Raw genomic sequence first — 72,089 nt, 5'->3', positions numbered from 1 at the left:
GTGATCACTGCTCCCTGTGGCATTCATATGATATCACCCTGTCGGCCACCAGGTACCATTGGTCAGTTTGTTGACCATCTCTCCCGTCTGGCTGAGTCCCTTCCTTCCGACCATCATTTCATTGCCACTGGTGACTTTGACCTCCCCTCTCTCTCCACTCCTCTATCCTCTGACTTTGGCTCTCTGTTCATTGACCGCTTACCCTTTTCTGTCCACTCTCTGTCCACCAATTCAGGTGGTGACTCCCTTGACCTTGTTCTCATCTCCTCTCAACTCACCACCTCTTATGTCTCCTTCTCCCCTGTTCATTCCATCGTGTTTGCCTCAGTCTCCACTCCTACTTCCACCCCACTCTCTCAATTTAACACTCAAATGACCAAGCACAGGTTTCTCTCCTCAGGATTCCCTATCTACCTCTCTGTACTACACCGCTATATGTCCTCCAATGCAAAATGCACTGATCCATCCACTGATGGAGACTTCACTAACTTTGACCCTGCTTTTAAAGCTGCCTTCTCCTCTCACTTTCCTCTTACTACTTTCACTCCTAGAACCCCACCTCAATGGCATGGATTGCACCTATCACCCACACCCTGAAGTCACTGGTAAGGAAGGACCTTCGGATTTGGTAGGATTATGAACTCTCCTCTTATCCCCAACTCTACCCGATTACTCCTCAGAATTACTCCTCCGCTCTTGAATCTGCAAAGAGTAACTTCTCTCTCTCTCTCTCTCTCTCTCTCTCTCTCTCTCTCTCTCTCTCTCTTTCTCTCTCTCTTTCTCTCTATCTCTCTATCTCTCTCTGTCTCTCTGTCTCTGTCTCTGTCTCTCTCTCTCTCTCTCTGTCTTTCTCTCTCTCTCTCTCTCTCTCTCTCTCTCTCATTTAATCTCGGTCCTCTTAGTCTGGGTGACTCCACGTGTGTCTTGACTATTCTCTCACCTTCTGGACCCTCCCCCATCTCCTCTGCTCTTTCTGCTAGCGATATTTGATTTTACATTTATAACGCTCATACCCAAAGATTCAAGCACAATTCCATTTAGCAGCAAATGTTAATGAAAACCCAATCATTGGCAGCACAAAGCTGTTACTCAAGCTTATGGTAACTGAAAAAGATAAATTATATAAAAAGATACATTTTTAGTTTCCTCCTGTACATGGATAGGGACTCAGTCTGCCATAGGTCTCCTGATAAAGAATTCCAAGACCTGGGACAAATGATAGAAAAACACCTATCACTGCATTGTGTCATTTTTACAAATGGAGCAACCAGCATATTTTTTTCCATGGATCGAAGTGTTCGAGTAGGATGATGCAGTTGAATTTTTGACATTAAGGGCCCTATTCACAGAAGCATTTTAAAATGGCAAAACCCATTGGAAAATGCTCTGTGATCAGGGCCTAAATCTGTTGACGCCAAGCCATGGATACATTTGAAGACCAGGGATTATACTTCAAATAGAATTTTGCTGTTGAATTGGGAGCCAATGAAGGATTCTCCCGTAGTGAGTGACAGATGATTTCCTGAGAATTGTAAAGATCAATCTTATTGCAGAGTTCTGTGCCCCTTGCATTCTTTGTATTTGGAATTTTTGAACACCCATGAGAAGAGCATTACAATAGACGTGTTTTGAGTTTGTTAACATGCCACTGTTGAGCAGTCCTTTTCTGCAATAAGAGGCAACACATGCATGATCAATTTCAATTGGTAAATAGTGACTTTAGCCCCTGGTTGACATGCAGATTTCAGTCTAAATTGGACTGCCAGATGATGCAGCCATAGTTCTTTACTTTATCAGAGAACATTGTAGGTACACTGAACAAAGATGGGGATGGAGACGTTTTTAGAGTATTTGCCACCTTTCGTTTGGAACCAAGAACAATAACCTCTGTCTTTGATGGATCAAGGTGGAGCTTGTTATCCAGCATCCAGGTTTAGTTTTTTTCTGCACATAGCAGAACTCCATTTATGGCCTCTCTACTTTGCTTAAAAGATTCCCAACATTAAAAATGCCCCTGCAGATTGCCCTCTGCCCCCCCTGCCTGCTCACATTTTCCCACCACCTCTGCCCTCCTCTCCTGCAACAATGTCTTCCTTTGCCCACACTGACCCTGATGGGATTCTTGCCCTTCTCCTCGGGGCAAACTCTTTGCATGCCTGCATCCACCCTCTATCCCCAGCCATGGTGAGGTACATGTCTCCCAGTGTTGTTCACTATCTTACTTTCCTATTCAACTCCTTTCTTGACAATGCTGCTTTCCATCATCTTACAAGTTAGCTGCTGTCATCCCTGTCCATGCCTGGATCCTAACTGTCTTGCCAACTTGTGCCCCATCTCTCTTCTGTCTCACTTTTCCAATGTCCTACAGCATGTATTTTTCATCCACCTCAATGTGTTCCTTGGTGCACACAGCCTCTGGAATCCTCTTCGGTCTGGCTTCCGGCCTCAGCCCTCTAATGAGTTGACTCTCCTTGGAATCAGAAACTGCATCTCTTCTGGTCGTCATGCTGGAAGTTCATATATTCTTATACTTCTCTACCTCTCTTCTTCTTTAGATAGCATCAAACATTCTGAGCTTCTCTCTACAAAGTCTCTCTAAGACATCAGGGACAGGGCCTTCACTTGGTTTGCTTCATGTCTCACCCCCAAACACTTCTAGGTGTCCTGGGAAGCCTTGCCTACCTACTCACCCCCTTGCTGTTGATGTTCCCCACGGGTCAGTCCTGGGTCCACTTCTCTTCACTATCTATAGCTCTGTTCTTGTCACCTGAATCTCTTCCAATAGCTTCTCCTACAAACTCTTTGCTGATGACACTCAGATCTTCTTCTCCTCTCCCTCTGTGTCTGTTGGGCTGCGTTCAAAATTCATAACTGTCTCTCTGCCATCAAATACTGCATTGGCATCTTGCTTGCTCATGCTTGGCTACAGTGAGACTGAGGTTCTCTGATTCCTATCAGGCAGGCTATGTCTTCCTCTCCCCCTTTTTTATTCTTCTCTCCTGAATACCCTACCTACTCTGCTTCTTCTCCCGTGGTTGGTGTCATCTTTGACCCCCTCTCCCAATTTCGCACTTCAAATCTGCCACTGTGGACTAACTTAATCTCCTCAACATCATACAAATAAGACATCTTCTTCCTTTTGGTACTGTTAAGCGGCTAATCTAGACTTGAGTACTCTCTTCATCTGAGTACTGTGCCAGTCTACTTGATGGCCTTCCCAACTATGCTTTTTCACCTCTCATCAAAGTCCTCAACTTTGATGTCTGTACACTCTTCAATATTCCCTATTGACCTGTATCTACCCATCCCAGTGTGAGTTAGGCTGGTTATAAATAAGAGCAAGGATAACGGATTCCCATCATTTCGCTGTCAACGATCGTCATCCATCCCCCTCCGTGCCACCTCTTATGCCCCTTACGCTCTCTATAGTTTACGCTTGCTTCCTCTCCTCACTGCCTTGCTCTGGAATGCTCTTTCTCTCTCTGTGCACTACTGCACTTTATATGGATTTATTTCCAACCTCCCAGCTCTCCTCCTTTCTGAAGAACCACTTGCATAGCATTCTACACCACAGCATTTTCCTCTACCTCTCTATGACACCCCACAACACATCTCTCTACCCTTTATCCTTAAACTTAGCACTTCATGCAATATTCTGTTCCTATATGTTGCTTTAATGTCTCTGCCTCCCCTATCATCAGGTTTTATATCCACATCCTCTCACCCATTATTAAGGACACTGGTTCTCCCCTCTGTAAATTAATGTAAACATGTGTTGTAGGCATTCTTGTGCCAAAAATGCATTGATTTCTCTGTAATTGTCATTAAATAAATCAATAAAAAATAAATTAATATTACTAAAGCAAATTCACACCAAGCAATTTTAGGCATTTGTATGAAAGAACAAGTCCAATGTAAAAGCTGTTCACAAAGCCCTTCTGACAACAATGTGCATCTTTGAGATTGGGGACACCACTAATTAGCCCTCTCGCAGACTCTTCCTCACCCAGGTCCACACACATGTATTGGTGCACTTACATTTCTATTAACATTCATTTTCATATTCCAATCCATGCTACACCTCTGCAAAACTTTGAAATGGCAGAGCCATTAATTTACATTCCGCTAATTCACAATTTTGTTCATGGAAAGATAAGACATGATTTTCTACCACCACCAGATCCATTAGGAGATTTGTCTGCCACTCCACAGAAAGAGTGCTTGGCTGTTGGTGAAATTATGATGCTGGATTGTTGAACCCTGAATGCTGTATAACTACAACCATCTACAACCATCAATCGATCAAGGTAATCCACTGGAGACTCGTTTTTATTCTGTTTGCAACTATTTATTTTTGCCCATTTTGTCTTTTTTAGACATACTACCGAAATATGAATTAGCATGTTTTCCTTTTTATGAGTTATGCCTGTTCTAACCCCATGTACTTGGCTGTCCAAAGACATGGTGCATCTCTGTAGGCATAGTCACAAGTTAGAAGTGTATGGCCACTATTGGCCATTACTATAAGTGTTTTGATAGACCTGAGAAGCTCAAATAAGTGGTTGTGCGGAATTTAACTATCCGCATGGGGAGAGTGCACTCGCCTGGACTTGATTTTTTAATAATGAAAAGGAATGATAGGAGACTAACCTCTGAGGACTGTGTGAGTCCATTCTACACACAGTCCATCTGCTTCCTGCACAAAAAACATAGTCACATGTACTCTGGGAATACACAGCCTACAAGTGCAATCTTCCCCTGTCATATTCAGCTGAGATGTGACAGCCCTGGATACAGCAAAGCATTTCAAGGACGCGGATAACACACCTTCCTCCAGCATGGGCAGCCTAATTTAAATATCAAAGGCCACATGGATCTGCTTTCCTTTGTCCACCTGCTGGTGGCAGTGCATACTAATGAGAGATAATTGAAGCCGCCAGAAGGGGCTTGGTTGCCGGAATAGACAACAGGACTAACAACCCTTTGGTAAGCAATGTGTCAACTGAAAGCTAGTTCCTACCTCTCTGTATGAAAGGCAGTGAACTGCATGTCTCGGTCCACCGTTTACCATAGGCTAACCCCTGCAGAGCTGACCCCTTTCAGGGGGGAGAGGTATGTGGTTTGGGGAGTCAGGCAGTCGCTCTCAGCACAAACTTCGAGAGAACCCTGTGCTTTAATCAAGAGTCACAGAGGACTCAGTTATCCAGAGAGACACTTTGATCTACAACAGATAGGGAGATGGGTGTCACCCCCTTGTCTGTCCTGCTGCAGAACACACTGGTCCTGGCCTTGTGCATAACAGAAGATTGTTGGTTGGGACCAGGATTGGTTCATTAAGGTGGGCTTAGCCTGCACCAAACACTTAGGCCCATTTGGCTTGAAATGAGGGCTGAACCCCTCACTTAGCAGATCATCTGAAGATTTTGAAAGGAGTAAGAAAAAGGACTCATTTGGCCCCGAGCTGAAGGTACAGTCTACCTTACATCGTCCGCCAGTGAAGGAAGGCCAGGTGTTCCAAGAGGGAAGTAATATCCCTCCCCTAAACATCTGCCAGGGAACAGAGGGAGATACTGCACTCAGAGGACCCATCCAGCAGCATCAGAACCGGTACCCAGCCAGCACACAGCATGCCCTGCTAAGATCTGCCAGCAAGCTTCCTAGGTGGAGAGTGCTGTAGAGTCATTGGACAAAGGACAAAGCCGTTGCCTGTGATCAATCTCCTGAGCTTTGGGCCATTCACCTTGAAAGGACACAGACCCTGTGAAGTCGCTGACAGGAGTGCCACACAAGCATCATTCAGCATCCATCCTTTAAGGACATTTTCGAGACAATAGAGCCCTCGAACTGCATCCGGCTGCACGGCTGACTGGTTTCATGCTGCAGTCACCAGAGCTGTCCGAGAAGCCTTGACCAGCATTTCAGATATACCAACCAGCACAGAGACAACAATTCTTGGCCCTGAGCTGCAACGCAGGACAGCCTGCAGACTTCTGTCCATCATCGCTTGCCAAACTGCCTGCCGCCTGGTACCCGCAGCTGTCTCCTGCCACTAACTCTGTCTCAAGGGCTGCAAAGTGCCCTGGAACCGCCTTGACACTGTCGAGCACGAAGAACTTCTTCAGCACCAGGTACATTGTGTTTCTGCCCCCTGGTCCACCTCTGAAGGCCCTATAAACAGTTATGACCCTTTGTCCCCTTGGTGCTGAAACCAATAACATTGAGCTCTAAGACTGATTACTTCACCAACTACCCTCGAGTCAGCACCCAGAGGGCATCCCTTTCCATTGTGAAACTGTCTGTCCTCTGTGTTCCTTTACAGGGAGGGTCGTATTTGTAATGTGATAGAACTGTCTGTTGTAGTCATGATAAAACAGATATTTGTATACAACCTTGACTGAACAGTCCCTTTTATCATTGGGTAATAATCGTTTTTTCCCCTTTTTGCAACTGATCAATGATCCACGACCTTGCAGAGATAAGCCTGCCGTTCCATCCATGTAACCAAAATTGGATAAGGAGGTATTATAATACACTTGCATTCCAATCTGTTCAGATCCCTTCTGGTGTACTAGAGGTGTGGGGTTGATTGATGGTTTATAAACCGATATTCATCCCTGGACCACAGGTGCCCCGGAAGTTTTATGCTGTATGTTGCACATGGTACTAGGCCTGCATGTATGATACATTACTCTGTTTGCATGAATTTAGACATGTATGTAGGCCATACATTTTGATGTACTCTGTTGCTATCATTTTGCACTTTGTAGTTAGCCAGATTGATGTTTTTATATGTCATGTCTATTGTAACTTGTTGTTTATGTCTTTTGTATTATCGATGCATGTATTCGTCACTGTTTACATTGACAGCATTACTTGGATTTTTAGATTTTAATAACTCAGTATGTTAAGGAGCCTCTATGACTATGTATTTGTCCATGCATAACTCAACATAAATACATTCCTCATGGAAATTAATTAGTTTATGTCTATGCAGTTATCTCGTGAGACACCACCTTTCTGTACTTTTCATTTCAAAGACACGGCAGTGGTGTTGCTACATTACTCCACCAGTCTAGCTGCATGCAAATTGGCAACAATCCCTTCTTCAAACACATCAGGGTGTGTCTATATCACACCCAATGTACCTGCCTGCTCCGAATAGTTGCCTGGAACAGACAATGCTGCATATGGTAGACACAACCTTACCATTCATCTACTTGCAAACTGTCCTTTCTTCCAGCAGCCACTGTTGGCATTGTTGTTCTCAACTAAGGCAGAGGTACCAACTCTTATATTATCTGTATTCCTAAACCATTAAACTAAACCAACACTGCTAAACTGCTAAACTGTCTCGTACGTCACCAAGGTATGCTATGTATTCTGAAGTTGTCAACAGGGTATTTTACCAATAATTGAATCACATTTTCATCTTCATTAAGCAATTCTTTGCCCGCAGCACTATTGGTTATCTTGTTATTAAGTCACACAAACATTTCACACGATAGGCAACATGAAAAGCTATTGTGGGCTCCTTGCAATGTACTCACCTGGGAGTCGATCCCTATCACTGATACATAGAACTGAAATGGGATGGACATGCACTTATAGACTTCTAATACTCTGCGTAGCATGTACATCATTGTCTATCTTTAAGCATGCTGTTACTCTATTTGCCTTCAGCATTTTTAAAGCGTTGCTAGAGACATGACCATCCTACGGGTAAATGCAATTCAGTTTAATGCTGAGGTACACTAATCTGAAACAACTGTTCTATTTATACAGATGTATCAACATAACCTTTAAACTGCAACTAGTAGTTTACCTACACCTCGCCTTTTATAGGAACACAGAGGTCGGAGGGGTCTCGGTCCGGTACTCCTTTTAGCATCTGACCTTAGCATGATGAATCCAAATCACGGCAACAACTGTGAAAACCACCAATACTATACACACATGATGGTAATGGCAGCAGTAATGGCAGCAGCAACAGAGCGAACCTTATTTTCTATACAGCTCAGAGAAACAGATGGGGAAACCATTAGAGTATGCCTATACCAGAAATATGGCCCTGGGTACACATTTCCCGGGGTTTATAAGGGGTTTTATAACATGAGAACCATACATATACAGTAACATACACTTAGCCAGTTACCTTTACAAACTGCACTTCCTAACGTAACCTCCTCCGATGTAAAGAGGCCTGGCTGGCAACAGCATGTTTTGCCCGTACAATTCTATTCTTCTGACCCATGTGACAGGCAGATCATTCCATCATACCTAATGAGTCATAACCTGGTAACTGATACCCACATGTCATCTATGCTGGTTCTGAGGCGACAATAAGCTGTGGCTTCAAGCGTGGCAGATCACTTCGAAGACATATGTCTCAAGCCGAGATCAAAGTCAAGGCTGCAGAGCCTTCTGGCCGTTCACAATTCCTGCCAACTGACCAAACCAACCTCGCTGGTTAGCTGTGTCCTGTCAGTAAGCACAATATTCTTTAGAGAACATACTGGTATTCAATTCAACTTCGAGCCATTGCACAGAAGCATCTTTTATGAGGTTGGTTGATGATGGTTGTTTATGTACCAAAAGCAAATTTGCCCAAGTGCATCTTGTGCGACTTGACTTGCTCTTACACTACAGAAACTACAATAAGAGAGCATTAATCATTATGTGCTTGTTCTGTGTCATGAAGCAGTTGACTGGCACCACAGCCCCACTCCAGTATTCGTCTATAAGAACTCTGACAGGGAGTCTAGTCAGATCTAAAATTAGTGAGTACAGCAATAGGCCTTTCTAAAATATCCCTGAGCTACTTTAGTGTGACATCAACCATTATATGAGATCTCCATTTCACATTCAGGGGCCAAGTTACAGAAACGTTGCACCGCTGCAAGTGCAAAGTTTGCACGGTATTAGCACTAGGGCAAAGTTTGCCCTATTTTTAAAAACACTGGGACACATTAAAAAACCATTGCTCTTCGACAAATGCAGTCTAGCATATTAAGAGCAGCACTTCTAAAATTACCCTAGAGCTAAAAAGATACATTTTTGATATATTATTGCATCAGGGCAAAGTTTGCCCTAGTGCTAATACCATTCCATATTAGCACTATGGCAAACTGTGCCCTGGTGCAAACATTTTGTGAAAATGCATCTTTTTTGCACTTGGGCAATGTTTGCCCTGGTGCTTTTAAAATGCCAAACTGCACTTGCCAAGGTGCAATGTTTTTTTTTTTTTTTTAATGGTGTCCCAGTGTTTTTAAAAATAGGGCAAACTTTGCCGTTGGGCTAATACCGTGCAAACTTTGCACTTGCACCGGTGCACAGTTTCTGTAATCTGGCCCCAGGTGTCCTTTGGAGTGCAACTATTTGACATATACCGCACATACATGTCAACACGTCATTAGTACTCAGCCAAACACATCAAATACGGGTTTCAATTAAATGTGGGCATAAGCATTGGAAAGCTATTTTTTAAAACAGTTTTGGAACTTTTAACTAATTTAAAAAGAGGAACCTTGAGAGACCAAATTGATCCTGCAGGCAGTAACGCTGCTAAAATCGGAATATCTGATCTTGGCTGTAACTGGAAGAGACTCGTTTGGAATAAGTTGTCATTGCCCGCTCATTTCATTTAATGTTCTTCTGTTCGGAGTGCCACAGACTGATTATAGGATTATCCTTGTTTGTGTTTGCTTGAGCTAATCTGCTTTTAATGAATTCCATGCTGGCATTTCACACACTGCCAATTAGAGCCTTGTCACAATTGACCTCTTGAAAGTTTCAGGGAAATTTGCATTACTGCAAATCAAAATACTTCCCACTGGAATGTTCTCATGAATGTCTTCATTCACAGCAGCAGACACTGGGATCTGTCCTATTCCATCACGCACCTCCCAAATATTGTGTGCTGTCCGTATTATTTTTCACAGGTGGTTTCCCTGCCCTTTGCAGACCCACTTATATTTATGTATAGGTGGTTTTCATGTAGTGGTGTTCTGCTCCGAATATTTCTGCTTGATCAACTACATGTGCAATGGCATACATAATGACAGCCATAAAGGCAAAACGCTACCTGGGTAGTGATCAGGGCCCTGCAAAAGTGCCACTGCAAGATACATACTAATGAGCCTACTGTGTCCACTTTGGATTGTGCATACTTTGTTTTTAATGTAATATTCTTTCGTCTGGCGTTTCGTATAACATATGTTAAAGTGAAAAGTCTGAATTGTGTGTGAACTAGACACTACACATTTTACAAGTTCTTCAAAAACTGAAAAGTAAACAACAGACTTGTAAAACCTATAACATACAATGGTCTGAGGAATTCAGGCACAATCTGCTGATCTCCAAAAGTAATTTGCTGGCTTGTAATTATGTCTTGACATCCGATGTTTTTTCATGTGACATTTGAGCCAGATGCATGATGACATCAGTTTAAAGACACACCTTGCCTTTTGTGTCCTCTATCTTTCGTTGTTATATTTGCTTTTCACTCCCATGTCCCCCCCCTGTTACCCTGCGGGCGCTTTGAAACACAATTTACTTGATGTATAAGCGACTTACAAATGGCACAATAAATAAATACAAATCACTGAGCCATCCTGCACTGACAATGCGTATAATGTGAAACTCCTCTCGTAGGGAACATGTGCAATTCATTTTCGTGGGGATTCCAAATTGAAAGGTTCCACTGACAATGTGCAACAGCCAGCAACTAGAAAAACAGCTTTCTGGTGTGCATATGAAAACCTTTTTACGTAGTTTTACCTAATTACATGTGTTATGGTGCTAGCAACGAAAATGTGCAAATCCAAAAATCGGATTGAATTGTTTAATGAGCGTTTGGTTCTAAATGGGATTCAGAGTCATTTCTATATTTACAAATATAAATGAATGATATTTTCATAACAGCCATAGCCGTTGTTAAAGGACATGGACTTTCGAAAATTGTGGTTTCTTTATAAAGCATTTCTCAATTTTCAATTGGCTCAACCTATCTGAGTTACTTTTCAGCCCCACTGCCCTTGAGTAGGATTTATGTGTATACTGCTACTGCTCATGGTTGCTCCCCGTAGTTAGATTATTTTTGGGGGTTCCCGCTGCAACTCCGACATGCTCTTTCGGGCTCATGAAAGCAGTAAACATGTAAGATGCGTGATTTGCAAATGCTAATCAATATAGCATAACATATCTTCCTAGTTATGTCTTGAAATGAGACACCACATATCATATTTAACTGCTTCTTTAAACACATCTGAGCAGATACACAAAAATGAGCTCACACGAAAAAAATGCAAAGGAAGCGCTTTTTGATTTGCACTCATTGTGCAAGTTCCCTTATTCTCAAAAGTGACCTGCGCATTTCGGAGGGGGCCTCAAGGTAGTGGAAAGATGCATTGGCCAGTCTCCCTGAATGTCTATCCTCGTTTGAAGTCTAGAAATTAAAGTGGGGGGTAGTGGCTCACGCTGCTGCTCTCCACTTCAAAGGCAACGCATGAAAGGTTCAGAAATGATACACTCATGAATGGCGCCTTTCCCTGAGCCCAGTCCAATCAGGCACAGGGAAATATCTTTAATGTTTGCGCATTTCAAGGCACATCCCATATTGTGAATTTGGGAGGCCCATTGAAATGCACACGAATGCCCTCTTATTTGTGCAAATGCGCATAGGGAGTGAAGAAGTGCATCAGAATGTTCACATTTACGATGCACACATTCAGAATTCCCTCTCCGGCATTTGGTGACCTTTTCTTGGCACAAGCAAGTGCATTTAATTGCTTATGCAAAAACAAAAAGGTTTCGGAATCTTGCCCATTATCTTCATAATCAATTCCTTCTGAGTCTAAAGGTGATGTTGTGACGTCATGTTGACCATCTATCCACCTATAATAGAGAAAACGTGATATTTTCCTTTTCTTAGGTGTTGAACAAATGTAGACAACATCATTACTGACCTGGTTAACTTGCCTGTCAAACACTGCTGTAAGATCTTCTATGGGTTGGCACTCAGCACATGCACTCCTCAACCATGACCATTTTTACTGGCCTTACGCCTTCGGTTGCGCTGATCGATGGTGACTTTTCTGTTGCTATCCTTTCTGTGACAGAGGCCCGTCTCCCCCTAATTATACAGGGAACTCTGCAGTGCTCTTCGTAATTACATACCACTGTGTGTTTGGAACTCATACTGTCTGTATACTAAATGGTTAAGGGGAAGTATACAGCTTTACAGTGCCCTACATGTGCCTGCTGGGTGCTTCAGCAGCAATATGCCAAATTATTATTAATAGAGCCATGCATGCCCTGTGCCATTTCATGTTCACATTTGTCTGCCTTTGCACTAGTTACTGCCACCCGTGGCACAGCTTTCGGGATGCTGCCACACCACATGTCTAGACATCACCCATTCAAGCATTACTGCCTATTATTACAATATAGGAGCAGAGGCAATGCCATGCAGGCTATCTCGAGCAGTGTGCATGATGGGGGACAGTGTGCTTTATGTTGTCACCTCTGGGCTACTTGCTATTAATAACAAAATTGATAAGAAACACTGCAGCGTCAGCATGGCTAATTAAGCTCATGAATAACAATAAATAAACATGAATGCAGAGGCTCATGGCTTGTGTTAATTGATTTTGCTTGTGTGACTACAACTAAATTACATTTAAAATAATAAAGTTACCCAAACACCAGATCATAATGTAGCCTTGTAAGGGAGGGGTCGTTATCACAGCATAATGACCCATCTCCAAGTTATGGCCTGAGGTGAAGCCGATGGCCATAAATTGAGGAAGGGTTATTATTCAAAGCAATAGTGACTCTCCCAAGGTTTTTAGGGCAATTGGCACAAGATGTATTGCTACTACCATTGTGGTAATAGCAATACATGTTTTGGGGTTTTCGTGGTGAAGTAAAAAATGGTGCTCTACGAGTGAGTAAAGTAAATAGACAAACTGAGTTAGTGAATTAAACGTGGTTTAATTTTGTAGAATTTGAATAACAACGTGGTCTTCATAAGTTAAGCATTTTAATTACAAATTGGTTGAACTAGAACAATCTTAACATGAGCATATAGGTGTCAAGTACAAGTACATTTTTTTCTTTATAAGAAAGTAAACTATTTTCCAAAGTTTTATCTTTCACTTTTGTGGGTTTAATAGCATGATTCAGCAAACCCTACCCACCCCCCACCCCGAGATGTATTGTCTGGTTGAAAACAAATCTTGCCTGGAAATTGTATTGTTGTTTCCCTGTCTGTTTCTGAAGACAGAGGGGCCGATTCATGGAAATATTTACAGGGAAAATACGGGATTTGCGTGCCAATCTGCATGCAAATTCCATTTAGTCAATTCATGGAACCGACTGCGTGGGACTTTCCTGGGACTTGCGTGGAGTTCGTGTAGGCCCGGCAGGTCTCTGCGAGTCGACGTGCACCTTGCACGAGACTCCATGCAGAGTGTGGGCTGGGTCTACGCATCGACCGAAATAGGGGGTGGTACATGCATAATGAGGAAAAACTTCTGAAAATGTGGCGCCGTGTTGAGGGACGGTACACGGGCAAGCAATTGCATGCCCATAGCTGTGCAAATATAACTGGATTCATGGATTTCCAACCAAAATGTCGGGTCGCCAAAAAGCATACACAAATCTTGGAATTCATACGCCACATGATAGCAGGCGTAAACGGCAACACACAGAGGAACACATGTCTATAAAGCAGGCAATACGGCAATAAACACCAAATGAATGTCAACTGCCATGATGAATCCACCAGCAGTCAGAGCTATCGTGTACGGACACCGCAGGAGGAGGTGGATGCCCATGGCCCAGATCTTCACAACACGCACTATGCTTTTTGGGATGCTGGACGATCAGGTCTATGGCAAGTATAGGTTCTCCCCCCACATAATCCTAGACCTTGTCAGGGAGAGGGAAGATGGCCTAACATCAGCCACCATCTGCTCCCAGGCCCTTAGCCTGCTTGAGAAATTGCTGACTGCATTCCATTTGCTTGCCACGTGTTACTTCCAGCGGACCACTGCAGTAGTAGGCGGGATATCGCAGGCCAGCCAATTGCGCTGTCTACCCCAGGTACTGTCCTGCATAACAGCATGTGCATGTGTGGGCAGGCACATATATATGCCCTGAATACCAGCCAAAAGGCAGATAGCCATGCAGAATTTCTACGCAGTGGCACACTTCCCATATTTACTAGGTGCTATAGATTGCACACATGTTGCGCCGCGACCACCCCGATTGACATAGCACATCTACAGGAACAGAAAGCACTGGCACTGCATCAATATGCATGTAGTGTGTGATGCAAGGGAATCATTATGGAAGTCTATGCTAATTTCCCGGGAAGCACACATGACAGCTACATTTTCTGCATGTCACCACTGCACCCGGACCTGATATCTCAAAAACATGGCAACATATGGCTCATTGGTGAGTATCAATGCTCATTCACATGCATGCAAGTCACACACTGAAAAATAGATCCTGCCAATAAATCAAAATGACAACCATGCACACATTTACAGGGGACACTGCCTACCAACTGACTACCTTCATGATTACACCCACCCGGAACCCCACAACACCAGCTTAGGTGAGGTACAATACTGCACATGTAGCCACTCGGGGCATAGTGGAGTGCACATTCGGAGTGCTAAAGTCACGGTTCCGCTCCCTTGACCACTCTGATGTGTTTTGCTCTATGCACCACTAGTAGTCTTTAGAATAATTGTGTCTGCATGTGTCCTGCACAATGTTGCCACACAGTGCAGTGTACCAGTGGACATGCAGGTGGGACACCGGCCACACCCACAGGCACTACCCTTGCCCATGCCTGGTCAAAGGAGACGTGAAGAGGTTGCATGCACAGAGCTGGTGCAATCGTACTTCACATAAATACCAACCCCTGTGGAGTACACACAGTGAAGCCACCTCCCAGGTGCCATTCAATCGGTGCTCAGAACAACACCCTGAGAATGTGCCACTGGGAGTGAAAATTGTGTGTGTCTATTAGACATAAAACAACATGCACAAGCAAAGGCCCCAGAAAAGACTTGTAAGTCAGACTATGACACTAACACTTGTGAAGTATGTAGTGAAATCATTCTGGGGGATCTGTACAAATGGCAAACATATATGAACAAGTACAAATATGTTGCTACAAAAAATGCATGAACTTGTCAACAATCACATTCTTGCACCTAGCCATTCATGGACACCAAAATCAACAATTCAACACATTCCTAGAAGCAAACCAAATTAGGATACAAGACATGTGGGACCATGTGCACTACAGGCACACACATATACATGTTGCTGTGAGTGTGAAAGCAGGGGTGCAACATTAAACATGTGACATACATACTGGGAATAGGGATACATTGCACTACATATAGAACAACAGAATGTGAGCCAATTTGTAAGTGAGCAAACGTGTTTGACACACCCCAAGGGCCACATTCACAAGAAGCGTCAAATAGTGGTGCAATCCCACATGAAAACAGCCTGTGACTCATGTCCCTAATATGCATGGCAGTGCACAACTGAACAACAGAGGCATATCAACTTGACACAACAGTGTTCATGTAGTACACCGAAAGGCACACAGCACAAGGAACAAAGTCCCAGAGTGCTGTCACATGTACCACATCAACTGGGCTGCATGTAGACACCAAACCACACTCATGATACCACAAGTAGAAAGGCATATTTCACATTTTATGCTAACAAACTAATGTGAGGACAACCCTGGATCCACAATGCACGTCCTCCATCCTGCTTCTGGTCCACTGAACTCCTGTCTGTTAAGTTCCAACTTTCTGCTACACAAACCATCCTTATGCACCTCATATACAGACCCCCAGGCCTCATCTCCTCATTTGAGGAAGAGATAACCAGCCTGCTGACCAATAATACCACAACACGATCTCAAGTCATCCTACTAGGGGACTTCAACCTGGGCCTCAGCGATCCTAACAACGCCAATGCGCTCTCCCTTGAAAACACTATCTCCCAACTAGGGTTCAAGCACAAGATCACAACCCCAACACATAACAAAGGCAGAACCTTGGACTGGTTGGCGGATCACAACTGTTCCACCTACATCCTTAAAAATTAACCAACCGCATGGTCAGACCACAATGCCATCTCCTTCTCCATCCAAGGGAAGACATAACCGAACACCCCTCCAACTACCATCCCGCAAACCCTCACCAGTAATAACTGCAACATCACCTTGCAATCACCTTGCAGAGTCTTCGCCCCCTAATCCACAACATCCTTGCACCCGCAAACTACTTTAACCTAGATGTGGATAAACTTGCTGTGCTCCATAATAAAACACTCGAATCAGCAGAAGATATCGTTGCTCCTATCAAACTCACTAAAGCTAAACCAGCAGCCCACTTGAACAACTGGTGCACCCCATAGCTTAAAATCCTTTGGAAAGCCACCTGGAGAAAATCACCCAACCAGGTCAACAAAACACTATTCACGGTAGTGGCCACCACCTACAAAACCTCTATCCTCAGGGCCAAAAAAGAGACATATGACAACAGAATTGAGAATGGCAAATCAAGAACAAAAGAGTACTTCATCATCCTCAAGGAACTTGAGTCCCCCTCCACCCTCAGAAACCTGCGTGAAAGATGCAGACTGGTGTGAGAGGATCCAAAAAGCCTTGGCAGACAAAATTGCCATGCTACAATCCAGAATTGAACAGAAAAAGTCAGCCTAGCTAAAAAATCAAACCCTCCACCACCACCCACCACTAAAACTGCAACATGCCCCCCCTTCTCTTTCACCCCGGTGTCAACGAAAGAAGTGGAAAGCATAATCAAAGGCCTCAAGCCATCCAGATGCGAAGAGGACTCCTGCCCAGCCACCATCATCCAGGAAGGGGCCAACAATCTAGCCCATTTCATAACAGCCCTAATCAATGCCTCCTTCAAAACAAGCTCGGTCCCTAGCAGCCTCAAGGAGGCCTAGGTCATGCCCCTTCTAAAAAACCTAACCTAGACCCCAACAACCCAACCAATTACAGGTCAATTACCACCGTCCCTTACATCCTAAAGATTTCAGACAGAGTGGCCTACCTGCAAATCCAAAATCATCTGGAAGAGAACAACCTCCTGGGCCTTAGACAATCTGGATTCAGACCAACACACGGAACAGAGACAGCCCTCCTGGACTTAAAAATCCAGACGGATGAGGCAACGAATAAGGGCAATCTAGCCATTCTAATGCTGCTTGACCTCTTGGCAGCCTTTGACCTCGTCGACCATCAGATCCTCACGGAACATCTGATGACCTCAGCTGCTTTCTCTAGACAGGCAACCGCCTGGGTCCAGTCCTTCCTAGCCAACCAAACCACTCGGGTCTTCTCACCGGGGGCTTCAGCCCACCCCATCCTCTGTGGCGTCCCACAAGGTTCGTGTGTCTCGCCGACCTTATACAATATCTTCACAAAGCTATTTTTCGATCTCCTTGATAACCTGGTTGTCACATACAGAAATTATGCTGACGATACCCAGGTTCTCATCACCCTATCAGGTTGCTATGAAGAGGACTCCATAAGGATCAACAACCTCTACTTGGAGATCCAAGCCTGGAGGGCAGAACATGGTTTATGCCTCAACAATGAGAAAACAGAGCTCTTTCTCGTTGGCTACCAACCACGGCTAAACAAACTGGACCCCCGTTATGCTTCTATCAACATAGATGGTAATCTAATCACTGTGGCCAAAGAAATTAAAACTCTAGGGGTCTGTCTAGATTCCACACTATCGCTCAAAAACAGTTGAACGCCACAGCCTCCTCCACAGCTTATACAAATAAGTTCATCAATGCCTGAAAATCCTTCCTCTCGTCTTCCAGTTGCATTACACTATCCAGAGCGCTAGTGCTCTCAAGAATTGACTACTGCAACACTCTCTTTCGTGGCACCTCAGAACGCAATTTGAACAAACTGCAGGTGCTGCAGAATAATGCCCTTTGAGCGGCTGAGTATCCCGCAGCATGCACATATCACCAGCTTCAGACAAGATGCCCATTGGCTCCCTTTACGTGACAGAATCACCCTCAGATCTCTCGTCATCGTCCACAAATGCCTCTCTAATGACACCCCCAAATATTTGGCAGATAAGTTCAACAAACACGCTTCAACCAGAACGTTGTACTCTCACTGCCTATCCATCCCCAAATTCTCCCTAAAGAAAGCAGGTGGCTCCAGCTTCCTGGTCCTAGCCGCCAAACAATGGAACGCTATACCACTAAACCTTAGAGCAGAACCTTCCTTTGGACCTTCAGAGCAAAAGCGAAGTCCTGGCTTGTCAACAAGAACTCTACCTCTGTCTGACACACTAATTAATGCACTCTTATTCAATGTCTGCCTCTCGACCACCATGTAAACTGCACCTACTGTTATTATCTTGTATGTCTATATTCTGTTGTAACCTCCTCTAAGTCTCCAGCACCCAGTTACCTCATATATCAAATAAAGAAACTAAACTAAACGAAACTAAACTAAATCAAACACTCATGCTGTTTACTGTGCATGTATAGAGCCGCTACTTTCTTTACGATTCCATGACAAAATAATCTGTAGAGAAATATAAATCAATGTGAGTGCTGGCAACACATCCATGAAGGCAAGCACACAGCATTGCCCCCCTGAGTGACATGCTACACATGCATACAACAACTCGCCAGCCACCTATCACCATGTGTCCTGGCACACATGCAGTCACAACATTCAATCACCTCACGCTAATGCAACATGAACAACCCACACAGTGGCACCTTACCCACCCACAACCACTACACTGCCCCACCACCCCCCAAGTGCCATGCAGTGAATGACTATGTTACACTTACCCATCGTCATGCTGATGGTACCTTCCCAACACATGCATCTGGCCACAGTCAGCATGACACCGAGGGAACCCCAAGAAAGAGAACACTGAGAGAATTGAAACCCAGGAGCATATTTGTAGTATTCACAATGCTGTTATGTGACATCCCTTCACCAACGGGCAGTGTAGCAATGCAGTAAACACTGGCAGGGGAGCTGATGATGCTAAGCCCAAGAAGATATGAACCAAAACTCTTAACATTTGCACAGAAGACAGGACATTGCAGAAGGCAGCACTTCACAGAGGCAGCTGTCAGACTGGAAGGCAGGTCACTGATGCAATTGGCATGAGACACACAAGCAGACATGAGAAAGCAATGATAAACAGAGGCCAAGGACAAACACGCACAAATGGGAGCATGCAACAGGAAAGTGCTAGGGAAGGCAGACTTCACTTCACCGGTAATGGATTGGATTGGGTGAAATGTCAATTGAACTGAAGTTAGCATTGAAATGCACCCAACAGCTGTCAACATGCCTCAAAATAAGTGACAGTGCAATCTGCATGGTACATGGTCACCATTGCAAACAACAAAGCATGTACAATCATGTGTGCCTGGTGTCTGTGGAGTACTTTGCATCAGAACAATGTGCAGCAAAGCTGGTATGTATGCACATTTGTCTTTGGACAGCACCCCCAGAAGAGTAAGAACTACCAAGATTTGACTGCCTGTGTGGGTAGGAATTACTAATAAAAAATCTTTGTACGGGAAACCATGTGACAGCCAAGATACATGCATAAAATGCAAGGAAACACTCGCCACCACCACCTTAAAGATGTGTCACAGCACACAAACAGCTGGGGCAGCCACCCTCATGGCAACTCACCAAATAAGGCCTTACGGTGATAGCCACCCCCAACTAGGAACCCACAACAAGAGCCACCATGATTATATGCAAAACACAGCATGTATAGACAAACCAGACTAACATCCTAACAACACCATGTGCCACATGCACTCATGAAGCTGGACCCTTCACCCCAAAACAAGTAAAATAAAAGCGACCCCAGTACCAGACTCCATGCCACACAACACAACACAAATCACACCCTGAGTGCCCTTCACTTACCAGAACATGTTATCCACTTGGTTTGCATCCACTGCATCCCATCGGCAAATACATTTCCAAATCCCAAAGGCATGCATTCCAACAACTTCAAGATACTGGCCATCCATGTAGGCAACACGAAAATAGGGATGTGCCATCCAGTGTACAAGGCTCACATAGTGCAGGAGGGAGATAGTACACAGAGTGACGAATGACGAGCAGTGGAGGGTAGTGGGAGAGAGTCAGAGAGAGGGACAGGAAAAAACATTGCAAGGAGAAGACTGTCTGGAGCAGAGATGAGGACGAGCCTGTCTGACATCACAGTGTGTGAGGGCATAAACAATCCACCCTAGGGAAGTAGATGGAGACATGAACACCTTTTTGAGTAGCATCCTGGTCAGAGAGCAGGGAAGGAACATAGATGGACAAGAAGCATATGTAGTGGTCCATGAAGGACAAAGGTGGGTGACCGTGAAGGGCAGACTGGCAAAGAATGGGCACTTGTGAAAGGCCAACCATCAGCTCTACATCATAAAAAACACTGGAAAAAACCACCATGGCATGCAAATCACAAAAGACCCACGTATGCTACACCCCAGACAAAGAAGTGTGTTTTATATACCCAAAACCTACACCAACCAACATACAGCCCTTTACTACAACACTGCTAATAGACTTATGGACAAAATTCAGCTGTTCCCTCACCCCCAACACACCACACACCCTGACTGAGACTGTCCCAGGAAGTGTGCATGGATTCCAGGGTGCACTTGCTGCTCACATTTGAAGAAAAGATGAAGACAAGCTGTGGGGAGTTGCGATCTTACACATGCATTGATCCCAAATGTAGACATGCAATGTTCACTCACTGACAGTGACAGATTGAATGAAGAATTAATCAAAACCAAAGAACATAGAACAGACCCTGGTGCAAACAAACAAGCTAATTAAACACTGTAACAACAGTCTCATTGTGTAACACAGAGTCAGTCATGGGAACACATGCACATATGTCCAACCTGACATTCATCAAGTGTGACAAACATATCATGTGGAGTCAATGCACACAAAAGGCCTGCATTATTATCCATAGTCTATGTCATAAAGCACTGCAACGGTGGGTGATGATACATGAGACTCAATCTGTGTGGCACATGTTGCAAAGTAGCATGTCTGGGCAGGTCATGTAAGTATAGAAGGCAGTGGATTTGTGCCTAGACACACTTGTGTACAGGCGTGTCATGAATGCCATATCACATCATATCATAACATTGTGATGTGGCACTGGTCAAAGAGAAGTGTGCACAGGGAGTACAGCTGCAGGGCATGGTAGGAAACATGGGGACAGGGGGAGTGGAAGGTTGGCAGTAAGGACACATCATCACGGTTGGTAATGCAGATGCACAGTTAATGTACGTCATCAATCAGTATGTACGTTCAGACTGAATCAAACACTGCCAATGGTTAAAATGTGTATAATGCTGTACATTCACTTCCAATCATGACATCACTTATCAAAGTGCATCCACATGAACAATGCACACGCATAGAAGTGTAACTGCACATACACACATATACATGTGTACAGACACACATCTGCCCAGACATTACCCAAGACACAAAGTTAACCCACCAGTATGTCAAGATGTGTACTGCATGTAAATACCATGATAACATGTAGGGTCACCCGATGGACCAACAATCAGACAAAGATAAAAAACTAAAAATGCCATGGACTCATGGACTTCACGGTAATGGTGGACGCTGAGGCTGGTTTTTGCTGGGACCCCCATCATGTGGTTGATCTGCAGGAGGATGTGGTGTAGGAGCCCCACCACACAGAGCCACAGCCTGGTCTTCACTGGGCAAGGCCATCCATGACACAGTAGAATGCACTACTATAGTGAGGTTGGTGAAGGTTCCATGCATTTCCTCATGGATGGCAGAAGAGCCTGTATGTGCACTCACCCATGATGCATTGAGTTGCTCTAAGAGTGTCTGCCTGAAGGTATCCATCTCCTCATGGACCAGGTGTCCTAGTGGGTGAGACTTCTTCATGGATAGCCATCCTCAGGGCTTTTCTGTGTGCCTGCATATTAGCCCGCCGGCCCTTAATGTTTGCCTCCATGAGCAGTCTTTTCTGAGTGGCATGAGGACCAAATGACCTTCAGCTTTGCTCTACCCGGACCACTGGCGGGGTCATTGACTTGGCCACATTACCCCTCAGATATCTTGCCCGACACATTCCCATGCCAGAGGGCGGCATCTGCTGCTCCAACTCTGTGTCCCCAGCCTGAACATGTGCCACACGTGTCTGGGTTTCACAGCCGCCAGATGCAATGGACCATGCCCATTTCTGTGGTTCCCCTGTAATTGTCTGCAGGTCTGTAAACCTCCCTTGGACATCAGACCCAGGAGCTGAAGCCAAATCATGGTAGGGTGGCCTTGCAAACATAACCACCACAGATGGGGGACAACCGCTGACTGACCTTGTGAAGCCAGCTGCTCTGCCCTAGACTGGCAGGCCCCATCTGATCTGTCCATTGGACCACTCACCTTTGCCCTCATTGAGGGATGCACATAAGGTTCATCATCAAAGCCAGCTGAGTCAGAAGATCCGAACAGTCTGCAGCACAACACCGGATGATCTGGAGCACCAGTGGGTTCTCACGGCCTACTACACCACGTACTGCACTGATGGTCTGACACACCATTAACCCTTCCTCCTCCTCCTCTTCCTCCTCCTAATCTGCTTCTTCTGCATCTGGTGAATCCTCACCTGCACATGTACAGAGAAAGACATATTGGACCATGTACAATAAGACAACAATGCACATATGCTTCAAGGTGCACTCTAGCAATGAATGTCAGGACACACACCCATCTAACATTGTACATTCAAACACTGTGTTCAGTAAGCAACAGATGCATGTCATTTGCTGACAAGTGACTCCACCTACCCATCATATCCATACCAGCAGTAGACACATTGACATTCAACTGTGGGGTAAACACACAATAAGGGGCCATTTAACTGTCAAGTCACCACATATGCCAGGGGAAACGTAATGCACATGTGACATTGGAATGTTGAAGGACATCACATTGCAACAGCCAGCCATCCATATCCACAAACAACACCACGGTCAACACTCAACACATGAGACACTAATCATGTCTGGGACAGGGAACAGGAGACAATGAGGACCTGTTGGAGTGTGGGGAAAGGGGGAACACTCATGTGTAGGTACAGCTGGAAGTGGGCCTTCTAGTCAAGGTCTGTGAAGTGCAGAGAGACGGAGAGCAGATTGTACGATGTAAGTAAGGATCACTGACCCATAATAGGGGTAGGAGAGTGGCCCCATGGAGTGGGGTCACAGTGCGGGAGGGTAGTAGGGAGCATAAATCACAACGAGTAGGCTCTCTGTGTCACTGTAATTGAGGCACTGGGGATGTGGTCTGTGGGCACTTATGCAACTTCATTCTGGCAACATAACAAGGTGTGTTGACAGACAGCTCAGATCTGCATCGTGACAAAGCAACACATAGGAGCAGGTGGCAAATGGAACATGAAACTCTGCATGACATGCAGTGAAAGATAAACTTTGTTCATATGCACCTGACTAGTAGTGCATAGTGAGACAGAGCAACAGTTTAGCACTCAACAGTACATGTAGGAGTCTCATGGTGCACATGTAACAGGGGAGTACCCTGTAGGGGAGGTGTACTATCACACAGACATATCCCACTATTGTCAGCCATACAGGTTTCTCCCACCATGATGGCCATTTAACATGAGTCTGTATGTCACATGACATTCTTTACACAGGGCTGTCATTCAAATGCAGGTAGATGTGCCAATACACAAATGATGTGGGTGATGTATGATTGGAAAAACACAGGATGCACAATGACAGCCACTCACCTGATGTGTACTCATAATTCTCCAGGCCTCCCACGCCGTGCATCTGCTCAAGGAGGATAAATTGGCTTTTGGCCACTTCATGCAGAGTCAGCTTCTCCTCCTCTGTTGGCCCCCTCCAATTGACATTGCAGAGGCTAGGCTGACACTTGATGGGTGAGATCATTCCAGCGCTTCACAAACTGTTCCGCTGTGCACATCTCCACCCTTAAGGCGTTAATCTGGTCCGTGACATGCTGCCAATATTCCATACATTTGCATGTGTATGTGTGCTCCCCTCATACAGACACATGTCATGATTGTCAATGAGGATCTGGAGCTCCTCATCAGTGAATTTCTTCTTCCTCTGTGGGCCAGTGTCTTGTGTTCTGTGTTGGGGTTGCATCTCTTCCTGCTGTTCCGGGTGTCCCTTCCTTTCAGGAGTTTCACAGGGTGTTGGTGATGCCCCTGTATAGCTGGAACCACATTGGTGTCCAGGTGCCAGGACACATGTGGACTGCGGGCTGTCATGTCCTTCTTGAGCTAGGGCAGATGTCTCCACACCACGTCACTGACCCCCTGGTGCTGGGCCAGGTGTCTCCACACCATGTCCCTGACCCTTTCTGCCCATATTCCCTCTTGGGGCCTTTTCACTCATGTCACAGGTGAAAGGGATGAATGGAAGGCATGCCAAGTTATTGTCCTGGGTAAAATGAGTAAGGAAAAGTCTACATGATGTGCGACATACATGAGTGGTCTAGCAAGGCTCAAATGTACCCCAAAATGACAAAAAATATGGTACGCAGTGGCATCCGGGAAAACAGAAATTGCGTACGCGATACACGAAAGTTTACGAAAATGAAAAAGCTGTGCAAACCTTGCGTACACGATACCTGAAAGCTTCCATTAAATCAAAATAAGTACTCCTCCATAGATATGCATGTATGCACAGAGGCAACCCCTACAAAGAAAAATGGGTTTCGCGCAACCTGAAGGATTTTGTAGCACTATAACATATGTATTCGTAACTCGTCAGGATCTGAACCTACTTGTGCACAACTAGGGATGCGTGTCGCATGACTAATATAACCCTGTCATTTCCGTGAGCCGCGCAAGCATGCCAGGTAGTTGTGCAGCATCAGTGCATGCAGCACGTAACCTACGCGTTAAGGGCCTTTGCTCTGCTATCGGCTGCTGCGGATGCTAGAAGCACACCACTGTTCCTCCTGAATTCCTGCTGCTGCATTTGCCTCCTCTGGCCCTGCTTTGCCTCAGTCACTCCTATAGTGCTGCTGTCTGCTTGAGAGTGAGTGTGTGCCTGCAACCTGCACTGTCTTGGTTTGCCAGCTGGCCCACCTTTGCTTGGACTCCTGTACTGGGCCTGCAGCCTCCTTCTCTGTACTTGCCAGGACTTCCACCTCTGCCAACACCACTGAATCACCACAGCATGTACCCAGGACCCAGTAAGCCCATACCTACCTCGGGTGTGCCATGTATGCCCCATCCACATCCTCTGGGGTGGTAGCACCCACACCTTGAGGCAGAGGGTTGGCAACTTCTCCACCAACAAACTTGGCATCCTGGTGGATCGGGTCCTGGACGCCTATGATGCCCTTTTCAACCCCATGCAGCTGGGCACAAATGCAAGGCAAAGGATCTGGGACAACATGACTGCTGCCATCAACACGGGAGGGGGGGGGGGTGGCAGTCCGGGCCAAGGAGACTGTCCGGGAGCATATGGATGACTTCAAGACCCATATCCATATCAAGGTGGTGGGTACTCCGGTTACTTGAGAGGTTCTATCCAGAACTCCACTCCCAGATCTTGGCCTAGAAAAGTCCTCTGGATGCAGCTGGTGAGTACCTATGTAGGACAATGTTCTGAGGCATATTTATGGCATGCATGTTTGCAGATGCCACATCCTGTTTGTGGTTTGTGTGTGTTGTGATATGCAGCCGATTGCTGACTCATGCCATTGCAAGCCATTTGTGGAATCAGACATTGCATGCTGGGATTTGCCTGAGGATTGGCAGATTGTGCATTCATGGCTTGTTGTAGTTGGTCACATGCAGTGTGTGAGCATGGAGAAAGTGCTTGGACATGGCAGATGTGGACATGCTATGTTGTGGGCATGTATGTGATGTGCATGTTGTCCAAGCCTATCCAGGCATATCTGATGATTGCATGTGTGTGGATCATCCATTGATGCCTTCGGGCCTGGGATGTGATCTATCATACCACTAGTTTTTCCAACCAGTGTATGTGTGTACAGACAACATGTGTATGGTTGGCCAACTGATGTACATTTTTTCACAGATATGTGTAGCAGTACATTTTGCTGGCTTGCAGGTCATTCTGTTGCATGTGGACATTTGTGACTATGTATGTGCGGGGAGGTGACCTGGTGCTGTCCCCATGACCATGGCTGCATGTTGTTCATGTGTTAGTTGATCATTGCCATGGTGTTGTTGCCTTTTTTAGGTGATATGCTGTTGGGCATTGTACAATGTGCTTTGTACACATGTGCATGGGTCATATCTGTGATTGAGCCTTCAAGCTACACTCATGCAACATTTGTAATGCAGTTTGGCTGGGCACATACATGTGTGTGTGGGTGTGCATTCTGTGTGTGTCAGTTCATGGATGAAACATGATGCATGATTTCTCATGTGTACTTTGTGTATGCCAGACATCCATTGGTGACCATAACTGATGTTAATGTTTTTCTCCTCATTTTCAACAGTTGCTGCAGCTCGTGAAGAGGGCAGATGTATCATTGTGGAGTGAAATGGTAGGGACACATCCACCAGACAAAAACACTCCCCCAGCAAGCCCGACTTGAGTCGAAATCTTCCAAGGGTGAGTTGGCTGGGGGAGCGCATGTTCCATCGGGCAGAGCTGTGGGAGGTACGTGCCATGAAATTGTTGTGGATGGGACTCCTTAGTGGCTGTGGGTCAGGGTGCAGAGAGGGAGGGGTCATCCAGGTAGATGGGGGTGGTGGTGGAGGAGGAGGAAGATGAAGGCCAGTGCACAGGTTGTGTGGAGGCATCCAGGAGTGTGTTAAGGATGCACCACTGACACAGGGTACGGAGGAGGGCCAGTTTACCGTGGAGGGAGCTGACAAACCTCCTGTCCCTGATCCATCTAATGCAGCTGTGACCACCGTCATGGATGCCTCACCCAGTCCGTCCTTCTGTTTGGGTCCACGGAGTTCAACCCTGAGCTTTCGCATGGCATGCTGGCTGGGATTGCAAGGCGGGCGGGCTCCATACATAATGATGTGAGAGCGATTTGTAAACCGCTCTCAGATCATCAGAGTTGGGTGAATGTCTCGAAGGCCCAGCTGGCATGTGCACTTATCTTGGGTGGTATCTGTGAGCTGGGGAATTCACCTGCCCCCCCTCCTCCACTGTCTCCTCTGTGCCCCAGTCATCCTCCAGGGGGCATTCCTTGCCAGTTCCCATATCGGCGCCTTCTACTCCTGTCCTACCCACACCACCCAGTCTGGTTGTCAGCACATCCCTGCCTAAGGTGGAAGTGACAAAAAGTAGAGGTGGTTGCTGTGCCTGCCCAGACACCTACACAGGAACAGGCACCAGTGGGGCAGCTAGCTGCGTTCTACGTTATTTAATCACGGGACTTTTCATTACATCAAATTTTTTTTTGGGGGGATTATCCCCTGCAAACCCTCTGCTCACTTTATTTATTTTTTATTCCCTTACACCATTTTCTTTAATTTTTTAACCCCCCCCAAAAAACGAGTTATTTTTTGTAAATAAATTTTCGGTAAAAAGGACGGTATACCAGCTAGCTGGCACATTATGACACTGCTGGTACTGTACCCCTTTGCCCCCTTTCGTGCAACATCCAGATTGCAGGGGTGCATGTGCAGGCTACGCCTGGCCAGGAAGCAGCACTATAGGAGTGTTCAGGGGCAATCAACACAGGGTCCTACTACATCAGGAACGCAAGCTACGCAGCAAGGTTCGGACATCTGGCAGGAGGAGCCCCACCAGTTTACGCAATTGGTGTGCATCAGGATGGATTTGAGGATGCAGTTGATGGCAGAGAGGCAGCGGGATAGGATGGCATGGTTGCTAGGGCCAGGGCAGAAGTGGTGGAGAGGAGGACACAAAGGCCGGTTGACATCCTGGATGAGGCCTGCAGGGATGTGGGGAATGAGTAGAGGAGGGTGAGGGACAGCCTGCAAACCATCAAGAACCAGACAATGGCCCACCTCCAAGCGGAGGATGACGAATGCGACTTTGCCCTGCAGGGAATAATGGGAGAGTGTTGGAAATGTCCTCCTTTCCACGTAGTAGTTTTGGATAGAGTAAATATTTTTAATACAGTTTGTCGTTATTCATCACACATTTGTTGTTCATGGGCGGCAATTGGTTTGCATTGATTTTGCTCTGCATTTGTTATGTGACTCTCACGTGGGTTGTGGCAAAACAGTGGAGGTGTGGCATATGCTCATCAATTATGCAGATGCAATGTGTGCCTCACAATACATGGACACCCACCAACACACATCAGCTGCCATACAGTGTGTGCTCTCATTTCATGCTGCACATCTGTCACTGTCATTTTTTAACCCCCCCCAAAAAACGAGTTATTTTTTGTAAATAAATTTTCGGTAAAAAGGACGGTATACCAGCTAGCTGGCACATTATGACACTGCTGGTACTGTACCCCTTTGCCCCTACTTTACCCCTCTGTAATGTTTCTTCATCACACCTGAGTTTGGCTGTATGTAGCGGGGCACATCATTCATCTGCTTGGCTCACACACTCTTGCTTCGCCTAACCTAAAACATGCATGGTCAAATTATGTTAGTTGCAGGGGCTTTGAAACATGTGCTTTCCGGCCTCAGTCCCTTAATTCATTGAGTGTTGTTTTATAATATGCACTGGCATTAGATGTGTCTCTATCCCGTCAGTGATGTGTTGGACTACTGTCCTCCTAAGTCATCCACCGACGACACTTTGAGGCAATTGCTATGTTACATGTGCACAATGATATGTGACATTATGTCACTTTGCTTTACTCTGTGACTTGTACATGGTGCTTTTACTGTGTATCTGCTGCTAAATTCAGCTGTCCTGTTGCTGTGCCACTGGTTGTGATGTACCACATGGTCCTGTGATGAGCTACAAACATGGATTCTTCATCAATGCACCAAAAGTTGGTGAGTATTTGAGCGGGTGTGTGTTACGGCTGTCCATTGGGGTCTCGCTACTTCACTTTCCCGTGTGCCAATTCCAGCAGTTTTGCCCAGAATCAGGACGGAGAAGCCCGAAACTGTAAGCAGCACACTAGTGTTTCTCTCTCCTCAGACCGAGCGAGTAGCCCCGCCCTCGACTTCCGGAATTGTATATCCGGCTACTGGAACTTCGATACTACTCGTTGCTTCTCTGTTCAGAGTCACGCTGCTCACCGTAAGTTTGTTACTTTTTCTATTCAACAATTGCTATCTAGAGTTGCTCACTTCACTTCCGTCATTCATTCTCTTCCTATTTCTCGTTCTGAACATTAGAATTCTCGATCCTTTTCTATGCTCTGTCAATCAACAGGAAGCCATCTCCTAGTTTGAACAACCGCTCCTGCCACCATTGGTTTGTAGCTTTCGTTTGTTTAGCTTGACAGAGTTTGTGATTCTCACGGGTATTTCCTCACCCCCAATCTTCTTGTTATTTACAATCTACATTAGGAACCAGCCTTAGACATCCTTTTCAGCCTTCTATTCCTTCGAGTTTAAGACCTGTAATCTGCTCTTTGCTATTCCTCCCTGGGGCTACTGTTTGTGGGTAAGATCCCAATCTCTCATTGCATTTCTCTTTTCACACAATTGGACATATTCTTACTCCTTATTTGTTCTATTAGGCGCTTTGCCAATATTAACCATCAGATTGAGATCCAAAGACCTAGTAGGGAATAGGCTTGTCAGGGTAAGATCCTTTCTATACCCTCTACTATTTCACTAGACTTGGGAAACCATATTCTTACTTACCTGCATTTCTACTCTGTTTGAATTAGAATACTTCCTGACAAGAATCCAGACCACATTAAAACTAGCGTGAGTCTTCACCAGCTGCCTGCAGGAACCCACGCACCCCAGCAGCGCATCACAGGGTTTTTTCCCCTATTGGGGTTTTCCCTGGAGATTCCACTTCTACCTAGCCTTTTGGCTGGGTTTAAGAGGGGTTTTTAGGTAATTCTCTACTTCATCTATTACAAGACTGTTGACCATCACAGAGGTAAGTGTTATTTATTTGGTTTCAAGTGCTTTATTATTATAAAGTTATTACAGTGTGTGGCTATTCTGCTTCATGTTGTTGGCAGGGCATTGGAGTTGAAGTGAATTATTGTTTAATATTGCAGTGGTATGGGGGTCAGGTGGCAGGTCCAGGCTGAGTTGGTGTTGGAGGTGAGGGAGGTTGCTGGGTGGTGTCTGGCATTGAGGGGACTGCCAGGGGTAGTGGCAGAGTTGAGGTGAGGTGGTGTCTGGCCTTAAGGGGGTGCCTGGTGGTGTTGTTGGTGGTGAGGGGGGGGTGGGTGGTGTCTGGCATTGTAGGGCTGTCTTGGGTAGTGACGGAGGTGAGAGGGCCTGGTGGGTTGTGTGTGTCCTTAATGGGGCCACCTGGAGTAGTGGCAGAGGCAAGCAGGGCTGGTGTGTAGTGTCTGGCCTTGAGGGGGCCACCTGGGGTAGTGGTAAAGGTGAGGGAGGCTGGTGGGTGGTGTCTGGCCTTGAGTGGGCTGCCTGGGGTAGGGGCAGAGGTGAGGGGAGCTGGTGGGTGGTGTCTGGCCTTGGGAGGGATGCCTGGCGGTGGTGTTGGAAATTTGGGGGGCTGGTGGGTGGTGTCTGAGCTTGAGGGGCCCGTCTTGGGTAGTGGCAGAGGTGAGGGGGGCTGGTGGGTGGTGTCTGACATTGAGGGGGGCACCTGGAGTAGTGGTGGAGGTGAGGGGAGCTGGTAGGTGGTGTCTGACATTGAGAGGGATGCCTGGCCGTGGTGTTGGAAATGAGGGAGGCTGGTGGGTGGTGTCTGGCCTTGAGGGGCCCATCTTGGGTATTGACAGAGGGGGAGGGGTCTGGTGTGTGGTGTCTGGCTTTGAGGGGGCCACCTGGGGTAGTGGCAGAGGTGAGGGGGGCTGTTGGCTGGTGTCTGGCCTTGAGGGGCCCACCTGGGGTAGTGGCGGGGGTGCAGGCAGCTGTTGGGTGGTGTCTGGCCTTGAGGGGGCTGCCTGGTGTAGTGGCAGAGCGAAGGGGGCTGGTGGGTGGTGTCTGGCCTTGGCTGAGCCACCTGGGGCAGTGGCAGAGGGAAGGGGCAGGTGGGTGGTGTGTGGACCTGAGGAAGATGATGTGCAGACTGGGTTATGTGCCAGCAGTTTGTGTGCAGTGTGGATAAGGTGGATGGCTTGCAGGAGTGCAGCGATTACTTATGTGGGACCTTGCACAGAGTAGCTGGGGTGCAGCTGTTACCTACGTAGGACCTTGCACAAAGTAGCTGGGGTGCAGCCATTATTTACAAGGGACCTCAAAGAGTAGCTATGGTGCAACTGTTACTTTCGTGGGACCTTGCGCAGAGTAGCTGGGGTTGCAGTGGTTACTTATGTGGGGCCTCGCCCAGAGTAGCTGTGGTGCAGCCGTTACTTATGTATCACCTCTCGCTGAATCGCTGGGGTGCTGGATGTTTGGGCAGAGGTGGACATAGTGCTTTGCGGAAAGGTTATCAACTGCCATGTTTTTGGTTTGCAAGGGGGTGTGGTGTGGGCGTTACTCGCACACCTCAATTCCCTTTGCGGATCGTCTAGAAATGCTCATTTGGATCCATGAATCTGCACAGCGCGCAGATTTACTTATGCATGCAGGTTTGTGCAATGTTGTTCTCGGCGCGCTACACTTGCGGGAACATTGCGCTCTTTTCGATGAATCGGCCCCAGGATGTACAGAATTCAGTCAATACCAGTAGTTATTCACTGCACTCTGAACATTCTGATTGGCTGAGAGGAGGTCAGTCACGATTTACATGTGCTAATAATAAACTGAGTCAACGTTAATGACAGCCTTTGCTCAAAAGCAAGTCATGGGTCTTACTCCTTCAAAACAATTCCACAAATTGTTGCCTCGATCCCTGCCAGTAATCGATATAAAGTTGAGACCTTCTAAATCTTCTAACCAATAGTATCCTTTATCATTAAATGATGTTGCTGACATTTAGGAAAACGTATTTCACATACAGCATGAAATAATTTGCATCTAGGTCCTCCTCAATTTCCAGGGAGCATTTCACTTTCAAATCTCCCACTAATAAAAGAGGGTCATATGGATTCCAGTCCATCGTGGACTTCACATTTCCCTGTATTTCTTCCGAGAGAGTCATCAAACATGCTCTGCAGGTGGACTACACTTGTTTAAAATGAATACATTTACTAGTTAACCATTTCTGACCACTGTTATTTTACGTAATATCTATAGTTTTGCTGTGGCGCATCTCACGTCATTGCTGTTGGTTATTCTGTTTGTGAACATGGGGAATCCTCGCACTCCCTTCTAGGGGCGGGTGTGTGGCCCTCAGAGTAAGGTTTATGTAATGCCCTGATGTTTGGGGGGATGGTGCAGATTAGATGGCTGTCAGGCACTGTGATTCCCAGATCCTCCGTAAGGGTCTGCAACTCTTCTTTATAATCCGATCTTCACCGTCAGCTGAACCCTTTGCCATTCAGGAACTGGCAGCAGCATGCTATATTAAAAGACCTAGGCAGCTGGCTTATGCCTTTGTCATTCTCCTCTGGGAAGAGTGACTGGTTTAGGGCCCCTGGGCTTTCCGGTGATGACATGATGGTGACGTGTTTTCCATGCACCACCGAAACACCACTTTAGCATGGCTGCTAAGTTTTATCCATGTAGGTGGCAGAGGAATTCAAACAGCTATTTACCAACAACTCCATCAAGGCAGCTCAAAGAGCAAATACTCCTGCAGTCACCACTGCCCTCCACTACATGTTCCCCGATGTTCTAGTCTGGCTCCAAAATAAGACAACTACAGTCAGTTTGTGTGATGTGCTGCTTCTGTGTGGCTTTCAAACGTTATCCAGCCAGTGAGTGGGATAGAGTAGTCAAGGTGGCTCAAAGAACAACTGTCTCTGCAGTCACTGACACATTTCCATATTTGGTTTCTTGTTTTGGAACTTTTTGCAGGGAAATGTCATTCTCGTGCATTCTCAATATCCCATAGGCAGTGTTTCTTTGTGGAGGACATTCCAGCAGAGGTCAATGTATGGTAACTGCAGCTGGACGTGGTCATGCTGATTATATGCTGTGAGTGATTCCTCTTAACTGGGGCACTAATTACTGCTAGCTGTCAAAATATGATTACCTCTGAGGACAGTGGTTGATCAGGGTAATGCAATTCTTGGTGCTCAGGAGATTCCGAGGGCGTGCAGAACTACTTCCGTTGCATTAAATGATGAGAAGGTGTATGGCCTTGCGCTGTAAAAACGTTTGTGAATGTTAACACAATTTTAAGATCCTCTCCAAAAATATTTCACACACATATGCACGCTTTGCTCAGCTTGTGATACAAAAGGTCCTCGACATAACATAAAATGTTTCACAACAACTCACTGCAAATGTGATCCTAAATGCACAGACGCACGAAAAATATGACAGCTGTTGAACACACGCTGCTTCCATGTTTCCTGAAGATGTCATGATAGAAATATCCAGACCTACGATGAGCCTATCTTTTAAGGGACAGTGATCTTCTATTCCACATAAACATGAACACACAATGTAAACAGCACCCTTGCATCTCAAGCATTCACTGGTAGACTTGGGCAATATTATTCTGGCATTCATCGGAAGCACATAGGGCCTGGTTCACAGAAGCGTTTTATAATGGTGCAGACCCATGGGAAAACGCTCTGTGAATCAGACCCTTCGTTTATTACATCTACAGAGTCTGTATACAGTTCATGATCATACCACAAACTAAATCATGACCTGTTCTTTGAAATGGTCACCTCAAAACACTAAAGTAGTAATAACAGAACATATTCTGCGTGTGATGGTAACTGGTCCTGGTCAATGTGGTCTACATGTACCAAAGCAGGTTCTACAGCATGGGCAGCAGCCCTGCCTTCCAATCGCCCGGGAAGCCTGACCAGCTAACCATGGTGTCAGGATGCACTACAAGTAAAGGACTTTCCAAAGCTTACTTGCAATTGCAAGCAGGCAATACTGTGAGCTCCCTTTTCTATAAAATGACCACGGGAAGGGCACAGGTTGACTTAATGCTAAGGGATGCGTGGAACTCAAAGGTCACAGAGAGACAGTAGGCAGTGTAATTGGGTCCTGATAAAAAGGTGTCCGTTGTTTTTAAAATGATTGCGAATCAGAATAGGAACTAAGGTATCAGATACGCTCTGCATTATTTATCAAGAGCGAGATCACAACATACTGAGCTTGAATAATGAGACTTTAGGTCATCATAAATATTTAGAGCACGGAAAGGGCAGTGCAAAGGAGAAACTTGAACAATGTAGTCCTGCATTTGGAATGATCTTTCCAGTTGCTGGTGAGTGATAGCTTGAGTCTTGCACTTTAAATGTGTTCCACTTTATCTGCTTTTATTTTACACAGGCATGTATGCATTAATGTACAGACAAGTACAAGAATTAAAAACAAAAAGCACTAGAGTAAATGTAACATTCTAAACACCTGATAAATGCACAAAGCATTCTTGAACCCCTTGAGTTTCAGTGAGCTCGAGCACCTCAGGCTTGCCAGGCTGTTCCCGAGGCTCCAGCTAGTTCGTGCAACCTCCACCACCTCCTCCTGCCTGCATATGGAAGCATGTATAGACCGTATGATCGGAAGATGGGGTTTGTAGGGGGTTGTAGTATGTCAGGTTAGAGTAGTTTGAAATGGATAACAAGGCCTAAAAAGGGGTTTTGTAATGTGTATAGTATTTTCGGGGTTGGGGGATTGGGGGTTGGGGGTTGTAGCACATTTCCTGTGACTGGACGAGCACACCAAAACATTATTAGGCACATTCTCATTTTCTAGGTGGGGAGAGAGCATGCCAAAGAACTCCTAGGTACACTTTATTTTTGTAGGTGGGTAGAGGGCATACTGCAGCATTCTTGGTCAAACATGTCGATCTATAAGGTTTTCTAGACTTTTTTGCTGAAAAAGTACTTTTTCCAAATTTCATTTGCTGATATGTACCCCTTATTAATGTATTTGTTTATGTTTACATTTCTAAAGCGCACTAAACCCGCAGGCATCAAGGGGCTAGTTTCTCAAGGTTGCGGTTACAGTACATGGATGCTACTTTTTGTGCTTCAAGTTTCAGTTTTTTCAAGGATATAGTTACAGAACATCACATTATGCAAGTGGTACAATGGCACAAACAGTGTAGGTGCATGGTCTAGCGAAGCCACACTTCCTGGTACAGGGGACAAACTCAGGTGTACAGTTACAACAGGGCATGATCAAGGAAGGTGCATAGCCTGGCAAAGCCATGCCTAATGGTGCCGACTGCCAAACCAGGTGCACAGACACGACAGGACACAATCAGGGTTGGTGCAAAGCCTGGCAAAGCCACGCCTTGTGGTATGGGGGCTACTTAGGTGTACAGATACATCATTTTACAATCGGGGTAGGTGCGCAGACTGGTAAATACACGCTTCATAGTACGGGAGCTACATCTGTTGTACGGATATATAGGACACAATCAGGGTAGGTGCACAGCCTGGAAGAGCCACACCTAATGGTATAGGGGGCTACATTAAGTGTACAGGTACAAGCAAGTAAGTTGCAGGACCATGAAACCAGGGCAAGGCTAGGGGAGTCAAATCAGGTGTACAGGTGCAATCAAGTAGGTTACACAAACATATAACCAGAGCCAAGCTGGAGGAGTAAAATCAGGTAGGATACAGGCACGATTCAAACACAATGCAAGGCTAGAAGAGTCAGATCAGGTGGGTTACGGGCACATATCATGTTCAGCGCAAGGCTGAACGAGTCAAATCAGGTTTCTTGCAGCCATATATCATAGCCAACGCAAGGCTGGGAGATTAAAAAACAGGTAGGTTACAGGCACATCAGGCACTCGGTATGGCACACAAGGTTTCCCAGGCAGATGGATTGGGCCCGGGACCTCAGTGTGCAAATGAAATCATGGCATAACAGCAGGCATTAAGTGTAGCACACAAAGTCTCCCAGTCAGATGGAGAGGTCCTTGGGCCTATGTGTGCAAATGAGATCAATGAGATCACTGGTATCACAGCAGGCACTTGGCGTGGCACACAAGGTCTCCCAGGCAGGTGGAGTGGGCCTTGTACCTCAGTGTGCAGATGAAATCACAGGCAGACAGGCAGCATGGCAGGCACTCAGTGTGGTACATGAGGTCTCCCAGGCAGGTGGAGTGGGCCTGGGACCGCAGTGTGCAGGCCAAGTCGCAGGCAGCATGGCAGGCACTCGGTATGACACACAAGGTCTCCCAGGCAGGTGGAGTGGGCCTGGGACCTCAGTGTGCAGATGAAATCACAGGCAGACAGGCAGCATGGCAGGCACTCAGTGTGGTACATGAGGTCTCCCAGGCAGGTGGAGTGGGCCTGGGACCGCAGTGTGCAGGCCAAGTCGCAAGCAGCATGGCAGGCACTCGGTATGACACACAAGGTCTCCCAGGCGGGTGGAATGGGCCTGGGACCTCAGTGTGCAGATGAAATCACAGGCAGACAGGCAGCATGGCAGGCACTCAGTGTGGTACATGAGGTATCCCAGGCAGGTGGAGTGGGCCTGGGACCGCAGGGTGCAAGCCAAGTCGCAGGCAGCATGGCAGGCATTCGGTATGACACACAAGGTCTCCCAGGCAGGTGGAGTGTGCCTGGGACCTCAGTGTGCAGATGAAATCACAGGCAAACAGGCAGCATGGCAGGCACTCAGTGTGGTATATGAGGTCTCTCAGGCAGGTGGAGTGGGCCTGGGACCGCAGTGTGCAGGCCCAGTCGCAGGCAGCTTGGCAGGCACTCGGTTTGACACACAAGGTCACCCAGGCAGATGGAGTGGGCCTGGGACCTCAGTGTGCAGATGAAAAATAGTTGCAGGCCTGTATTGCATGGTCCTGTGCCCTTTGCCTGCAGGGCGTGCGCTCCCCTTCCTCAATGGATTTATCCCGCATTGCTGGTGTGGACAGCAGCTCAAACCTGCTTTTATATACATTGATGCACCTTCAGTAACTCCACTGATTATCCACTGATGACCAGTGCAGTGTATTCCAGTTCCCTTCCCCTGGGATCCCCTCAGTTTGTGCCCAAGTTCCGAAAGGAAGGAGGGTGCTCCCCATCGCACTCTACCGCGGCCTGAAGCCCAAGCGTATGGTCCTGTTCCGTGGGGCACCTCTGCAGTAGCTCTTCGCACTCACTCTCAGTCCGTAGAAGAACACGGTTATCTCTGTGTGTGGACCACTGATCCCCCCCAATTTGGATTGAGTATGTTCCAAGCCTATGCAACCCAGAATCAATCATTGCATCCGCCACTGGAGGTCTAATAGGAGGCCCAGGTCCCGTTCTCATTGCAGTTTTATTGCAAAGTGCAGTGGGGATCCCCTTTCAATCCTCCCCACTTCTATATACCTTACCCCAATTTACCATATGTATTTTTGTGGGAAAACAGTGGTAATAATAATTCCACAGCTATGATTTCCTTAGAATCAGACAACAATGTGGAATTTAACAAGGTATCCGGTCGGTCCTCTGATTCTGGATTGAGACTCTGACACATCTTCTTGGATGATGCCACAGATACCAAGAGAGACAACGAAAACGTGAAAGAGGAATCAGACATTAACAAAGCCATTGCATTAGCAAGATCAAGCTCTGTGCACAGGAAGCAACCTTCACATTATCCCAGTGCTTCAGCATACACTATTGTCCAAAGACAGTCATAAAACACACCTGATAATTGTGGTTCAACTCTGCACACTGCCACATCCACACTACAACGGAACCCATACAGCATATAGAGCAAAGTTCACTAAACAAACCACAAGATGGAGGAGAGGAGGATAGGGTCTGGCTCAACTCTCAAAATAAGCCTGTTTCTTTTGGAGTTATTTCAACAACAATATATGTAAAAATGGGTTGTGGGAGGGAAGCGTATATGCAGATCGGCTACCTCTTCATGTGGGGACACATGTGATGGCATCAGCCACATGTTTGGCAAAAGGAAAAGGTGACAGCCAAGCCTCCCACCACTCTACTTCGGGCAATGAACACCTTAACGCCACCAACCTACACATTTGCAACAGAGAATCGTGCAACAACACAGCTTTTCAGAAGCCCTTTTTGTACACCATCTTTTCCAGCATGTCCTTTGCAATACAGAGAACGTGCAAGCCCACCTTACATAATGCTTTTGAGAGTGACACAATCCATTACAAAAAACATGAAACGGTTTGTCTCTTAAATGACAACCTTGCTGTAAAGTTGGCAATAGATTTCCTGCTCCACTTCTTTGTACAAACCCGAGGATTCAATGGGCTCCTTGGCCTGGTAGACCCCCTCTTGACATGCTGGAATTGGCACTACTTCACGCACACTGCAGTCCTATGTCTCTTCAAATCGGTCAGAATGACACTGGCAAGGTCTGAGGGAAGAATATCCACCTACAATTGAACATGCCGGCTAGTGCTCTAGGCATGGGATATATGCCTGTCACCTGCCATTGTGTGCTCTTCTTCTATAGCTCTCAGTAACAAAGACAAAACCATCTTGTGTATGGTTGCTTGACACAAAAGAGGCCATCTCTCGGAGACAATAAAGAAGGATGCAGCACACTGGCTCCCCGTGGATTAGATGAAGGTTTTGTGGCAAATGGGCCATGCTTTGTAGGATATGTGAAAACATGGAACGGCCCTGCTTTGCCCATGGCATCCATCTTGTGTTGATCTTCATAATCCATTACCAGCCATTACAGTGATGGTTAGTATGGCTCAGAAAATCTAAGGATACTGGACAGCTTCAAATGTGCCCAACGTGTTAATAAAGTTACTGTATCACGATCAGCTCCCTTTCAATCAGATGAAAGCTTTATTTGCAACTCTTTACAATTCAACTCTCCAAATGCTGACATGTTTATGAGAACAGACTGCAATAAACAAAGGCAGGAATTGGAGTGTGTTTACTGGGCAATGCTTTCTCTTTACTGCAGCCTTTTGAAGAGGCTACCCAGTGGTTTTGCTTGTACAGGACTCCATTTAATGATGTGCTGACACTGGTGCTTCTGTTGGAATTTAAACTTTTCAACACAACAAAGGAGCATGGCTTGTTTGGTGATGCAGAAGCAGGGTAAATGGCAATGAAACTGCTCTCAGCATTCTGACAAGTTCCATGTATTGTTGGCATGAAGTAGAACACGGACTTCCTGGTATCTTTCCTTGACCGACTATTTACAATACAGGTGTCAATGTTTCTGCAAAACGTGCATGATACTGAGAATGTGGACAGGAGAGGGGGTTTGCATTTCTTAAAAGGACACGGGACACATGTGCAATTATGCACTAAAGAGATGTCTTATCTAAAGGCCTGGTTGGAACAAGAAGAGTGAGGTAAAGGTTAAAGAATTACAACCTAGTGTGCCAGCCCTCTACTATGCACAGTCTTACTTTTCCAAGAGTACTTTAAGTGGCACTACAATGAGCCTTTGAGTAGAGGAAAAGCTCAAGAAACTCTGGAACATACTTCTTTCACAGTCAGGCCTGTTGTATGCATCAGGATCCAGAGAACTAAGTTGTCCCACAGGAGACAGATGATCATACACTGAAACTCTGACGTGGCGTGCAGTCAATGTGGCCATCTGAGCTTGTTCTATTGGTTGTTGAAACAGTAAATTGCCCCCCTCCAAACCCCCCCCACTAGCATGCAATGGGAACTGGTATTTAATGTGATTAGAATAATCGCCTCAGAACACAGGAGATGCCTCAAGGGCACAGATATGAAAGAACTTACTTTCATAAAAATGAATGCACATGTTTTCTCTGAAGACTATGGTGGAAATGCACACTAGGCAAAGTCTGGGGAGACCAAACAACAGACTCAACAGGTTAAGTACATTGGGGGGACCCGAAGGTAAAGCTGACGTTTACCTTTGTTAAGAGTTTAGTTTTTCCTAACGGAATATTTATTTAATTAATGTTTCCTTCTTTTAAGGTTTAGGTACATTTGAGTTTTTCCTTGAGCTAAAGTTTACTTAAATGTACTTTTTCCTATCAATTCTGGGCTTCTCCCTCATTCAGTCTTGTTAATGTAAATATTGTACTGAGTAGAGGTTCTGCCTCCAACAAGGACCACCCAGACCCATTATTGCTTGGTCAAAATCATCCAAATAATCCAGGACTCAACCCATCCTTGGCGGTTTCTATTCCTCTCTACCAACCAGTGGTATCACGTAATATTATCCCCAACAAAAATATCGCCGTATATGTGGTCGTCAGGAACAGCCATAGGCGATATTTTTTATTGGGGATAATATATGGGGTTTTTGGGAGCAGGGGCTTCGGGGGGTCCCCCGCTCCCTTTAAAATAATGCAGGGGTTGCAGGGGTGTCCCCTGCAGGTTCCCTACTTTAATATTGCCACAAAAATATGGCGATATTTTTGTATGGCGATATTTTTGCGGGGATATTAACACATGGAACCCAACCAGGGGGGCCCAATTGTTCGCTTCTTCTTAAACACCCTTACTTTCATATGATCTTGACACACCTAAAGCGTTTTATTTTTTTATTTTTTTTATTTTGTAGAAAGTTACATTTTCCTGACATCATCCAGGAAGAATGACTGTCATGCAATAAAAAAAGTACATTTTTTACAAATTATGTTTTCGTGTCCGCCTGTAAGTCCTAAAGTACATTTTCAAAATCCATGAGCCATGTTTTGTTCTTGTTCTGAATTGTATACTGGAATGTGCAGGTCTCCGTTCAAAATACTGGAAAGTAATGCTACAATCATACTATTTTTGCGTTGATCCTTTCTATAAGGAATGTATATGTTTGCCCGAGTAATTTAACGCGATGTGTGTTTTTTTCATCACCTCTCGATTAAACACAATTTTGTTTGAAGCCAATATGATGGCCGGGAGGGGAGTAGCGGAAAGGACACATGAGTCACGATGATTCACCAGAGATGTAGGAACAGATGTTGCTGGCCTGGCAAGGTTAGGTTCCCTGGTCCCCTTCCCTGTGCTGATTTTGTTAGCGTTTGTGAAATTGCTTACTGTCACTGCCTCAGGACCTCACTGGCAAGTAGCTTCTACTTCGTTTATAAAGTAGGACAATACTGCCTTCTGCCCCAGACTAATTTCATGCACTGATGTCCTTGCAACATGCGGTCACAGCAAGAGAAATGCTTTAGGTATGTAGCCCGCCTTATCTTTTACAAATAATAAAAATATGATTTACGATTCATTTGACAGTCAAACTAATCATATTCGTTTGCTTCTGAATTAAGAGCATATTGGTAGTTCGGTAAAATATGGGCACATATGCATCAGAAAAATATGCACAAATATGAAACGCCTGCAAACACATCAGCGTACTTCAGCAGGCACAGTCAGATAGTGTTATCAAATCTGTCGCAACAACATTTCTGACAACTACAGTTTGGAAGATTTGTGTCAGGGTGCCTGAGCTACAGACCGGTCTTCAGTCCTGACTTCGCCACTTAAGCAAAGTCCCTAAAAGGGATTCAGGCACACTAGCTGCTACTCCAAAAAAAGCCTCGCTCATGGTATTGCACTGTGCACCATAATAAGAGACAGTTCATATGTTGGACATCGCAACGTGTTTGTCTCTCAGCCTATTCCTTGCATCTTTCTTTAATGTTACTTCCCATGATCCCCTTCTGTGACAATGTATTGTGACTTCCCTGATGTCCTTGCACATTACACATGCAAACTAGGGGACTACACCTATGGTTTGCAACCCAAATACTAGACCAGTTCATGCCCACATTGGTGCTGCTTGTCCCCCTCCCCTTTCTCATGGATGTTCTATTTACAGATTTAGTTGAATTGTTTATATACAGAGGCAGTGATTTATTTACAGACCGAACCACAGAGCGATTTATTTACAATGTGCATAATCGATGTAAATAGAACCCCCTGAGACAATGCAAAATTAACTCAAATAATGATTTTCATTGACTCATGAGGCAGTTTGGGTCCAGCGCCCCTTGCCTAATCCATCTCTGCCCAACCTCCCACCCACTGTAGGCTGATCCCAGTAATTAGGCAACATCAATGTGTTGCGGCTCTCTCTCGATTTCTCATCCCACTTAACTCACTGCGTGAGAAGACCTCAACTCGGCAAAAGCACCACCTAACCGCTTTTCACTGCAGCTGGCAAGATTTCCCTGTGCACACTCGGACTCTCTTGCTTGATACATATGGGGCCTCATTACCCGGTAGGCGGTGAGCCATGGCGCTATTAGCGCCATGGCTCATGCCAGTAAAATACTGGCACCGCCTTGGCGGAAAGGGGATTTACCGCCCCATCCCAAGGTTGGAGGGGCGGTAAATCCCCCTTCCGCCATTGCCCTTCCCCATTCCCATTTCTGCCCCATACGGCTCTATGGGAATGGGGAAGGCGCTAATTACGGCACCGCAATTTTGCGGTGCCGTAATTAGCTCCGAGGTCCCTTAGCAGGTTGGATTTTAACGCCTGCAAAAAGCAGGCGTTAAATCCCCCAACCCGCAAAGGGACCTCGTAGTAAGGCGGTAAGGATTTACCGGTACCGGTATTTTACCGGTACCGGTAAATCCTTACCGCCATCCGTGTAATGAGGCCCATGGTCTTTAGTTCGTGTTGCTGTCCCACTTTGCAAAAGGGTGTCTATGTCTGCACAGAATAAGGTAAACAAAAGCAACCACAATATTCTGTGCATCTGTTACACCTTCTGGCGGGGGTGTTGCTAGGTCTGGAAAAGATCCGGGGCTACGCTCATTTTAGGACTGTCGGGACTGGGGGCTAGCTAGCCTTTTTGGTAGTAACCCCGAGCTTCTATCTGGGGCTACAACTAAAAGACCCGGGGCTATAGCCCTCTCCCCCCCCCCCCCACCACCCCCTACCCCTAGCAACGCCTCTGCCTTCTGGCGCCCATCCACATACTACTTGATTCTAGAGTTCATCTCACACTGTTTTGTTATGGAGAATAAGACTACAGTGCATGGGGATACTGTCACTTGTAAACCACTGCAGCAAACAATGTAATGTAAACTATTGGGGGAGCAATCTGTGCCTGCCTAGTTATTATCTGAAGTGGTAGACCGGTTTCCTACCGTGGCATCGTTGGAAGTGGCGGCTCGCACCTCACAATCGCGCTGCAATCAATGAGACAGACTTGCCTGCCCTTCAAATAAAAACACATAAAAAAGATGAAAGCAGCACCTGGAGGGCAAATGAACTGAAAGTGGATACAGTCAACCCCAACTGATACGAGAACACAAGCATTGGCAATTCCAACAGTTTGGGATTTTGTCTAGGCATGGGAAAGGCACTTTCCAGGAACTGCTGTAGTGGTATTAAATGGCCATTTCTGGCAGAAGTGCCTGGCAAATGCCTAATACTTAAACACTAGCCAAAGCTGTTGGCTTTGCCAATGCGTGTTTTCAAAATGACTTCAGTGGAGGACATCCATAGTGCTCATAAATCGAATAGCTGATGGCAGACTTGTTTTTGACATTTCTATTACACCAGTAGCATGTTTAAAGCCCCAATTAAGTCATTAACTCTCAGAAGACGGCATTGAAAAAAACACTGGCTGGCACTTTGAGTGCAAAGTTTGATAGTAAGGCTTAATCAAAGCGAGCTCAAAGATTTTCTGTGACGATGTGTTTTGAGCGGCATGTGGGCACGAACTGGGTGGTAATTGCCAGAGGGATTGCCATGGCCAGGGGCAGTTAATAGGTGTGCAAATGACCAAACAACACCTTCAAGCTTGGCTCCATCCTCATATGCCATTTCTCCCTGTCTGATCTATAATGCTCTGCCTCCTAATAACCTAAACTTAAAATAGGAAACTGCATTTGAATGTTTGGATGCATTCACCGTTTTGTTAATGATCTGTCATTTCTATATAGAAGTATACAAACGTATAGGACGAACTTTCCACTTTCAAACATTTCTTCACTCTGGCCTCACCCGCCACCCGAATGCACCTTCTTTCCAGTGCAATCTTATTTTGTTGTGTCTGTGTGTCCCGGCAGATAAGGTAAACTGCTTTATTCGCTGGGACACACACCGAGAAACAGCTTCCTCATAGAATGAAGAGCCCACACTTGGACAGTAAAGATTACTAGCTGTTTAAGCAAACAACAGAAGTAGAACCCTTGATGATCCAGACTGACAATAAAGCACAGTTTTCTGCTACTGTCTAAACCATTTAACTACCAATTCTTCAAATGAACTTTGTGCGCTTACACTATGTGTGAAACCATGGACCTCAGAACCATGGGACCAACCCTAAGTAGTGGACCACATATTGAAACCACTTTGCCTTGAGAAAGACCATTAGCTCGAAACAATTGTTGGCTGTACTGTTCCATCACAAAGGCACTATTGTTTCTATGATTATGATTGTAACCTGTCAAAAGGACAGGTCTGTCACTGATCCATTGCTGCTGTTGTATAGTAAATGTGCCATCACATTGTTGGCTAATAAAACACAAGAAAGAACTCCTTGACAAACACTGCAATCTCAAAGTTACCTTTGGTCCTTTTTTACTCCAAGTTAAGATCCGGAGGCACTCAGGATGTTTCCCCAAACCAAGGGACATGCAGCATGTTCTTTTGAACCCCTCATCAATATACTTGATAAACGCCCAGCACAGGTGATTACATGGTTCATCACCCACTCACCTTGTTCCTTCATGTTTTGAGATCTGAAGACTTAGATGCCAATTGCATTATTATTTGAGATATCTGATCTTGTCACTACTAATGTTTGGACTGGTCTTCCACCAAATGCCCATTACTGCATCTGAGTTAAACATTCTCCATCGTTCTGATATGCCAGCATTCAGCCATCATATGTGAATGAAAGTGGGTAGCTGTGCCGGAGGCTGTGTTAAGTTTGTAGATTCTGATAGAAGGTGAAACCTTCTATGCATAGCCGTATAACGGTGCAGAGCTTGGTTAGGAGTGCCGGTGGCTGTGGGATGTGTGTCGGATGTGGTACTTGGTGACATGTTTCCATGCATGGCTGGATTACCTTGTGGTAGGTGTGGCCAAGGCCTAGACTATTGGGTGCATGTCCAAAGGCCCTAGGCCATAGGCCATGCACCCAAAACCCAAGGCCTTCACCACACCCACCGCAGCAATGCAGTTTTGACTGCATCTCTCAGAGGGTGGTCCCCTTCACAGAATGTTTGTGCAGCACATTCTACTCTTCATAGAGCACCAGAATGCATACATTGTTGGTTTCATGGGTGTGGCCATTGTTAAAACATCCTATGGTTTTTGGTGTATGGCTGCAGATTGTGCAGTGAAAAGTCTTGCAGACTTTTGGTTTATGCCCACATGTTCTCATGCATGGCTCCATTATGTTGTGCTGGGTGTCGGCAAGCAGTAGACTCTTGTGTGCATGGTCAAAGGCGTGATAGGTGCCACTCTAGATGATTTTGAATGCTGAAAGCATGGCTTTTTTTCCACACCTTTGTACGAAAGGTGGTTTGGAAGCACATGCAACGTGTACTCGGAGTGTTGAACAGTAAATATAGAGTGCTGTACAGAAATAATAGTGTTGGATGCAGACTTGTTGGCTGTGATTGCTGCATGCATGCGTGAATATTTCCCAGCCGTCAATGAGGAAGTGCTGGAAGAAGAACAGTGGAGAGAGGAGAAGGACTTCCCCTGCTTTACTGGGGTGTAGCCCTAGCTGTAGCTGGGAAAGCGCACGCCCCACATCCTGCCATTCTCAGCATGGAGGGCATGTGAATGGAACTGTGGGCATTATGGAATTAGGTGTCAAAGGTGTGGTTCACAGGAAGGGGCGGCAGTACTTTCTCCTAAAACTCTCTGTGTAATGAAGTTGATGCACATGGAGAGACGCACAGTGCTGATCGTGGGTGATAGTGCTGGTGGCTGTTGTATGTGAGTGGATTGTGGTACTTGGTGACATGTTGCCATGCATGGCTGGATTACGTTGTGGTTGGTGTAGCCAAGGCCTAGACTATTGGGTGCATGGCCAAATTTCGTAGGTCGTAGGCCATGCACCCAAAAGTAATGGCCTTCACCACACCCATGGCATCAATGCAGTTTTGACTGCATCTCTCAGAGGGTAGTCACCTACCTTCACAGAATGGTTGTGGAGTACATTTTACTCTTCATAGAGCACCAGAAGTGCGCTGACATGCATACATTGTTGGTTCCATGGGTGCGGTCATTGTTAGAGCATTCTACGGGTTTTGGTGTATGGCTGGAGATTGTGCAGTGAAAAGTCTTGCAGTGTGCCCACTGGATGCAGTGTTGGAACATTGTCAGTATAGAAGAGGGTAGGGTTAAAGTGAATTTTCGATGTCCTTGTACATTCTGGTTTGTGTAGATTCCTGGGAGTAGGGTCAATGTTGTGAAGATTTCGCGGTTTGGTTGCCAGTGACATAATACTTTGTGAATTGAAGTGGGTAGGGGTGGGAGAGGCAGTGATATGTTTGTGTAATCGGCAAACTGTTACATGTTTCCATGCATCAATGCGTTATGGTTCTCGGGTTGGTTAGAAGTGCTGCTGGCTATGTTATGTTTGTGGTTTGTGGTTTATGGCTACATGTTCTGATGGGTGTCGGCAAGCAGCATGGTCAAAGGCATGATGGGTGCCGCTCTGGATGATTTTGGATGCTGAAATCGTGTTTTTTGTTCCACACCTTTTTACGGAAGGTGCTTTGGAAGCACATGCGACGTGTACTCTGAGTGTTGAATGGTAAATATGTAGTGCTGTACAGAAATTATAGTGTTGGATGCAGACTTCTTGGCTGTGATTGCTGCATGCATGTGTGAATATTTCACAGTCCTCATTCAGGGAGTGCTGGTAGAAGAACAGGGGAGAGGGTGGAGCAGAAGGACTGTCCCTGCTTTAATGGGGTGTGGTCCTCGCTGTAGGTGGGAAGGCGCAGGCATCACATCCTGCCATTCTTAGCATGGTGGGCATGCAAATGGAACCGTGGGCATTATGGAATCAGGTGTCAAAGGTGTGGTTCACAGGAATGGGCGGTACTACTTTCTCCCAATACTCTCTATGTAATGAGTTTGGTGGACATGGAGAGATGCACAGTGCTGATTGTGGGTTATACATTTGTACAAGATCTGCACAGGTATGCCGTGCAATGAGGCGTTGCTGCTAATTTTGGGTTGGAAGGAGTGGATGCTTTGTGGGACACTCTCGATGCATGCAGCTATGGCAGGATGGTTTGCCTTTGCAGATATGTGGCCTCTATCGTTACTTGTGAAGTTGATGTGGTGCATTATGCAGGTCTAAATTTGGGTTATATGTCGTGTGGATGTTTTCCCTGTCAACTGAAGAAGTTGATGAATGCAGTGATGCAGGTTTTTCCCATTGCCAAGGTAATTTTCTCACCCATTCCCCCAAGAGGAGTATGGGACCATGCCGGTGTAATTTGTCCTCAGCCACAGCTCGGAATGTGTCATATGAACAGAGGGATGTCTGCATTTATGTGCACTGATGGGATGTTCTCCACCCACTATGAGAGCATGCATTTTCAAAACATACACTGCTTCCATGCAAATGGCATTTCTTTGAACTCCATTGGCAATTCCATTTTCTTGTATACTGTGCACAAAGCATTGCCCATAGTTCGGTGTAAATTGAAGGAGGAGAAGAAAATAGAAAGTAATACAAAGAGAAAAAACAAAAAAGGTGGTTTGCAAGCACATACCAAATAAAAAAGCAAAGAAAACAAAAACCTTTTCAGAGCGACCACTAAAGACCCAATCCCCTGCCCTCTTTCCCACATCCCTCCTACCCCCTCTTCCTAGCATTAAAACTACGCAGATTACGCTGTTGTTTCAGGATTACATGTGCCACATCCAGCCATTTTCAGGATGGGAGCCATGGAAATGGAACTGTGGAGAGAAAAACACTGCTCAGTAAGGTTTGTGGTTGTGGTGTGTATGCAAAAATCTGTGGCAGAAGGTCTCTTTGTACAAAGAAGAGCAGGCGGCTATGGTGGAAGTGTGCATGGTAATGGGCAGGCATCCTGGGTGTATGCATGAACTGTATATACTTGTTTGAAGTTCATAAAATGCATGCAGTGCTGCTTTTGAGTGGTATTTTTGGAAAAGTGTGAAGTAAGCAGGGTACTGCGGAAAAAAAAACCCTGTGCAGTGTACAGGTATCCTACTGTTTAGAATGCATTCTATGTAGGATATCATATGATGTGCAATTGTATGCTTTGGCATGTGTAATGTACATATAAACACATTTAGCAAAGCACAATCAGGCAAAGGAGGGGGAACAAAGGGGAGACAGAGACAACAACCCTACTAAGCCAGGTGTCATTTAGATCGCCCAAGTGCATGAGTGGGGGGAGGGGAATGTGCAGTACATGGGAAGAAGAAGAAATGACAATAAGTGAAAATATTGTCCGATTGTGCCAAGTGCAAGGATAAGTGCACACGTCAGGTGGTGGGGAACTGTTATGGATACAGAAAACAGTCCCCAAGTGTGGTGTTTGCTAGAAAGGCAGTGCAGTGGTTCACCTGGTGGTGGGAGGTGGCATGGTCCTGACATCACAGAGTCGCTAGGTAACCAGTGCAGGATCAGTTTACACCAGGCAGTCAGCTGGGGAGAGGAGGAGAACAAGAAGACACAAAGAGAAAGGCTTTGAGGTGCTTCCGGAACCGGCGATGTTCTCCTCAAGTTTCAAGGCGGCAGGGAGGCTGTTGCAGAGGGAGGACCCAGCTGAAAAAAAAATCTTCCACCAACTGGTTGCTTGCAGAAGTGACTGCCCCTGAGGGAGTTGGAGGCAGATGAGGGAAGAGTTCAAGCACTGAGATATACAGGAAGTGCAAGTTGAAGGTATTGAACTCCCAGGGCCCAGACAGCCATGTACATAAAGCAGAGGGTTTTCACCTTATTCCTCGCAGCCATTGGGAGCTATTGCAGACATTTAAGTGCAGGAGAGATACAATGCCAAGTTGTGCAGACCTCTTCTAGATACGTTACAGAGGGTGGAGAGTAGAAGTGGGCAGATTTAAAAAGATACTGTTGCAATAGTGCAGCCTAGACAGAAGCAAAGCTGTGTATTCAGCGACTTTTTGGAAACTTGCTTAAGGTTGGTAATATACATGCAGTGTTGCTTTTGGTGGCATATTTCTACGATGTATGTAGGAGATGGGTTAGTGGGGAACACATTTCATAGCATTGTCGGAAGGAAAGCAGAGAGTTCCTGTTTCAATATTACAATGTATGCTATGGGTAAATGAAAACGTTGCAAGCACATACCACTGATTTGCCACTTGATGGTAGGGGATGGGAAAAAAAACAGTGTGCTCTTAAAGAATGTAATAGATGCTCAGTGGCAGATACTGTGCACAGATGCACTTATAACACAGTTGTAAACGTACTGCAGAAAAGGTTTTAATACCTCCATTTTGGGGAGATGGGTGCTCATGTGGATGAATGTGGATGCACAAATCGTGCAATCTTTTACTGAACTTTCTACTGGACGTGCTTTCGAAATGACAGGAAACTTGCAGGCTTAATTTGAAACGGTGCCTATGAAGTGTTGTGCAGAACTGACAGTGTTAGATGCTAACGTCTTGGATGGCATTGGTGGAATCATGTGTGCCATTTTACCCGTACCCAATGAGAAAGTGGTGGACAAAAGATAGTGGAAAGGGAAGAAGGACTGCTCCTGCTTTACTGGGTGCGAGCCTCGCGGTACTTTGGGAAGCACACGTGCCACAATCTGCGCCTCTCACCATGCTGACCAATGGACATGGCACTGTGGAGATTATCCAATCAGGTACTGTGGGGGTGGTTCACAGGAAGGGATAGTCATACTGTTTTACATTACTCTGCGTAGTGAGGCAGGCTGACATGGTGAAACACATTGGGCCTCATTACACGGTAGGCGGTGGACCAAGGTGCTATTAGCTCCTTGGTCCAGGCCGGTAAATTACTGGCACCGCCTTGGCGGAAAGGGGAATTACCGCCCTACTCCAAGGTTGGTGGGGCGGTAATTCCCCCTTCTACCATTGCCCTTCCCCATTCCCATTTTTGCCCCTAGGGCATAATGGGAATGGGGAAGGTGCTAATTACGGTACCGCAAATTTGCGGTGCCGTAATTAGCACCAAGGTCCCTTTGCGGGTTGGGTTTTAACGCCTGCAGAAAGCAGGCGTTAAATTCCCTGACCCGCAAAGGGACCTCGTAGTACGGCGGTAAGGGTTAACGGTCACCGTTACCATTAACGGTGACCATTAACCCTTACCGCCCTCGGTGTAATGAGGCCCATTGTGTTGACTTAGATCTACACAAGTATGCCCTGATAAGAGATTTTGGTTTGGAAGGAGTGGACGCATTGTGGAAAGCTGTCTATGAGTGCAGTTGTTGTAGGCAGACTTCCTTTTCTTAATGCCATCCAAGGATTCCTGTGAGTTTTCTTTTTTTTTGTGGAGTCTTATTTAGTTCCCTTTTCCTCGCATATACTACAGGATAAAATGTGTGCTTGTGGCTAATGTTTTTATTCCTGCCCGGGCCAGATTTTTCAGAATGTATGGATACATATTTTGTGTAGTTTAAGTCATCTCGTTTTGCAGTGTCACTCATATTTTTTGAGAGCTCGATGACATTGTCATGGGACAACCTTAGCCTGTTTCTTCCTGGTAGCAGTTCTAAGATCTCAGTTTCCAAAATGTGTTCCTTCTTGGTTGGTTTCTAAAGAGAGATGTAGCTTCAGGATGTTGTGGTCACTCTGTATGGTGTCAATGACCATCATATCTACTGTTGCCAAGTGTAGGTTTTCTGAGATGAAGAATTAGTCCAATATTTGGACATTTGGTCTTCTCGTCCACATGGTTTTAGGAGGTTTGTCACCAACTACCGCTCTATTCAGTTGAAAGATGTTTCTTGATAATAGATCTGTTCTCCATGACAGGCCTCTTGTTTCAGCTTCCTGCAGAGTACTTATTGGGTGTTCAATAAGGGTCTTATTGTTTTTAAAGCATTAATGTTTAAGCCTCCGCATATGATGATGTTCAGATTCGTTATAGAGATTATGGAATTGTCGTTCTCTGCCATAACCTGTTCTGTGAAGTACTTTCAGATTGTAGCCCTCATATTCCAGTACAGGCTGCAAAGTAAAATTGGCCTGGCATCATCATCTTTGGAGCTGTGATGTTCCAGTAATATGACTTGAATTAAGAGGGAGATGTTACTTGCCTATATGACTTTAATCCCATTATTGTTTTTTACAAGAGTCAATGAGCTTGACGTAGGTCGTCCCATCCTCCCTTTTATTGCCGGATTGAGGATCGTGGCAAACCCCTCCAGGATGGGCTGTTCACATAGCCACATCTCCTGGAGACGTAGCACGTGGAAATCATTGAATTGTATGCACCCTACCCCCAATAAATGTTTATGGCCTCACGTGTTCCAGAAACCAAGGATAACATATTGTGAGATGTTTTTTTTTTTTCTCCAGGCATTGGCGTAATGATTTTGTTCCAAGCGCTCCGGAAGCCAGTCCCAATTTTCATCATCATCAACCTTCATTACCTGTTTCCCTCTTGTTGGACATATTTTATTCTTGATTGGAATCGAGTTATGTATTACTATTTTGAATTTGTTCAATTGCTGGGACTGGGATTCATCCCTTTTGGATTTGTTGAGTTTAAAGTGCCCATCTTCATCTCTTTTTCTACTTGTTATGTGAATGCATTCTGGTGGTCTTAAAGCTTCTGTGTTCTTAATTCTGTTGGTGTATTTACAGAATTTTGCAGTATTGTGTACTGGAGTGTCATCATCAGGGTTAAGAATAGTTACTTAAGTCTTAAAATGTTTGCTCTGTTGAGGATAAGATTATATTGAATACATAATGTCCGCTCTAATTGCATACAAATATGTTCTTTAATTCTTTCTTCTGCTGCTTTCTTCGAGTTGTTTGACTTCACTTGTTTATGAGCCATCGAGTCACAATGTTTATCAGACCAAATGACCCATTCACATTTGGCCCTGCTTTTATCTTCTAGTGTCATGAAGTTCCTTGGTGAACTGAGTGATTCAACGTCTGTGGGAAATTTACCCCGATGGACATGGGATAGAACCTGTGTTCTAGGTTGAATAGTTGGGGTACGAGGTGAAGTCCGGGATGGAGACACTTCGATCTGCTCCTCATGTTCCAAGGAGCTCGAAATGTCATCATCAGTATCTTGGAAGTTCACTGCTTCTAATGTGAAGCCAGGAGAAATGTTGGAGGTGTTGTTTGTATGTAAGGCTTTCAGGTGATCTTTTAATGATGATTCTACTTGCAGCACCTCATCCCAGTCATCAGAATAGGTTGAGAGATTCATCAGATTTTCTATGTCACGTGTGAAGTCTGTTGGACATATTTTAGTTTGATGCCCTGTTTTGGGCACCATGTCGACAGTCTTCATGGCACTTTGTGAGTTGTTATCAGAATCAACACTTATATGCGAGTCATCTGAGGACTTTCTTGATATCCCAGGAGCCAGCTTGTTGTTTTGCTTATTTAAGGGTTGTAAAACCGGTTCCCTGATGTTCTTTATCGTGGCGGCTTGATATCTTTGTTTCTGTTGCACAGTTTTAGAGGCACAGTTCACTTTCTTCAGTGGTTTATTAGTCACAATCATTTTTCCAGCTGAAGGAGCTTTCCTTCTCACCGAGACTTCATGAAGGAGACTGAAGCATTTGAGAAGATATCATAAGGTTTGGTAGGCGGTAATGTAAGGTGCTTTACTTTTTCGATGGCAGGAGTTGGCGAAGGGTTTCTGGAGGGATTACCCTGCCCATCGGGCACTAGTGGTTTCCTCGCATCTTTGCTACCGAAACCCTTCAGGTTTAATGCATGGAGTTTCTTAGAAGTTCTGGATGCCTGGTTGATTCTCTCACTGTTACAATTCCGGTTTCCGGAGAGGAGTATTACATTTAGGGAATCCCCATTTAGGGAGGGGTTTTCCAGATTTGGGATTGCAATGTTATCTACAGGAAAAGATATTTCCTCTTCGTCCAGATCTCCTGCTGGAATGATTATGTGAGCAGTTGAGTCACTAAGACTGTTATTGTTCCCCGAAAAAACCTCAATTGGTTTGTGGTGGGGTTGTATTTAATAGAGGGCCGTTCTGATTATTGCATGACATGGACAGTCTTCTTTTTTCTTTGTCCTTTATTATTGTGTCCAAGGTGGACTTTAGAAACATTTTTATGTTTCCTTCCTGCTTGTTCGTGTTCTCCTTAAGAGCCGAAATAAACCCTTCAATGAAGACCATTTTTTAATGTAACATTGCTATGAAGGTCAATTGATCTTTTAATTGGTCTGTAATGTTTTCGTACAGCTTCATGAATGGAGTCATGGTGACAGAGAAGGCAGCAATCATGTTGGCGTCAAGTGAATATCCAGACAAAGATGTTGCCTCAACATGTGCTGCTACTAGGTCCGTTAACAGATCCTCATCAGACAGTGTAAAATTGTTACTTGTTTCTTCATCCTCGTATGTAGACAGTCTATGGCATTTGCAGGGATAACCCAACGGAATCGTGGACTCTGGTTGTAGGGTTATAGGTCGTGTGGGAACCATCGAAAGAGAGAATGGACTTCTGTCGACCTGAATAGCCCCTGAATTAGGCCTAGATTCCCTGCTTGTGCTGCCATCGCTCCTTTTCTTCCCTTGGCGAAGTATTTGCCCCGATTTTCTGAACACTAGGGCTTTGTGCTATATTGTTGACAGTATTGGACAATGCATGCTTGAGAATCGTGAATTGTTTTGACTGAACAGTCGAAGCCACCTGTGTTGAAGGTCGATGTAAGTGGTTTGCAAAAACCTTTACTTGCTGATTCTGTTTGGTGTCATTTAGTGGAGGAATACTACCCAGGGTAGTTCTTTGCAGGCACATAGAGGAGCAGGGGCCTGTACTACTGTGGATCGAGCAATGCTGTCCTTGTAAAGGACTAAAGCTAAAGCCTCTCGGTTTGAATGACATTTGTGATGTCATCTTTGATGTCATGTGTGTTAGTCCTTGCAGTGCACAGTGGATGCGTGAGTTATGGTTGCTTAGCTTACCATAACTAACAAATTTCTGTTTTTTTCAGTTTTACCTGTGACCATAACGTCCCTTTAACAACGTTTGTCCATTCAATTGCATAGGTTTTTACTAGTGCAACTTAACCATAACGTCCATTTAACTATGTTTTTTGTCAGTGAATTTCATTGGTTTTTAGCAGGATACTCTTAGTTTGTAAAGATGTACTTTGCAACATAGTGACACTGCTGGCACCATGTTAATGCGGACAGCAGTCCCGGACTGTGCGTCTGCTTGCAGACATCGGGTGGCAGTCAACCTGCTCAGGAAGGCAGGTGCTTTCTTATATAGTGCTACCAATCACCAAACTCAAAGAACATATACAAACAGCACCATCTTCAAGAATTGCAAGAGAAAATAGAGTATGTTTGCAAAATGTGTACTTATTGTTATTGTTATTGTTATTTTGCATTTATATAGCGCCTTATATACCATTGGTATGGTCTGAAGGCGCTGGTAGGTTGAACGCCCTCGGGAACCGAAGTTCAGGTCAGTATAGAGTAGAGGGAGTCCAAAAGTGCGTGTGCGCACTAGGTATGTGTGCAGCTGGTGCGGAAGTCGAGCGGTAGCTGCTTCTTAGTTGTAGGTGTGGTGGTTGAGAGGTCAGGAGTATGTGTTTGCTCTGGTCGGTTTTACCCAGAACGAGTGTGGCTGCGTTAGGCCTGAGGAGAACGCCTGGCTGGGGGGTGTGAATCCAGCAATGATTAATTAAGAGTGATGTGGAGTAAGAGGGAGATGTGGATATGAGAACAGTTATACCGAATGGTGTCATAGTATCTCTGTGTTCTAGATGAGTGGTGGTGTAAGAGGGAGAGTAAGCGTGGGGTGTGGTAATGATGTATGTTTTCAAGTGTTTCCTTCATTCCAAAGCATATTAAGCATCGTCTGTTGTATATATTCGTCCGTTCCTCATATTCGTCCGCTCCACACATTCGTTCAGTCATTATCATCGTCTAGTTCACACCCTCGTACACTTCTAAACGCTGCTGGGAACAGGACAAAGGTATAGGGAGTACACAGTAACAGAATGCATCAACAACAGAAGTAACGGCTGCCTTGAACCATCTTACCACATTTTTGCTGTAAATGGGAACAAAGAACGAACAGCCAGAGTAAGGACTGGAAAGTACTAAGACCAGAACGTCACTACAATGTAGTAAGGACACTAAACTTTGTCTAATCATTGCACGGGTGCTACAGTATACAATAGTACAGAAGCATAACTTGCCTTTTTTTAATGCAGCAATGACAAGCACCGTAGGGTGGTAGGAAATAAATGTCCCTCCTTACACATTGACTTACTATAGTAAACCCATTGGTACTCACAGTAGTGTAACCGTAAATTATTTAAAATATATTGATGCATGTACACAAAACACATTTTCTTTTCAGTGAGAGAACATATTGGAAAGGAAAGTAAGGAAGCACAAGCGGCAACCCTTCCACAACAGCATACGGACATAGGAAAGGAAAGAAACTCTGTGCATAGGCAAATGGACAGGCTGGAAGCCAAAGAGGAAAAATAAGTGAACAATTGTGCCGCCTTAAAGGTTGTGTACAAGGATACATTTTGGACAAAATGAAACAGCACTGGCACACCTGCATATGTACTCCTTCCCCATGTCAGAGCCCGCCACCCCCTCAAAATCTTTGTGATGGGAAACGTTCCTCCCCTCACAACTATGTTGTGCAAATCCCCATTTCCCCACAATAAGTATCCACTTCTGCTACCCCTTCCCTTTCCTAATGGTGTGCATGAATGTGTACAAGTAAACATTAATACTGAAAATGTTGCTGAGTGTATGTGTGGTCTTGTTTTTTTCTGGAAATGCCGTTCTGACTCAGCGGCACACACTCCTTGTTGCAATGACTGTAATTAAGAAATAGATAGGTGTCCTACGGACACAGCAGCTGCTAGACCTATCCACAATGGCATTGGAGTACTCCGTACGATGCCAGCAGGCTCTGCATGTTTGCATGTTGTCCACTGCATATCAATGTGCGTGGGAGCGGACATTTGTTTGTTGTGCAAGTACACACATGTGTATCGGTTTCTCTATGTCCTGGTAACATTGGCACTGCGTAGAATATTTTTGCTTGCTTCTCCTCCTGACATTTTTACCGACTGAATGTGAACGCTTCTCTTATATTTCTACAGGATTTTCTGCAACGCTTCGTGCATAGTGGCAAACAAAAGAGCATTGCCAATGGAGGTAAAGAAATGCTATTTCCTTGAAACCACTGAAAATATTGGTTGTTAATGCTGTCCTAGTCGGTGCAGAACATACCAGCACTGCACATAAAGTCACACATGCTTCTGTTTATCAAACACCTCCCGACCTCTAGCTGTGGACAAATTACACCGGTATGGTCCCATGCACCTCTTGGTGGTATGGATGAGTAAATCACCTCGGCAGTGGGAAAATTCTGCATCACTTCTGTCATCAACTTCTTGAGGTGACAGAGCAAATTTGAGCACGACATGTACACCAAATGTAGTGCTCCATAATGCATGACCACAACATCCACAGTACCGACAGAGGCCACACATGTAAAAATGAGAACCATGGCACCAAAACCCCACTCATAGACTGTGCCTCAAAAAAGCCTCCATTTATTCCAACTGAAAGTTAGTATCAAAGCCTCTTTCCACGGCATATCTGTGCAGATCTGGCACAAAGGTATCACCAACGATCAGCACTCTGTGTCTGTCCATCTCTGCCAACCTCACTGCCTCAAGGATTTGGAAAAGATATCACCGCCCCTTCCTTTGAAGTACACCCTCAACACCTGATTGGATAATCCCCAAAGTTCCATTTGCAAATGCACCATGCTCAGAAGGGCAGCATGTACCACGTGTGCTTTCCCAGCTACAGCGAAGGCCACACCCCAGTAAAGCAGAGGCACTCTTTCTGTTTCCACTATTGTATTTGCAACACTCCTGCATTAGGTAGTATTAAATAGTTACACATGCATGTAGCATTCACATCCAAGACCTCCGCATCGAACACTATCATTTCTGTACAGCACTGCAGACATACCGTTACACACTCACAGTACAGGTCTTGTGTCATGTGAAAGCACCTCCAGTCAACAGTTCTCCAAATCTATCCACACTTTCAGCATCCACATTCACCCAGAGCGGCACCCAGCACAACGAACAGCAGGTAGCAATATGGTTTTCTTACCAGCACTCAACCAACTGCCAAGATACAATACTTCACAGTGCAGTACAGTAGTTAGTAATCTGCACAGTGCACACTACCCAAGCACATACACTATGAAATTAAACCATATGCACTGGTACACACACAGTTTCTCCCAACAGCACTCAGGAGACACACTACAAAACGTTTCACTCCATAAGCTGCTCCCATGCACTTGAGAATGTACCATGTGCTAACAATGTGCACGCCCAACAATGCATGCAAAAATCACAAACCACACACAAAATGCAACAATCTGAAGAGTAGTTGCAAGCAACAAACATAGCTGTTCATGTAAGGCCTCCAGCCATGCATTGAAGTTACTAGGACCTCACCACACACAGCACACCCTAGTGCACCCCATGTTTTAGTCCTCATGTCATGTGTAATGCACTCCCCAGCTGCAATTGCGCCTGCCAACTTTCACCCTCACCACATCTTTGCATGCATGGCTCCATGATGTTGCGCTGGCTGTGCTGAACAGTATGTGAGTGGCTGTGTACATTGTCCATATTACAACTTTCTGATGCTGGTGACTTCCTTCTTCATGGCACAATATGTTAAAACACTTCCTCTAGCAAGGGTCTTGTAAAGGGCATCCCATAGCAAACAGAAATGCTAACATATGGCTCTCTAGTGTGCAACACGTGCAATGACCCACACCATGTGCGACTAAACGCATAGCACCTCCCTTTGGTTGCTCCACCCAGTGTAAAATGCTCTCCACACCCATTTTTAAAAGGTCATCATCCTCAGACAGATGCAGAGTTAACTCTGCATGGCTGCATTATGGTGTTCTGGCTGTCGTCAAGGGATAGGCTCTTTGGTGCATGTACCCAATAGTCTAGGCCTTACCCACACCCAGCACAACATAATGTCCTCATGAATGGGAACATTTGCCACGTACCACAATCCACAAATGTACCATACGTTGGGCAGTGTAAAGGGCAACCCATACCAAAGGCAAATGGGGACATGTGGCTCCCTAATTTGCAAGGTGGTGCAATAATCTATACCATATGGTACTGTATGCATATCAGGTCACTTGTGCTGTTCTACCACATCTATAATGACCTGCAGAATCATTTTTTTAGTGTCACCACGATCAGAGACATGCATACTTAAAACTGGATGTGTGCGTTATGGTGGTGTGGCTATGGTGCAGGCCTAGGCTCTTCAGTGCCTGGCCTAAGGCCTATGGCCTTTTGCCATAAACCCAGCAGTGTAGGCATTGGCCACACCCAGCACAACATAACAGAGTCACATAGGTGAACAAGTGGCCAGGTATATACAGTTCACCCCTAGCCACTTCTAAGCATCCAGTAGTTCACCACTACACCCACAGGATACACTAGAGGAGTCATCACTCCATCAGGTCCAGGCATGCAGTAAACAGTATACAAAGTGCAACCAATCCGCACAACCATGAAAGCAACATTGTATGCAATGATCACAAACCGCACAGCAAAGGCAACAATGTCAAACCTACTTCACCCCAGAGCACATATTTGTTGGTGCAAGGTGCCCATCCATTCATCGAAGGGGCTAAAGGCTTAGCACATGCAACACACCGTACTGCAGTATGCAGTCCAAGTTTCATGTGGTATTCCCCTTCTACCATTGCTCTACCATCACTGACTGCTAGGGCCTCACCACACACAGCACACCCTAGTACACCCCATGTTTTACTCCTCATGTCATGTGCAATGCACTCCCCATCTGCAATTATACCTGCCAACTTTCACCCTGGCCACATCTTTACATGCATGACTCCATGACCTTGTGTTGCCTGTGCTGAACGGTATGTGAGTGGCTGTGTACATTGTCCATAGTGCATCTTTCTGATGCTGATGACTTCCTTTCATAGCACAATGTATCAAAACACTTCCTCAAGCAATGGTCTCATAAGGGCCTAAACATAGCAAATGCAATTGGTGAAATGTAGCTCCCTATTGTGGAACTGGGTCATTGATGTACACTGTATGCTAATGTACGCATAGCAGCTCACTTCTGCTGTTCTACCAAGTGTACAATATCCTCTGCAACCATTGTGTGAAACTCACCAACTTCAAATGCATTCAGAGTCACAACGGCATGGCTGCATTGTGGTGGCTGTGATGAAGGTCTAGGCTGTTGGGTGCATGCAACCAACAGTCTAGGCCTTGCCCGCTCCCACCACAACATAACAGTGCCAAACCGGCGAACATGTAGGCATGTGCCAGAGTTCACGAAGGCAAATAGGGACCGGCATTTCAACCCACCCGCAGCACCATAAAGTAGGGATGCAAGCACACATGTTCCACTTACCATAAGATACGAGGGAGTTGAGTCGAAGGCTTCCCAAGCCAATAGCTTGACAGGAGGTCGCTAAGGCCTTGCAAAAGAGCTAGATTGCTGCTAGCTCAGAACAAGAAATCACAGTGGAGGAACAAAACAATATAAATTTATTTAACAGGAAGACGTTTTTGAGTTTTTTTGTGCCATTGTGTGGCATATATGCATACAATAAATCTGCATTATAGTGGATTAGTATACAGTAGTGACAGTCTAATTTATGTGTTGTTAACTATCACAACACATTAACGAGGTTGACATCGTTAATGTGTTGTGATAGTTAACAACACATAAATTAGACTGTCACTACTGTATACTAATCCACTATAATGCAGATTTATTGTATGCATATATGCCACACAATGGCACAAAAAAACTCAAAAACGCCTTCCTGTTAAATAAATTTATATTGTTTTGTTCCTCCACTGTGATTTCTTGTTCTGAGCTAGCAGCAATCTAGCTCTTTTGCAAGGCCTTAGCGACCTCCTGTCAAGCTATTGGCTTGGGAAGCCTTCGACTCAACTCCCTCGTATCTCTGCACTTCTTAACCCTCTCGAGTCAGGCCCCCTAAAAAAGAGGGTTCGCCCATCCTTTCTCTTCCTACCATAATTCAGAAACATATCACAGTGTTTGGGACTGCTACCCACTTCCAATCACAAAGCATTGTAATCATGCCAACCAAAGAACACAAACTCCACAACATTGGTCCTGCTCCCAACTCTCTTGTAAGTGCATAGATGCACTGCAACACTTACACACCTGTGCAATGTGCACTACTCAAGCACATATAAGAAGCAGTTGCACCATAACCTCTTCCATATGTTCACTATTCCAATATTTCACCCAGTAGAAACACTGCATGACTGGTCACTGCAGCATCTCCACCCATACACCGACACCTGTAGGATGTTCTACCAATCACCACACCCATGCAACCAACAATGGGTACAATGCATCCAAACCACACACGCAAAGCAACAATGTGGCACCTACTTCCAACCAGTGGACATCCCTTTTCAACCAGTGGACATACTTTTCTGTACAAGGGCTTCATCCATGTATCGAAGGGGCTACGGCTAACAAACACAACACACCATAGTACACCCTATGTTTACATGTTCTTGTCATGTGGAATGCACTCCCCTTCTGAAATTCTGCCTGCCACCTCTCATCTCAGAAAGGCATTGCTGCTGCAGCTGGTATGCCATAACAAAGGCTGCCTGCAATGAGCACACAAGATTATTGCCTTTTGAGGTAACTGCTAATTTGCGGAGTATGCATGGATTCCGCTGGCACAATACTGTCTTCATCGAATACGATATATTACATGAAGCACTTCTCACTCCACCACCCTTTCCATCCATTCTTCCTGCCACCACATGCTGTAAACTATGTTTTTCAGGCACTTTCGCCACCGCATTATCCTCCGATACAACATGCTGCCGTTATGGAAAACGGTTTACACACATCATGTCACCGCACAATGCAGTGTAATCAAAATTTTGCCCGCGCAGTGAACTAGAAATGGGACGCCAGAGCAGAGCCAGATAGGACTAATTTTAGTGGACACACAGTTAAATACAAGAGGCCCAGCCATGCATACAATGGGTTAGGGGTTTGGCACACACACCACAAAACTGTCCTCCGATACACCATGGCAGCATTTCCCAAAACATTGAAGCACTGCACGCTTCCCTCCAGCCAACCACCGGCCACCTCCAATGTCCGCCGACATCACAATGTACAGCAAGCCAATGAGACTTCAGTCCGCGGAGCGAACAGGGAAATGGGTCCACGGATCGGACCCAGATATCACACATTTTTTGAGATGTACATTTCAGTTCTTTGCAACAAAGGTACTGGTTGGATTTCCACCGAATGCACAAAAGCACGCTTTTGGACCCAAGCCCCCTATCCTACTGCAAATTTGGTGAAAATCTGTTCCAGCCGTTCGGCCTGTAGCCATGCGCCAAATGTTTCCCCATTTAGTCTATGGAAAAAAAATGTGGAACCCTCTTATATCTTTGCCCCCCCTACATGAAACCTCACCCAACTTGGGGAAAAAATTCAGAGCCACCCATACTTTGCAAACAAAGTATATGGCCCACTCTGAATTCTTTTCCCATGGAGTGAATATTGACAAAACTTTGCTCACACCTACAGCTCAAACCTCTGAACGGATTTGCACCAAATCTGCAGCAGGAGTAGCGGCTTCATCCTGAAAGCGTGCTTTTGCTTATTTGGTGGAAATCCGTCCGGTAGTTTTTTTTAAAACAACCAAAAAGTAGGTCTAAAATAATCAGTGATATCTATGATCGCTCTGCGGACACATTTCCCTGTTTGCTCTGCGAACAGGGACACAGAATGGCTAATCAGCTTGCGTCATGTCTGCGGACATGCAACATGTTTTTTGATTGGCTGGGATGAAGCGTGAGATGTGTCACATTGTTTTGATGTGACTGCCATCTTGAATCCGCAGCCAGCGCGGTGACGAATGGGGAAACAATACTATTTCGGGGAGTGTGCTGGTGTGTAAGTGTGCTTGGGGAGGGTGGGGAAGTAAGAAACGGGTCAAATGCTGTATTTGTTTAGTTGGCAGGTGCCCCTGATGTGTTTGCAATGTCCGCGGTCTTCACGGCTGTCCGCGGACATAAAAATGCACTACTGGCTATTTTACTTTAGTTCGATATTGGTTTTGGGTTGTTAGTAGAGCGTTTATTGAAATTAATATCCTGTATAAGTAGCCCATATACCACAGTTTAAATGTTTGATTGTATGGGTGTTTTATGCTGTAGTGGTTTTGGCCAGGTCCTAGAGTCTTGCGTGCATGACCGAAGGCTGTAGCCACAGCCTTCGGCCATACACCCAAGACTCTAGGCCCTGGCCACAACCACCGCAGCATAACACACCCATACAATCAAACATCCATCAAATATTCACAAATCAAAAATGTGTGTACTGTTTGATTTGCAGAGTTTGTATGTGAAGTTTTTGCTAAATCATGCAATTAAGATTGTAGAGTCTGGCAACAAGCACTGCAGTATAACATATCCAAGGAAGTAAACATTTTGGATTGTGGCATATGGTTAGATGTCTGCTTGAATGGTTGTGTTATGCAGCAGTATTGAGTTGAATTATTATATACTTAGTGTTTCAATTTTTGTGATTGGATATATTTTTTCATGACTTGGGTAACTGGAGCAGATTTTCTTTTTCAATTTCTGTGATAAAAGAAAAGATTGCATGTTAGTGTAGGTAGTTTATAATGAGTTATTACATTGTATAATAGACATTTGTGCATTATTTCGACCCTCATATTTAGTACTTTAGAAATACTATATTTCAAACCAGTGTACTGTGCAATTTCCTCAGTTTCTGTGTTTTTTTATTAAACCATTGGGTCTGTGGGAAAAAAAAATCCATGCTGGTTATGTTATGGTACAATATATTTCTTTCTTTGTTTTAAGTGCTTATTTGTTGTTTCTGGCTAATCTTTTATATGTTGGCTTGTTGGCGATTTTTGGGGCAGTTTGGTACCTGTTGGCGTATTCTAACTGGTTATAGTTTTGTATTTATACTTTCAAGTTATTCATCTATCTGTTGGCTTGTTGCAGATTTTTTGCAGCAGTTAGATACCTGTTGGTGTATTCTAACTGGTTATAGTTTTTTATTTATACTTTCATGTTATTCATCTATCTGTTGGGTTTTTGCAGATTTTTGGGGCAGTTAGATACCTATTCGCATATTCTAACTGTTTATTTTTTGTTATATTTTAGTGGTATTGATTTATCTGTTTGGTTGTTTTAGAATCTTGGGGCAGTTAGATACCTGTTGGCATATTGTAACTGTTTATAGTTTTCTAATTGAAGTTTTGTTAATGTTTATGCACAGATTAGTTATAAAATTTTGGTTTTAAGAATATTAAATAAGCGTTATAAGATTTGCTGGTAATCTCTGCTTTAAAGGAATGGTGCTATCATTACATTCGAACCATCCACAATTATTTTTTATGTATGCAGTGTAGTGACCTGCATTGGTTGTGGCTCCTGCGTGGTAGATTATACCTATTGTTGTGAAGCTTTTCTTATCAAGTGATACTTGACCATGTGTGAATCCAGTCAGCTTGCAGTTGTTTTTGGTACCATCTGCATTGTAATATAAAAGCATTAGTATTACGTATTTGCTATGTGTCTGTATTTGTAAGGTGGAGTGATTATCTGTATTGCAGGAAGTACATAATCTGCCATTTTGTACAAGTTGCTGAAATTGAATGGGTTCACATTAAGGTATTGATACATACACAAAGCATTCATTAGGGATTTGTTCCTGTGACACAGGGTTGCAGAGAGTGCATGTATGTTTCCACATGTATGAAATCTGAAAGACTTCATTTATTATTTATTTATTTATTAATTTTATTTATTTGCATTTTTAAAGCGCACAGCTACCCTCGGGCATCATGGCGCTGTTACAAGAAGGTTTACTTGACATGGGCGAGTATCATAGAGTGAATGGATACAAAGTTACAGACATAGCTAGAGGTTCCGAGGTTGAATGGGAACAGTGAGCATGGTACAGTTATATCTTACACACATTGTTAGACATAATTTTCAGAGCCTTTCTGAAGGCTATGAGGGATGATTCCGCTCTCAGTTTTAGCGGTAGGGAATTCCAGGCTTTTGGCGCTAGGACTTCAAAGCTAGAGCTGCCAGCTTTGGCTCTATTGAAGTTGGGGACTGCTAGTTGGTTAGCGTACAGGTCCCTTTTGGGTCTAAGTGTCTGAACTGGTTGTATATGTTCTGCTAGGTAGCTAGGTGCAGATTGGGATATGCATCTGTGGGTAATGGTGAGAGTCTTGAACTGGATGCGCTCTTTGACTGGGAGCCAATGGGCATTTTGTCTTGCTAGAGAGATGTGATCCCTTCTGGGGATGTTGAGGGCTGCTCTCAAGGCGTTATTCTGAGTGACTTGAAGTCTATTGATGTTTTTGGCAGAGGTACCTAGTAGGAGGACGTTGCAGTAGTCTAGTTTGGCACCTATGGTGGCCCTAGCGATGTTGAGGCAGTTTAGGGTGGATAGGTGAGGCTTTACTGCATTGATTAGTTTGGTTGTTAGGGCTGCTGAGGAGGAGATGTAGCTAACATGTCTATCCATGGACAAGGTAGAATCTAGATACAATCCCAGTGTTTTTACGGCGGAGGAGACTGGGATTACAGAGTTCTCAATTACGAAAATGCTGTACTCGTTGTCTAGCTTGCTGAGGGATTCTTTTGGGCCTACCAATAAGATCTCTGTCTTGTCTCCATTGAGACAAAGGCCGTTGGCTGCCATCCAGGCCTGGATGATGGCGTATGTGTTTTGTAAGGTTTTTAGGTCTTGTTCATAATCACCAGTTAGTGAGAGAAGAATTTGTGTATCGTCGGCATAGTTGGTGAATGTTATGCCGAATTCTTCTAAGTCGTTGAACAGATATGATATGTTTTTGTTTTCCAGTACTTGTAGTAAGTACATTAGAAATTCTGGTGGATATTCTTGTGAGTTTATAGTGAATTTGACCATTCCAGCACAGTAGTCCAATTCTTGTCTTATTCCATGAACACTGTAGGTGTTGTCAGGATTTTTGGTTGCATTTCTATGAAGGACTAACATTTGAAAACAGCAATTGGTCTGTATTGTGTAGGTAAATGTTGTCAATAATTGGTGGCAATTGGAATAGAATATTTGTTGCTACATTTCGGTAGCAATTTAAACAAGTTATATTTGAAAATTTGAATGGACCTAATAGTTCTGTGTCGAAGTCATTTTTTTGGAGTGTGTGTTGCTTCTTTGAAGAAGTACTTGAGTTACTTTGAGCAGTAGATTCTTCTTTGGATGTAGTAATTCATGAAATATTAGCTTATTTTACTCCCTTTGGAGGATTTGCAGTGAGATCCTGTTGCGTTTCTTTTTGAAGTAGTTTTCTTTTACAATGTTTTGCTTTTTGTGGAACAGGATAGGTTTTTAGATGGGGTGTACAGTGAACGTAGTCTATTGTATTCTAGAATGCAAGGAATATCAGCATTTACTTTACTTGCATCAAAGTTGATTAGAAATAGTCCATCAAGTGTACATAAGCTTGATAGTGCTACGTAGCTCATTTCTTATTTAAAGACTGTGTTGCCAATATCTATCAATGCTTTATCTAGGGTAAGACCTTGTGATTTGTGAATGGTGACTGCATATGCTAGAGTTAGAAACAATTGTTCTATGCGTACATACATGTCTTTGAAAAGAAGGAATCGGGCTGTTGAGCATCCTATCCTTTTAACTAATGATAGTTTGTCAAAGAGAATATTGACAAACTGAATGTTGTTGTCACGTGGGTATGTTTGAAAGCCAACAACTGTACCAAGTGCTCTATTAACTAGTCCTTGCTCCACGTCAAGGTTACGTTTAAACATTACTCTACAGTTTAAAGAACATTTTAGTATTTTTTCCAAACCAGCTGTGTTGGAGCTAGAGTTTTCTAAGGTAATTAGTCTTGTTATAGCTTGTTGACACATGGGTAGTGTCAGACCATGTTTGTCCAGTTTGTCTGTGGAGCAAATTTCAAATATTGGTTGCATTTCCTTTTTCAACATTGTTTCATTGAATTTGAACAGCTTGCAAGAGTTGGCATCAAGGACATGCAACTGACATTTTTGTGTGCTAATTTTTCCATGACTTCAGTAGCACATGTATTATGGCCATAGAGTGCATGGAAGTGCCGGGTTTTTAATATTGATTGTGCTTCTTGAGATAGTACACCAACTCTAACACTTTTTAAAATGTTGGCGTATTTGACCTCTGCAGACTGGCACATGTTTCTCTGTTAATTTTCTGTATTGGAAATGTTGCCAAAGGTTGACATTTCCTATGCTGCCAACAGTTTTATGGAAGAGTTTATGCCCTAAGGTTTTAAAAATAGGTTCACCTTTCACTGGTGTCAATTGAAGAAGATCTCCGAAAACAATAATGTGTTTTCCTCCAAAGATCTCTTCGTATTCTGTTTTGAGTCGCTCTTGTAATACGAGGTGAATCAAAGCCAACATTAGGTTGGAGACCATGCTCACATCATCTATTAGTAGCATCTTCATTTGTTTCAAAACTCTGCGCAGTTCCATTGCAGCTTCTGTAGAAAGTTTGGAATAGTCTAATTTGTTTTGATGTTCTATTGGAAGGAGTAGTAATCGGTGTACAGTGACACCACCTATGTTGTAGGCAGCTAAACCTGTGGGGGCAGCAACAGCAGCTGACATTTTGTTGCTTGTCAATTGTTGGAGGAACTTGCTGATGATTTTGATTAAGAATGATTTGCCTGAACCAGCTTGACCACTGATGTATAGCAGTATAGGTTTGTAGTCTTGGCAGGTACAGTTTTTATTTTCATGTTGTACAACATGTTCAATTTGTTTAGTTACTTCTTGGAAAATGCTACGCTGCTCATTGTTCAGTTTTGATTTTTAGAAGAGTGAAGTCTTCTGTATTTTCTTCCTAGTGACACATGGTGTTTTCTACTTCTGCCATAGCTAATTCTGCCTCATTTGCTATTAGTTGTTGTCCCAGTGGTTCGTGGCTTCCTGTTACAGAAGGTTTACTGTCGGGAGTGTTCTCATCTAGTTGGGCCTGGAGTTCTTCATGTTGCTGTTCATTGTGCAACATTGTTTTGTACTGTGTAAAGTTTACATCTGCTATAATGCTTTTGTTTGCTTTGAAAGCATCTTCATAGGAGTCATAGATATCTAGTAGCCCTTCTTCTTTTCTCCATGGTTTAAAAAGTTATAGCAGGGACATGTAATATAGTTCTTTATGTTGATGAGTTTTTAATGACAATGTGATATGATGAATTAAGCTTTGTTTGGTAAGTTTCACTAAGCTGCCTTCAAACTTTGTCACTTTGTATCTACCTTTGTTTTCATCTGGTTTCATATTATTTTTATATGTGAAGGTTTGGGCTATGTGGTATAGACAAATAGTTTCCAAAGTGGTACTCCTGTTTGGGTAGTATGTGTCCATTAAGTTGTTTTTCAAAGTGCCTTGGCTGTTAGGATCATTTTTGGCTATTGTTTCTATTTCCTCATATGATTTGAGAAATCTTTTTCTAGATTTAGCAGGACCAAGAATTAGCCATACAATATTTTCAGATGTTCCATACAAAGCAGTACCGGTTAAATGGTCTGCAGCTTCATAGCAGCCACATTCTCTCTGAGAGAGCATTTTTATGCCTAAGCTGTACGATTTCTGTGACAGTGTTTTGTCAGATGATAGGTCATCCCAGAGGTCTTGAAGATCTTTTGTTCTGCTTTGGTTAAGTAGGCTGTAACATATTGTGCAACTGCAGTGGAATTGTCTGCAATGTACTGCTCATCTCTGTTTGAATTCCATAAGAGGGCAATGATTGCATTGTAATCATTGATATATTTTGCTTTTTCAGTTCTTTTTATGTAATATGTGTTCTTCGGTGATTTACCTTTACAACTATGTCTAACTGAAGACATGAAGTTGTTTACTTGGCCTGTTGCTGTAACTGGTCTAAGGAAACCAAAGCGGCATTTGGTGTAGTATTTCACTTTTTTAAAATATTTGCGACGACAATATTTCCCACGTGTGTCTTTGAAATTGTAAAATACTTGTATGAAGGTCACTATTTTTTGTTTGTGAAGGAATTTCACAAGTGACATATTTTTCGATAAACTGTAAAACAGTGGCATCACAGTCTTTACCAAATTTAGGACAATCTTTAATCCATACATTTGTGGTGCTCAATTGGCTTGGTATTCTTTTCTCCAAAAGAAGTGTTCCACTTCTCCAAGGGGCGGAACAGTTTTATTACAAATAAAGTGTAACATAAGCAATGAAGCGATGATGGAAATACCTTGATACATTAACAGGATCTAGAGAGCACAGTTCTCCAGGTGTTAGTATAACTATGTTTGTTTTGTTTTTGTTTTCTATGCGTAGGAAATCATGTAAATCTTCCCATGCATATTCTGCACAACTTAATGTAACAAACCAAGTGGGTGGGCAAAGGTGTCTTATCATACAACGTACATCTCTGTGACGTCGGAACCAGTATTCTTTTGTACAACACATGTTTGCTAATAGATTTGTAATGCTTGATTATAGAACCTCATCTTTTTCTTGTACTTTTTGTAGTAATTGTGTAGCTGACATATTTTGAAAATGGGTACCTGATTTCAATGTGTGTGCAACTCTGTAGCATAGAGTTGCTGGTTAACTTTTAAAGAGTAGGTGGAATATGCATTCCACATTTTGTCTAAATCTGGGATCTTCAGAATACATTCGTAAAGAGTGGTATTCTGATGCTGTTATCTGATTGGGTCTATCATTGTATCTTCCTCCTTTCCCAGTAGGAAAGAGTAGAGGAAAAGCATGTCCTTCTGTACTTTTTTCCCATATGCTGATTGGTGATCCTTTGGTTTGTCACATTTGGTAAGTTTCCAGTGCATCATCTATGGAGTCTTTAGAGTGTAATGGATGTATTGTATAATGGTCTAAAATATTGGATACTGTAGCAGGATCTAGAAGTTCAAATTGACCAGTTTCTGGTGACTCTTGAATTATTTCAGTGGTTTCCCTCAGGTTTTCTTCAATATTTATTTCTTTATAGTAGTCATTATTGTATTTTAGATATTGCAAGGCATGTCTAACTTTATGTAAGTCCACAAGTTGTTGGCAATTTTTTTTGTCTTTTTTAGGTACACCATTTACTAAAAAAATTAAAGATTGATCTATTGGACATTGCACTCGCAGAGTGTGTACATTTTCTTTCAGATCTAATGGTAAATAAACTACTTTGCCACAAATGCCTTTCACTAATTCAGAGGGAGGTATTTTTGCTGTTTTTGTTTGAATGTGTATTATTGCTTGAAATGGGTGCACTGTTTGAATTATGATGCTCTTATATAAATTGAGTTGTTGCAGGGATTTTTGGTAGTTGAAATAATTCAAAGTTATTTGTAATAGCATGTGAAGGTGTTTTGGTTGTTGTCAAGTTTTTCAGTGCAGTAACTGCAACGTATTTACAGGGTAATTCATAGAATTTCGCAGAAAAGTGTCGCAAGCGGCTGGCGCAGAGTGTCCGCGTGCGATTGACTGCGCCAGGCACGTGCGCTAAAACCGATTTCCGCGCACAGCGTATTCATGGATTTTAGGCTTCCAAACCAGCCGTGGCGCAGAGAATCGCAGCGACCCTGCAGCAGCGCCAGTAACGCCCCCAAGAACGCCCTCGCGCAAGGAAAAGCCATCAAAATCGCTAAATCATCTCAAAGGGCTGCGCTAACCCTGGACCAGTTCACCGGGCTGGCAAACAGCAAACGCCAAGCGGGGAACGTGTATTTCAGGGGTGCGTGGGAAGTTCCACACGCAATTGGCCCCGTGCAAGCAGGGTACGTGTATTTCAGGGGTGCGAGGGAAGTTCCACACGCGATTTCAGCAGGGTACGTGTATTTCAGGGGTGCGCGGGAAGTTCCACACGCGATTTTAGCAGGGTACCTGTATTTCAGGGGTGCGCGGGAAGTTCCACACGCGAATGGGCCAGTGCGAGCAGGGTACCTGTATTCCATGGGTGCGCGGGAAGTTCCACACGCGATTTCATCAGGGTACGTGTATTTCAGGGGTGCGTGGGAAGTTCCACACGCGATTGTCCCAGTGTGAGCAGGGTACGTGTATTTCAGGGGTGCGCGGGAAATTCCACACGCGATTGGCCTCGTGCAAGCAGAGTACGTGTATTTCAGGGGTGCGTGGGAAGTTCCACACGCGATTGGCCCCGTGCAAGCAGGGTACGTGTATTTCAGGGGTGCACGGGAAGTTCCACACGCGAATTCAGCAGGGTACGTGTATTCCAGGGGTGCGCGGGAAGTTCCACACGCGAATTCAGCAGGGTACGTGTATTTCAGGGGTGCGCGGGAAGTTGCACACGCGATTTCAGCAGGGAATGTGTATTTCAGGGGTTCTGGGGAGTACTACACGTGAATTGGCCGTGTGGGTCCTCCCAGGTGTACGCTCCACAACCTCCACGGCTCCTGCAGGCAGCCCACACCACGGGGGACTACCCTGCACCCCTGTTCATGTCCCGCAGGCAGCCCATCCACCATGGGCATGCCCCCCAGCCAACCCACATGTCACCTTGCACAACTGATCAACAATGCATGTCTCCCACCACCCCCACCCCCCAGCACTGTGGGGCACCTGCCAGCAGGCCCCCACTTATGTCCAACTCATGTTTCCCACCCCCCCACCCCCCTGCGCTGTGGGGCACCTGCCAGCAGGCCCCCACCCATGTCCAACTCATGTACCCCTGCACCCCAACCCCCCAGCATTGTGGGGCACGCTCCAGCAGGCCCCCACTCATGTCTCCCACCAATCCTACCCCCCTGTCACCATGGGCAGCCCCCACCAGGCCCCCACTCATGTCTCCCACCACCCCCACCCCCCAGCAGTGCAGGGGAAGCCTCCACCAGGCCCCCACTCATGTCTCCCACCACCCCCACCCCGCAGCCACCAGGGGAACCCTCCACCAGGCCCCCACTCATGTCTCCCACCACCCCCACCCCCCTGCCACCATGGGCAGCCCCCACCAGGCCCCCACTCATGTCTCCCACCACCCCCACCCCCCAGCAGTGCAGGGGCACCCTCAACCAGGCCCCCACTCATGTCTCCCACCACCCCCACCCCCCAGCAGTGCAGGGGCACCCTCCACCAGGCCCCCACCCATGTCTCCCACCACCCCAACCCCCCAGCCACCAGGGGCACCCACCACCAGGCCCCCACCCATGTCTCCCACTACCCCCACCCCCCTGCCACCAGGGGCACCCTCCACCAGGCCCCCACTCATGTCTCCCACCACCCCCACCCCCCAGCAGTGCAGGGGCACCCTCCACCAGGCCCCCACTCATGTCTCCCACCCACCCCCACCCCCCAGCCACCATGGCCACCCTCCACCAGGCCCCCACTCATGTCTCCCACCACCCCCACCCCCCAGCCACCATGGTCACCCTCCACCAGGCCCCCACTCATGTCCCCCTGCACCCCCACCCCCCAGCATCCAGGGGCACCCTCCACCAGGCCCCCACTCATGTCTCCCACCACCCCCACCCCCCAGCCACCAGGGGAACCCTCCACCAGGCCCCCACTCATGTCTCCCACCACCCCCACCCCCCAGCAGTGAAGGGACAGCCTCCACCAGGCCCCCACGCATGTCTCCCACCACCCCCACCCCCCAGCCACCAGGGGCAGCCTCCACCAGGCCCCCACCCATGTCTCCCACCACCCCCACCCCA

This window comes from Ambystoma mexicanum, chromosome 3q (assembly GCF_040938575.1).
Source record: "Ambystoma mexicanum isolate Mex_15411 chromosome 3q, UKY_AmexF1_1, whole genome shotgun sequence".
NCBI classification, from domain to species: Eukaryota; Metazoa; Chordata; class Amphibia; order Caudata; family Ambystomatidae; genus Ambystoma; species Ambystoma mexicanum.
The sequence above is the reverse complement of the archived record's forward strand: the minus strand, read 5'-3'. Positions refer to the sequence as shown.